This window comes from Lolium rigidum, chromosome 6 (assembly GCF_022539505.1).
Source record: "Lolium rigidum isolate FL_2022 chromosome 6, APGP_CSIRO_Lrig_0.1, whole genome shotgun sequence".
In the NCBI taxonomy this organism is placed as follows: domain Eukaryota; kingdom Viridiplantae; phylum Streptophyta; class Magnoliopsida; order Poales; family Poaceae; genus Lolium; species Lolium rigidum.
In genome coordinates, this window is record NC_061513.1 from 103,172,916 (window position 1) to 103,245,004 (window position 72,089).

General features: G+C 42.9%; 3 protein-coding genes and 1 pseudogene across 3 annotated transcripts in view; 1 reads left to right on the forward strand and 3 right to left on the reverse strand.

The window, feature by feature from the left end:
* The window catches only part of LOC124663055 (F-box/FBD/LRR-repeat protein At1g78750-like), a 1,818-nt gene extending 1,479 nt beyond the window's left edge, over nucleotides 1–339 (reverse strand). Inside the window, exon 1 of the mRNA XM_047200810.1 lies at nucleotides 1–339. This exon is cut by the window's left edge and continues 480 nt beyond it. Coding sequence (XP_047056766.1) covers nucleotides 1–339 — 339 coding nt within the window.
* Nucleotides 340–13,519: 13,180 nt separating this feature from the next.
* On the reverse strand, nucleotides 13,520–16,953 carry LOC124666983 (F-box/FBD/LRR-repeat protein At5g56420-like). Its single transcript, XM_047204315.1, has 3 exons — nucleotides 14,474–16,953; nucleotides 14,247–14,387; nucleotides 13,520–14,028 (listed from the first exon to the last, which is right to left on the reverse strand). The coding sequence occupies exons 1-3, from the start codon at nucleotides 15,281–15,283 to the stop codon at nucleotides 13,633–13,635; spliced, it is 1,347 nt and encodes a 448-aa protein (XP_047060271.1). The 5' UTR covers nucleotides 15,284–16,953; the 3' UTR covers nucleotides 13,520–13,632.
* A 128-nt stretch (nucleotides 16,954–17,081) lies between these two features.
* LOC124666981 lies at nucleotides 17,082–19,145 on the reverse strand (annotated as a pseudogene).
* Nucleotides 19,146–25,590: 6,445 nt separating this feature from the next.
* Nucleotides 25,591–28,024, forward strand: LOC124660317 (chaperone protein dnaJ C76, chloroplastic). The gene is made up of 9 exons (XM_047198125.1): nucleotides 25,591–25,920; nucleotides 26,030–26,158; nucleotides 26,269–26,395; nucleotides 26,480–26,600; nucleotides 26,794–26,875; nucleotides 27,008–27,058; nucleotides 27,320–27,358; nucleotides 27,460–27,553; nucleotides 27,653–28,024. The coding sequence occupies exons 1-9, from the start codon at nucleotides 25,681–25,683 to the stop codon at nucleotides 27,778–27,780; spliced, it is 1,011 nt and encodes a 336-aa protein (XP_047054081.1). The 5' UTR covers nucleotides 25,591–25,680; the 3' UTR covers nucleotides 27,781–28,024.
* Nucleotides 28,025–72,089: the final 44,065 nt, after the last annotated feature.

Below are 72,089 nucleotides of genomic sequence, written 5' to 3' on the forward strand. Positions count from 1 at the left end.
TTCGACCCCACGGTTCGACAGATCCTGGAGCCAGCCGTCGAGGGCCGCCTTGTCCCCGGGGCCGAAGCAGAGGGAGCCCGTCCTGAAGGAGCGTATGGGCGCGTCGGGGTTGGCGGCGAGGATGGAGGTGACGGCCTTGACGAGGTTGATCCGGCGGCTGCTTGGGGATGCTTCGAAGTCGAGCAGGGTGGACGGGAAGAGGTGGCGCCAGCGAGAGCAGAGGATTGAACACCGCGCAGCTTCGTCGATCCGGAGGCTGGAGAGGATGGTGACGAGGATGCTTTCCGGGAGGTTGCTGATGCGGTCGCGTGGAAGATCGGGGCCGCCGGTGGTCGCCATGTCCGGCGATTTCGTGCGATCCGAGGTGTTGGTGCGACGGCGGCGGTGGTAAAATAGACTAGGAGTTTGGGGATTTGAGGACAGTGGTCATATGTTGGTGCTCATTTAGATGAAGGAACCCTTGATGATGGCCCATTTAGATGATTATTCGGCCCTCTTGAAGCCCATGTACCAAAGTTAGGTCCCTTAGGACATCTCCAGCGAGTTTGCGAAGGGTTTTGAGAACAGTAGTACTACTGTAATTGTTTCGCCTCCCGGCCCATCCTCTTTTCTCGAAGAAACCCTCATTACTAGCCCATTTAGATGATTATCCGCCCCCATAGAAGCCCATGTACACAAATTTTCTTTGTCTCTTAAGCACGGGTAAAAAAAACGTGTAATCTAACTCTTGGCTGACCACTGTGTGACTTACAGCGTGCTCACGCGCCGCGGCCGCGCGATTCCGATCGGACGGCTCGCGTCTGTTTCCATCTTCCTCCTGCTCACGTGGTGGGGACCCACGGCCACGGAGACAGACGCGCGTCGTTTGCGGCACACGCGTCGATTCGAATTTGCTCGCCCGAAGAGAGAGAAACCAAATCCCCATTCGCTCCCCTGAGCTGCTCGCAGTAACCTCGTCGCCGGCGGGCGATTCGTTGTGGTTTCCGGCTGAGAGGTGGTTCTCTGCATCTCCGAATCTACGTATCGAAGCGGGGTTGGGTGGATTTGGTAGTTCCGGTGGCTTGAAGGGTGAGGAATTTCGTGGCCGTCTTCCTCGCACCAACCTCGTCGCCGGTGACGATTTCGCTGCGGGTTCCGGTGAAGCGTGAAGAGGCGGAGGTTCCTCTGCAACTTCGACCCTCCGTATCGAAGCGGTGAGTTTCGATTTGCCATTTCCTGCCATATTCTCCACTTGATTTCATTTCTCGAACCGCAGTAGTCGTCGCCGGCCATGATTCGCTCGTATTTTCGGGCGTAGATTGGTGAGGCGCAACCTATGTTCATCCGGGACGACCCCTCTCGCTTTTGTGTTCACGAATTTGGGACCCTGGCCATCTTCATCGTTTTTGTAGGGATTTCATCTTCGATCAACCTCGCACTACAGTCCTCGTGGGCGTCAAGTTCACCTCCAACCTATGATTTGACTTCCTTCCAAGTTCGTCCAGGAAGTGTGTTCAGGTTCACAAGGTAATCCATGGTTGAGTTCAAGTTTTGGTGTGTTTTCAGCATCCATGTTTTGACTCGCCGCATTGTACTCAAGCAATGTTTAGTAATCCATCCGACTTGAACTATGAAAATGTAGAAGTAATTATGCAATGAAGAAGTATTTGGTGTCGCTGCAGTAGGTTAACTTATGTTGTATACATGCTTTTGTAAACTTAGTTAGAAGTAACTAACTGTTTTTTAATTGTTACAAGTAACATAAAGATGTTTTGATTGTAGAAGTAACTCATTGTTATTTGTGCTTCTCGCAAGTAACTCAATGTTTTTCATTGTTATTTGTGCTTCTGGCATGTGTGTTTCAGTACATGTACATAACATTATAAGTTACTTTTGTAGATTCAGCATTAGGTGGTGTTGTTAGGATTTTTGTCCGTAAGTAACTATGTTGCCTACTCCTTTTTTTGAAGTAACTCGTGTGTTTTATGAAGTTGCATGAAAAGTAAACTGAATTTGATTTGAGAATTTGATAATTCAGTTGAACTTACTTTTCTTTGTTACGTATTCACTACATGAATGTTATTTTGCTGAATGTTACTTTGCCTTTTGTCAGGTAGTTGCTTATTTTCGCTCCATTACTGTGCTAACAATCGGGATCATTATGACGCCTTCTGTAAGTTTAGTTATTCTTGTGCTTTTTTTATTAGGTACTGTTTTGTGTTTAAGGTTTTCATCCAGTAATCCAAAATCTGTTCATGTCATGCAGAAGAATGTTAAAACACCAAGGTCTGGTCACCCAAAATTTAAGAATCTAAGGAAAAGGTTGCAGTACAAGCACAAAAAAGAGGACTCCGGAGATGTTCCAGTATGTTGAAAAACAATTACCTTCAGAGATTCATAGTGTACCCAAAGATGTTGAAAAACAACTTCCAGGAAAAAGGAAAAAAAAGGTAAACATGCTCGGTTTGATGTAACTTTCTTCCCGTCCGCAGGCTTGTTTTGTATGTACCGGTATTTGACATGCTCGGTGCTTTATGCAGCAATCTGTTTTTTAACAGAGCATCCCCAATGAAAGTTGTTAAACTATACAAGAGTCAAAATGCAAGTCATCGTCAATTTATTTCAGACAATGGGTTTGGCAGTTTCCTGGGCATAAAATGTTCAAAGTTGCACCCAGATCTCTCCAACTACTTGATGAGCAGCTTCAACCATGAGTCATGCTCTCTTGATTTTCCTGGCAGAGGAAGCATTCCAATAACAGATGAAGTTGTCAAAAAGGTTCTTGGTTTACCATTGGGAAAATATCCTGCTCTATACACAAGTGGATTCCGAAGCTACTTCATTTGTTATGAATACCCTTGGTTTCGGCAATGGCAAGCAACCAAAGTTGACAGATGTCGAGACTAAGCTGAAGGCGATGGTAAAAGGCGATGATTTGTACTTTATGACATGGGTGATGTATGTTGTCTGCTCTGTGTGTCGATTTGTGATCACTATCCTCATTGAGACAGCGAAGGCAAAGGGAGTTAAAAATCCATGCAAAGCTTGCATGGCATTTTTGGACGTGAGCATATTTAACTTCTGTACTATCAACTTGTATTATATGTTACATCTCTTTCTATTTTTTCATCTGCTTCTTTTTGACATGCATATTCTTTACATTGACTCACTGGATACTGAAGATGTCAATGTCGAGTCAGATGGTCCAAGAATATGTGCCTCGGGATAACAAATCGGCAACTCAAGCTATCGAACAAGACTTGAATGATGACGGGTCTTTTGGAAGATTACCCGTAAGTTACTTCGAAGATTTCATGCATTTTTACTTCTTTTTTATCTTGTTCATTTTTAACTAATTTTCCATGTTTCCTTCCTCAACCGAAGAAATGTTTCAGGACCACTCGGTGTGTTGATGCTAAGCACACCCATTATGATTGAGAACTTCGTTAAGGCAAATGCGCCTCGGATTGCGGAGAAGAAGTAAGCTCAACCACATCACAAGCATTTTTCCAACTTTTTAAACTCGTTTCTTACCATGTTTCCCTACATCCTTGTATTCTAACTATGTATATTGTCTTCTCGAAAATAGGAAATCTCAAGGTATAGGGAAGCTGCACAAGAGATGTATAGCGAAATTGATGTAGCAATTGCAAAGTTCTCGATGAAAGTTTCAACCATTAATACTCGCTAAAAACGGAAGAAATCTTCAATCAGATCTACACCATCTTCAAGAGGTCCAACCGAGAACAAGACTCGACAAAGCAATTTTCGGGAGAGGAAACCGATGGTTCGGATTCCGATTACCAAGTCAACTTGTCTCGGGTTTGAAAGCGAAAGTGAAGGCGAAGGAAGCAAGGAGAATGCATATGGCAAGTGATTATGATGATTTTGTCTCGTGTTCCCAGGAAGAGGAAGAATTGCAATCAAGTTGTGCAGCAGAAGCGTCAATCAGATGACTTAGGAAGAAATGATGAGTTACCTTGCAAGGTGGTTCAGTCACATGTACTCAAAGAACTGACAAAAGCATCAGAAGTGGTTTTGCCTGCACCACAACTACTGGATGACAACGTAGCTCGAACAACGAATGACACAACTTGTAAGCTGCCAAGGCCAAGCAAACTCAAACAAAAGAAGAAGATCAAGGCTGCCAATGTGAACTCCGATGCAAGCATCCGAACGGATGATAGCACCGTAAGTAGTTTGTGTTCCACAACAAAGATCAAGACACCGTTGGTGCAACTAATGTCACAACTACGAAGATGCCAAGGCCAAGCGAACCCAATGGAAACAAGAAGAGGAAGTCTGCCGATGTGAACTCCGATGCAGAACCGTCTAACAAGGCGGCAAGATATGTGAATCTTCCTCAGGAAACCAGAGGGACACCATTTGGGGATTGCGCACAAGAATCTCACGGCAATGAGTTGCAAGTGGAAGAAAAGGTTGCCATATCTGCTCTGGAAAACTTGAGAATGTATGCTTCTGATTCACAGTCAAGTAATGATCTTATTGGATGTGAAGTGAGTGCACATCCAACTACAACCGAGTCACGAACACTTGCATTACCAGGAAGAGGATGCTTGAAGCAAACCGAGGATCGGTCATCTCGTGCATGCCATCAGGAAAGTAACAACTTACTGTCCAGCTATAGACATGTCTGATGCGAGAACCATTCACGCCAAGTTGACTGATGCCCCTCTCGAAGGATCTGTTGCATCTGCTGTTCATCCTGAAGATGCATCTCTTACAAAGAAATCAGTGTCTTGGGCAGCCGACGCAAGTGGTCAATCTTAATCAACAGTGCATACCACCTGTTCATCCTATCAAGGACTTGCATACTGCCCAAGAAAATGAAACTACAACATTACCTTTGATTACACCTATTCTGTAGAAGGGAAGCCCAACCACCATTGCTAGGAGGCCTGTAACCAGATCAATGTCTCCATTGAAGGCAGCAAGTTCTACCAATACTGATGTCATTCCAGCTACTGCATCAAAGTCGTGTCCGAATCCAATGTTTATTTCCGGAGAAAACGCCAATGTAGAAGAAGGAAGATATAGTCCTCACACTCGGAAATAACAACAACGACACTACTACTCCTGGTAGCCATGGAAAGTTTGAAGTGGCGACTAGCATACAAGGGAAGAAAACATTCGGCCTACTCGATGACACGACAACAAAGAAGCTTGATTTACACATCACTGCATACAAGGACAGACAAAGTTTATGGCTGCCCGGGGAAGCAGGATCATTTGATCTGGGGTTTGATAGTCCAAACAAAGAAAATGATAAAGGTAAAGAAGAGGTTGTCACTGGGCTTCCCGTGATTACTTCAAGCAATGAGGATGAGTTCTATGGACCAGTCGAAGATTATGAAATGCTTGCAGCCATGGTGGGTGAGAAGTATTTCCCAACAAGCAGCTCGCACTTTGAATGTTACTTCAGCTTGAGGACACCGCAAAGCGAAAGTAACTTCTCGAACATGTAACTTCGGAGGGAACATCCGAAGAAACTCCTATTCCTCAGGCTCACAAGAAAAGAGTAATAAAGCCAGCAAAGACGCAGCTATCTCCATATGTTCAGCACGGCAAAAAAACTGAAGAAACTATTACAAAGGAATCAATTGACATGTACAACCGAATATGTATGCGTGGATCGAAACAGAAGACACATCTGAAGGGTCACCTGATAGTTGATTATGGAACATATTTTGTTCATGTCCCAGATTTTGCTGATTCAGTCCAACCTGAAGGTTGGATAAGTAATTCGACTATGGAGGTTGGATTACATGTTCTCTCTAAAGAATTGGAACCAGAGAAAAAATGTGTGATGCCTCTCATCATAGCTGTAAGTGTTACATATAAGAACCCCCTCACCTTTTTAATATCCATGTTTAGTAACTCAAAGCCATTTGTAACTAGGTTTTGTCTGTAGCTAACCTGTATACCTCTCATCAAATGTAACTCTGTTAAATTTTGAGAAGTAACTCTGTTAAATGTAACTAACCTGTATACATACGGAAATTCAATTCGGCTCCCGGGTGCATATGCTCCCTATACCAAAAAATTATGTTTCGAACTGTCAAAAAAATTTGACAAAAAATTCTACATGTACATCTCCCTAATATACGTGTGTTTGTTAAGTTTCGCGCGAAATCAATATTTTTTGTGGTCTATGTAAAAAAGAGAAAATTTGTCTTCTGAAAAGCCTTATTTTAAGCATTGATTTTTTTCTTTTTTACACAAGCCACACGACAAGTCGATTTTTCATGAAAAGACTTTATGAGCGTGTAACATGTGAAGATGTATGTACTAATTTTTCGTTTCAACTTTTTTGAACTTTTAAAACATGTGTAACATACATTTCAAAATAAAGGGAGCATTTGCTCCCATGTGCCAAAACACCACTCCCGTATACATATGTTTTTCAAAGTTACACATCTGTTTTAAATTTTGAGAAGTAACTCTGTTGAATTTTATTATGTACATGATAACATGTTATCATTTTTTAAAAGATCATAATAGTATCATTTTAGGCTACTTCAAATCCTGATCTATTTTCTTGCTATTCTTGCTGACTAGAACAAATTGCGAGACCATGCCTTCACCGGCAAGGACATTAAGAGGGTGTTTTCATTCACAGAGAATAACCGTCTTGACCACAAAGAGCAGGTTACATAAACTACTTTTTTCCCTCCACATAGCTGTTTGCTTTGTAACTTCCAACTGTGTTGACAGAGTTACATATGCAGGTCATGTTTCCTATACTACAGAACTTATCTACTATCGACGATCCAAAGTACTTTTGTGGACACTACTACCTAATCAACCTCAATCTCAAGGCTGAGAGGTTCGAAATTTTTGATTCCTTGAGGAATCTTGGGGACAAGAAGCTCAAGAAAGATAGTGCAATCATAATTGATTCTGTTAAGACTCTCTTGGCCAGAAACTACAAGCTGTCAAATGTATCAATTCAAAACTACGAAACGATTTACATTCCATCTCCTAAACAACTTACAACGTAAGTTACCCCATATTTTCTCTCTTTTTGTCTACATTTTTTCGGACATTTGCATTCTAGCAAAACTTCAAAAACTAACACTGTTTTTGCATTTCCTTGTTGTTGTAACACACGTTAGTTGTGATTGTGGATACTCAATGTTGAAATGCATTGAGTTATGGGATGGAAGAAAGTTGGGTCATTTCGACCAAAAGGAAATGCCACTATACAGGATGCTATACAGCTTCAAGTGGCTTGACTGGTGGGAGAACAAAATTTCATGGCGAAACAAGTTCAAAGCCAAAAAATGATAAGTTTTACAAAATGGTAATTCATGTAATGTTTTTTCCCAAATCATTTTTGTGTCTTCTATTTATGCAAGACAACACGGTTCACCGAGTGTTATGCTTCTGGTCATACATTGCAAATCAACATATATATCTTTCACTTGGGAAACACAAAGTAGTTTTCAGTAAACTCAATACTAGAAAATGAAACACAAGTAAACACCACTAATCTAAACACCCTGCATCTTCGATCCATATGGCTCAAGCAGTACAAGAAATTTTTCTGTCCAACTTTTGTTTCTACTTCTCATGTGCTGACACAATTTTTTACTTCCTCATCATTGGAAAAGCTGAATAATTGGTGTCTTCTCTTTCATTGCAATCTTAGATGGAAAATCTCTTGGATTATGCAAGCTTGAGCCACAAATTGTACATTTTGTTGGTTTTGCAGGTTTAAGATGTAGTCCACTCTTCTTCCTCTTCTCCTCTGGCCTCCCTTTTGTTACTGTCAAAGGTGGATCCCTAGCTTTCTTGTTTACATGCATATTATGTTCAGCACCAACAGCTTGAGCTGCTAGGATTTTCTCGTAGTTTCAGCATGTTCTCGCACATGGAGGAACTGTTTCCTTCCGCTTCTTTTTTCTCTTCAATGCATCCGCCGCTTGTTTCTTCATTGCCGCAAATTCAGCTTCCATTGCACGCATATGTTTCCTAGCCACTTCATCTGTTTTTTCTCGAAGCACATGCATTAACCGCTAGTTTTGCGAAATCTTTAGTGAGGTTACCATAGCGAAGTAACCTCATTTCCTTCCTAGACAATTTGCCCGCCGGCATCTGCTCGGGTTCGACTCGAGGAATACGTATGTCGGGAGGGGAATTGACCACCTAGGTAGAATGTAACGTTCTGGCATTACTTCTACTTTACCAACAACAGACATAACCTTTATTATATGGCAACAAATCAACCCATCTCTAGTAAATTTGCAGCATTCACAACTGTATTCGTCTTGCTCCAGATTTGCAGTTATCCTGTAATTTCTTGCTCCATAACCAAACACTGCATTTCTGATTGGAGAAACCTCAAACAATGAAGAATTAATTTGATGTATGTTGGAGGATGTAAATTTCTTCAACTCAAGTTGAAATCGCCTGAATATGGGTAGTGTGTATATGGATAGTACTTGCTCCTCCATTGGAAAGTCACACCAAGTTTTTAGAGTTTTGTCCTCACCCATAAATTCATGTGAATCTTCGCAATATCTATCCTCTCTTGTAACTTCATGTATGTTTGAAGAAACGTAGCAGGCTTGCATTTGGATCAACATATCTCTTCAGAACTGCATTGAATCCTTCACTGCGAGCAGTAGTTTGTAGGAAAGGGAAGAACCTATCCATAAAGTAAGCTGGGGAAAATTTAGCTCTAATTTCATATAGGTAAGCAAGGTCTGTGTTGTCCGATACACCAAGCCTCTCAATCATCTCTCCCCATCGGTTCTCAAACTCGACAGTGTCGGCTGTAGTCAACAATTTCATTGAACTCCCTTCGTAGTTCCTCATGCTTCGCCATGAAAGGGCCGAGAGGGGATCCTTGTGCATTTTGCATTATATGCCACCGACAGCTCCTATGGCACGAGTTAGGAAACATTTCCTCGGATGGCAGTAGTAATAGCAAGCATCCCGGTCGTTGATGATATTCAGAGGGTGTAAACCACCCATAGCATCCAGGAACTGCTCAAACAACCAGACAAAGTTACTTATCTTCTCATTCCTCAAGAAGCCACATCCCAACTGGATTGTCTGCCCATATCTGTTAATTCCAATAATGGGTGCACACGGCATCTTATAAGCGTTTGTCATGTATGTAGTGTCAAAGGATATGCAGCCATTGTAATTCTTGTAAACTTCTCTAGTGGGTCCATCGACCCAAAATATATTTTCAATCCTGTCCTCACTATCAAGTTTGTATTTGTAGAAGAAATTTGGATCTTCTTTCTTCAGTTCAAAGTAACTAAGAAGCTCTTGTATGTCTTTCACATTTTGCTTCTCATCTATACTTGCCATGTAGTTGCTTATTGTCTTCGTGTCATAAGGAACTGCTTTTCCTGTTCCATAAAGCTCAGACATGATGTCCATTATTCTTCCTGCTGAGAGGTTCACACTGTCTAACAGATCAATGAACTTCTTTTCTTCTTTTGGTATTTTCTTGTGTGATCGTAAATACTTCTTCAAACCAAGCTTCTTGATAGTTTCATGAGTGTGCTTCAATGAACTGTGTTACTTCCCATATTGAACCCTTCCTTTTTACACGCATTTTTGCTTGACGAGCTTAGTCCGTATCGTGATTTCTCTCGTTCCTCAACTTCACCGCCTCGCCTCTTCCTTCTCTCGAATTAGTTCCGGACTTGTTGCACACAAACAAGTACTTGTCCTTCGCTTGTCCAATACCGAATTTCTGGAAGAACTCATCTTCATAGAGAAACCAACATGTTCGGCATACCTGTTGTAGTGCACTTTAGCAGCCTCCCACGTATCAAATTTCATCCCTAGGTATGGTTTACGTGGTGCAAATCCTTCTGGCGTTGACTGCACCTCACCATCACTGCCACTTTCTTCACTAGACAACGTTTGACCAGTCGGAGCACCATCAGTAGTATCATCTACTGACATGAATCCGTAATTAGCACCAGTACCATCTACTGATGCGCCTTGGACTGGTGCTTCAGTTCCATCTGGTTCAATGAAGTCATCATAGCCAGGCGGATGGTTCAGGTCAATACCATGCAGGTTAAACCAATCCATTGCCTGCAAAGAAGAAACAAGTTAAAACATTTTTTTGTTACTTCACCCATGTTTGGCATCAAAACAAAACAGCAAAGGGCAAATTACTTCTTCACATTGTTTGATTAACAAGCATCGCTCATCTGTTAGCTTTATACAAGTACTGTTTTATGGTTCTTACACCCTAATTTTCTTTCTTTTTTCATGCGGATATCATTCATGCCTACATCGGTGTTCCAAGATATCATTCATGTTTGTTTTACTCGGTTGAATACTTCCCGCTCGTCTACAAGATCAACACAACCAGGTTCTCAGCTTGCACCTCCTCGATGGCTTCTACAGAATTCAAAGGCCATCAACTAGATTACTTCCTGAAGGCTAGAATGTCAAGTAGATTACTTTCCTGAAGACTTCTACTGACTTTGGTACAGACAACAACTCAGCAGGAACTGTGAGTAACATGTGAGTTCCATCCAGTATGTAACTTTTTGGCTGTGGTGGATCTGGATGGAACTGCTACAACTGGATGGAACTGCTAGATGAATACTAGTAGTACTGGATGGAACTGGATGAATTTGAATCATGTTTTTGTCTTTGTTTACCTTTCTTACTTCTCTGGGCGTCGTCCAGATGAAGTAGCTCCTGTTGTGTTACTTCCTGAAGGATCTGGGGATCAATTCATGGAGGTTCTAGGGTTTGCCTCCCCTTCCTGCTGCCTCCTCTTGCTGCTGGCGTCGGTGGAGCAACAAGGGAGGAAGAAGAACCCAGATCTGGTTAGGTAGGATCCTTTTCTATAGCTGCTTCCGTCGAGACAAAGTAACGTGGGTTGTTTTCTTCGTTGTTTTAACGTGGGCTGTGTGGTCCCATCATTTCCTTTTTGGGAAAGAAGAAAAAACGCGTTTTGCCCCTAATGGGTTGTCCGAACTGACCACCGGGGTAGGCCCAATAGTGGTTGACCACTGTGTAGTCAATCCCAACAAAAAAAGCACCGCACATCTTCATCGGGTATAGAGCCCGACCTATTTTTTTCTATTTGTTTTCGTTTTGTGTTTATTCTTTTCCTTTCTTTTTTTATTTATTCTTCGGTTTCTTTTTTTTTCTTTTCTGTTTTTCCAAATTTGAGATTTTTTTTAAAAGTAATTTTTTTAAAGGTTCAAATTTTATTGTTTTTAAATTTTGAAAAATAATGATATTTGAAAATGTTCATTTCAGAAAATTGTTCAAAATTTGAAAATATCAAAATTCGAAAAATGTTCATTATTCGAAAATGCTCAATCTAAAAAATCTTCAAATTCAGATTTTTCAATAAAATGTCTAGATTCTTGAAAATTTTGCTTTAAAGAAAAGTTCAGATTTAAAAATCGAGAAAAAACAAAATAGAAGAACTAGAAATAAAAAAATACGAAAAAAATAGAAAAAGCGAAAATAGGCTAGCCCACGTGCCGACCTAGCTAGGGTGCGCGGTGGGTCGTACACTCGTACACACCGACCAGGTCGACATATAGGACCCCCCTTAAGCATTGTCTGGAGAAGAGAGAGGATGGTCCTTACTATGAAGGATGGCAATGGAGCGGGTTTGGACGGATATAGCAAAACCAGATCCATGCCCAAATCCATCAGCCTCACTCGGCCCCTCCCACGAAAGTATCTGGGCATGGATGTCGCTCCAAATCCAAATCCGCTGGATACCCGGATATCCATGGATATCCATGCCCATAAAATTTCAGTAGCATTTCAACAATATTTCACTTGCATTTTTCAGCAATAATAAGCTAACATGTATATTTTGGTAGCATTTCAACATTATTCCAGTAGCATTTCAACAATAATTATGTTGACAATTCATAGGAATATCAAATCAATAATATATCGATCACATAGTACTTATAATATGTCAAATCTCACACAATCACACCATACAATAGTTGTCGCATTTCAATCTCACGGAACATATATAGATAGTGCTTTTTATTAGAAGTTTCCAACGCAACATCTAATGCGTTAAAAATGTTGAGTTCAATCTTGGATTATTGTAGCCTCATTCTTAGGTGACAATGGTTCATTGACATCCTACAATTTAAAAGGCGCCAAAGCTTAGCAAAGTGACATATCAAAAGAATAAATAATTAAATCAAGTAAATAAGAGTTTTTTGGACAGTACCATTTCTTCTTGTTCATCTTCAACAACATTCTGGACAACAAGGAGATCACCATGAATATCACCTAATACATTTTCAAAAAATATGAAGAACTTAGATTTCATATTGCACAGTAGTTGGAGAACATAGTGGGAATGTAGAAATGAATTACCTAACATGTCCGCTTGAGACCATGATTGCATACACATAAGAGCTTATGCTATTTTTGGTGCAAGTCTACTACAATGTGCACTAATTAATCTCCCGCTAGCACTAAAGACACATTCCGATGCGATTGAAGTGACGGGAATAGCTAATATATCATGAGCAATCATTTGCAAAGTAGGGTACTTAATACCTCCAAACTTTCACCAACCAATGATGTCTAGTTCTTGTGTTCGAGGGAGACGGTCATCTTCCAAGTAAAAGTACAACTCTATGCGCACTTGGGAAGCGGAGGCAGCATGCTTTGAATTCATATAGTCATCAAATACTCATAAACTTCATCCACACCACCACCACCAATAGAAGTACTTTCAATATTTGACATCGCAACATCGGCAGGTTGTTGATAAAGATAACATTAGTTTCCTTATCTTTGCAACTTCTTTGACCGCATGCTCATATCCATACAAGTTTTGAAATAAAGCCTGCAACATTATAACATACTAACATAAGAAACTATAAGAAGTAAGAACATGTATGAAAAAATATCAACAAATGAAAACTCCGTACCAGCAGTATGTGGATCCTAAACCGTGGATCAAGGACGGTTGCAATAGCCATGAGACCACGAATAGCCAAATCCATGGTCTCGGGCAGAGGACGGCCACGAGCCTATTAGGTGTGGTCTCCCTCGAGCTTCTCGAGAGAGTAGTGGAGCTCGATAAAGTGGGTGAGCTCGAGAGAGTGAGGAGGCGGTCGACTTTACATCGTTCATGTTCCTTTTCTGCGAAGGGTTTCCAGAAAAAAAAAAAGTGATAGGATTTCCTTTTCTGCAAAGAGTGAGGAGCCCCTTTTGTATGTTTGACACAGAAAGCCACGATTCAGGGTTGTCTCAGGATATTTATGAATATCAAAGTGTTGTTTGGACTAATCAAAAATGTAGTATTCCTTCAGTTATACCTGTGTTTGCAGCATCCACGTTTTGTGAGACAATATACATGTAGAAGGAGAGGTTGTTGAGTTGACAGAATGACGGCACATGCGTGGACTTACCGCAGAAGAGTAACAAGAAGACCTAGAATTTGGAATCACCCATATGTGAAACAATGATGTCTTGTTATTGCGTTCGGTATTATCATGTTGTAGTACATTATGATATCCCTGATTTGTTTTGAATTTCATGAATTATATATGTGTATTGAGAAATTAAATTTGAGGAGGCACGGGCATTTGTACTAGTTAACTTAAACGCCCCAACTCTTGCCACATAGTAGTAACAAAAGACTCATTAAACATCATACATGTCACGATAGTAGTCCCTTTGGTAACGTTCATCGTCGCAATGTTCATGATGGTTTTCCGCCAGCGGTCTCTTGAAGAACTGGAAAAGAGCGTCTTCCGCGGCCCGGCCGTCGAGGCACAGGAGCTTCTTCTGCTTCCTGACCCATAGTTCACTCGGAGGCCCTCCGTAATCTTCTTTGCTCTTATCATCCATGCAGTGGAACTCCATGGTCTTGAGGAAATCGCTCCTCCGGTGAAAGAACTTTGCCATCTCCATCTCCCACTTATGCCCCCGGAAAACTTCGAACACCACCTTCTCTAGGTGGTTCAGGATGCAAGGGATGGGTCGACGCATCTCCCACGATCCAGGCGCAGTGAATTCGACCATGTACGAACTGTCCCTCTGTTACAAGAATTTTAATCATGATACATTTGATGCGAATTTGGGCAGACGGATTCATGTGGCCCAGATAGAGATAGATATAAACAGTTCAATTGACCCGACAGAATAACTTACTTCCTCCGATCCATATTAATTGACTTCAATATGGATGTATCTAAAACTAAAATGTGTCTAGATACATTCATATAGAGTCAATTAATATGAACCGGAGGGAGTACCTTGATGTAGAGCGTCTCCAAGTGAGGAAACAGCCTGAGCAGCTGCATAAACCAGGTGGTGTACCCCTCCTTCATGTAGCTCATCTCGACGGCAAGTGTCTTTATCCTTGGCATAAGAGTCTCAACACGCATTATTTCCCCCTGGATATGCATTGATTCGAATGATTAGTAATACGTATTTGCAGAGCAAGCAATTGCAATGGCCAATTTCTGACTGCTCGAATTACCTTGAAGATGGTGTCTCCGATGCCAATCTCGTTGGACATGCCGAGGTAGCCTAAGAACTCCAGCTTTGGCGCGTACACGACCTCGATATGCACCTTTCTTTGGTTCATGAGCTTGTCGACCACCCGCTCCAGGTTGGGAGCGTCATCGATGACGAGCTTCTCGAAGTCGCCGGTGCTGTTCAGGACCTTGAGGCTCCGAGACCGGAGACGGAGGCTGTCCAACCTGCCGGTGAATTTGATGGTCAGGTGCTCCAGCACCGTGCACTGCGAGAGCAGGGAGTTGATCGAGTTCTGGGAGATTCTGACGTCGGACAGCTCGATCTTTGTGAGGCGGGCGAGGGACGCGGCGGCGGCCTCGGTTGTGTCAGGGAAGGTTCCGTTGATCACGTGGAGGCGTCTCAGGGAGGAGCAGGCGAAGAGGGATTCCGGGATCGGCCGCCGCTTCTCGTCGAATCCGAACCAGAGGGAGAGTTCTTCGATGCCGCGGTTCGACAGATCCCGGAGCCAGACGTCGACGGCGGCCTTGTCCTGGGGGCGGAAGAAGAGCATGCCCGTCCTCAAGGAGAGTACGGGCTCGTCGGGGTAGGCGGCGAGGATGGAGGTGACGGCCTTGACGACGTTCCGGCCGCTTCTAGTGAAGGCTCTGAAGTTGAGCAGAGTGGACGGGAAGAGGTGGCGCCAGCGAGAGGAGAGGATCGAACACCTCGCCGCTTCGTCCATACAGAGCCTGGAGAGGATGGTCACGAGGGTACTGTCCGCGAGGTTGCTGATGCGGTCGCGTGAGAGATCGGTGCCGACGGTGGTCGCCATGTCCGGCGATTTCGTAAGATACGAGGTGTTTCTGCGCCGGCGGCGGTAGGTCCTAAAGAGTTTGGGGGTTTTCTCTTTTGGACGATGATGAGTTGATGATCTGTCTAGTCTAGGACTCCAGGTGACTTACTAGGTATGACCATGAGTCCATGACCGATCCCTCCTAGGTTTCTAACTCGGCTGATAATTGTGGCTTTGTTAAAACAAAATTTGATGTCATACCGGTGTTTTGTTGATGCTAGAGAGTCTTTATTAATAGAGAGATACGTAAAGACAGCAGAAAAAATACAGGCATCGTGCGGGAATGGCAATGCATTTTTTCTGTAGGGATTAACATTGCACGAGAATAACATGCTACATACCAGCAGCAGAAAATTGAACACATGACTAGTAAATATATTCCAATTAGAATCCATTTGCGAGAAATAAATTTCTATGTACGGGCTCAAATAAATATAACTTGAAAGAATCATCGATTCGTTATCCTCCTCAAAGCAGGCTATTGCCCCGCTATATTAATATAGGACACCACCGATACAACATTGGAACCATTACTGGAGCAAACAACACAAGCATACCCAAAAGAAAACATAAAAGAAAGAAAAGAGAAACTAATGTCGAAAAGGTCGGATGAAGAAAACGGGAATGTCTCGCAACCGCGCCCGCTGGATAATTCTCACCACGCTCCTAGCACTCTGAAGCCCCGCGTACCAAGCAACACCTTCAAGAAAGGATGCGACGATGACGACGCTGCTGCCCGGACTGGTCCTACGGTTCCCCGTACACGCAAGGACAGGGAAACATGGGTTCACCCAACGCCCTTAAAGAAGGAAGATTGGCGCCTGCGGATGTCACTGCGTCAATGTCGGCAAAACCGACAGGGATTTCTCCCGACCCTCGCAACCCTGCCGCAGAAGTTTCATCGTGCTCCACCACACTCGCCGCCCACCACCACGTGCCACCACGGCCTTGCAAGCACCCCCGCCGTCTCACCGTGACCAACAAAACAGGGCCAGCACGAACAAGAACGGCTAACCAGGAGCGAGAGGCAGCACATATCGATTTGTTATTAAAAGTCAATATAAAAATCTGTACTTAAAACTTGGGTTTGAAGAACATTATTATGGAGATTTTGGGAACATGCATCTTATCATGGAGATTGAAGCTTACAAAGTAGCAAAGCTAGGGACTGTAGGCATGTCCGAGAATTGTACGGGTTCCCATGGGATTCTTTTCGCTGAAATAAAGTACAGGTCCACAAAGTTGGTGGCCTGGTGGGGGTGTTTTTGGATTGTTCATGGTCAGCTCAACAACGGTTTTAAGCTATAGCTATTTAGTTCAGCTAGGAAACTTCATGCCAAGCACGTCCTCGTCGATGGTCCCTATCACAAGCAGCAAACAACGACCGGGGACTGGTCATTTTAAACCAGCCCGAATGGTGATAGGAGCACCACTGCACCAGGCTAGAAACAACGAACGGGAACTGGTCATTTTAAACCAGCACAAATGGCGATACGGTGATAGAGCACCAGGCCTTAAAAGTTCAATACAGCTTGCGAAAACAAATCGGTCTCAAATTTCAAGCATTGGATACGTATTTAAAAGATGGTGCAAGGTATCAAAATTACCTACAGAAGGCAAGGCTCAGTTTGCGTCTGTTGTTCTCATTTTATAATCCTCTGTTGAAAATTAGGCATGAAAGTAGGCTTAAACAGGTCAAACAAACACTAAAATAGACAAAAAAAAACAGGTGGGGCAAACAGGATTATGTTAATCCACCGCAATATCAAACGCAGCCTAAAGCAGTATGATTAGTACTAGTATTAAGTACACAAGCCAGTTGATACACATGCAACAAGAAGTACAGCTAACTAGTCTGCTACAGCCAATCCCCACCTTGCTGATTCTTGTTCTAAAAAACTATATATGAACAGTTCTTGGATTCAGACACAAGATGACAACATAACTAAACTTACACAGTCCAATGGCGGGAGAGATGTTCGAATTGCAATCACAATATCTTCTTCTGGTGCTTCAAACTATCCATCAGGCCATTCATAGGGCACGGCTTATAACAGCGAAACTCTGTTTTCATTCTGGCACCGCCCGGGACAGCACTGGCACAAGTAGAGGCCATTGACCGGCTCAGAAGCTGTGAAGAGCAGGAACTGGACTCCCGGATAGACTCTATTTATAGACCGAAACAATAGCTGTAGTTGTGTACTGTCACAATCTTCTCCTTTCAGACGGTAGAGTTCGATGGCCTTAAGAGCTCTAGCCATCCCAAGCAGAAAGTGCAGAAACCTCCACTGGCAATCATACCCCCCGAAATTCTCAAAGACAACTTTGGTGACTGAATGCTCGATGCACTGGATAGAAGTTGTGGTGTCCCATGCTTCAAAAGTAACCAAGTGCGAGACTGATCGGTTTTCTGGCTGCAAACATCGATCAGACGGGATTAACACAACTGATGACAGAGTGGGGTTTATAAGGAGAGCTCCGCTGTAATGGTTTACCTCGACACAGAGTGTCTCGAGACACGGGAAGCATTTGAGCAGCTGGGCAACGAAGATGGTATGCCCCTTGTCAGAGAAGGAGACCTGGATTGCCAAGGTCTTGACGCTGCACATCAGGGTCCTGAATTGCACGATGCCTCCCTGCAATATGCACAGCATACTATTATTCCAATTTCAGAGCAATAGCAGCAGGGCTGTAGCTCCAAGCAATAGAACAAGTAATTACATCGAATACGGTATCATGTAGCACGAGAGGCCGGACGTTCTTGGCCAAGTACCCGAGCACCTGCAGCTTTGGGGCGAAAACGATTTTCACTGTCGCTCCACTGTTGAGCAAGCGGATGCCAACCAATTCTTCGAGGTTTGGGGCGTCCTCGACGACGAGCTCAGTCAGGCTGCCGAAGCCGCCGTACAGGCGCAGCAGGCTCTTCGACCTGAGGCAGATCTTGTCTACCCCGGTGATGTTCACGAGCTTCGCGCACTCGAGGGACGGGCACTGGGACAGCATCGCCTGCAGGGTTTCCTGGGACGACTTGACCTTGGACAGGTGGAGCCTCTTGAGGAGCGGGAGCCGGAGCTGCGATGCTGCGTCGTTGGGCAGGTCGCAGAAGCAGACGGTCAGGGTTTCGAGGGAGGCGAGCTGGAGGAGCGAGGGTGGGAGGGTGAGCCTCCAGGCCATGTGGAACATGTTGACGTCGACCTCGCGGACGCCGCGGGTCGCGAGCACGCGGAACCAGCCGCTGACGGAGGGCACGTGGTCGGTGAAGCCGCGCCCGTACATGAGGAAGCGGAAGCTGCGGACCGGGATGGCGCGGCCCGAGGCGAGGATGGCGTCGATGGCGCGCACCAGCCACACGCAGCCGCGGCCCCCCTCCGGCGGGAACGGCTGGCACGCGTTGAAGTCGAGCAGGGACTGGTCGAACAGGCGCCGCCACCGCGAGGAGAGTGTTGTTGATCGCGCGGCGTCGCGGAGCGGGAGGCGGGAGAGGATCGAGAGCAGGATCGCGTCGGGAAGTTCGCCGAGGCGGTCCGCCGCGTCGCCTCCGGTGGCGGGCTCCGCCCGGGAGCGCTTGGCCTGCGCCCTGCCATCGAATTCGTCGACGATCGGGGCCGGGAATTCGGAGATGCCGTCGTGGTCCGCCGCGCCGCCGCCGGCGACGACCTCGCCGGAGTCCGCGGAGGAGCGGTCCGGCGGCCCGCCGTCGAAGCCCTCGTCGGAGAGCGCCGGGGCGCAGTCGGCGGAGTAGGAGGGCGGGCGATCCGGCGAGACGATCTGACCTAGCTGCGACGAGGTGGTGGAGGCGGTAGTGGGGGAGTTCACGCAACACATGCTGGCCCGGGCGGGCGGCGATCGGATGACGGATGGGGAGTCCTTCCTGGATGGAAGAGATGGATATTTTGCGTAAGCAAATTGGCGTCCTTTTCGGTGGAATCCGGATCCTGTGTGCCCTTGACAACTGTTTTCTAAACCAAATCTTTTGCGGTGGGTGCAATCCGAGCCGTCTATCTGAAAACCAACGGTTGGTGATACACAGCTGACCGCTTCTCGTCCCCGCGGTCCCACAGCTGACCACCACCTACCCACGGCGTCCCATGAACTTGATTTTTGTTGTGGCCAGTGTGGCCCGCCCTGTCGGCAGGTCTGGCGGAGCCGTCGCTACAGGCTAGCCCCTGGCCGACCTGAGATGATTTTGGCAAAACTTTCCTTAAAAGATTAACATAAAATGAACTTATTTTAAAATAATTCCATAAATAATTTATTTTTCGTGACGCCGCGGCCAAAGAAGTCATGCACAGTAGCATGAAGTCTTAGACGAGGGCGTCATGCTCTATAACATGAAGCCTTGGGCCAGCGCGTAGTGACTACAACTTACTAGACCTCTAGCGGCTTGACGTATTTTAGTTACCAAAATTAACGTGTGCGTATGTTTGCGTTCGATCGCGGACACGAAAATAGCTGGAAAGACCGGAGGATTGTTTGCGCTGGATATCCTAGTGGCCCGACGCATTTGGTCCGCCGCAGCCTAATTTGTGTTTTTTCACCGAAAAGAGTTCAATATAGTAAACAAATAAGCGTTCATAACAAACACCACAAAACAGGTTAAATATATTTATTTATTACTACCTCTGTTCTTCATTAATTGACGTCAAGCATGTAGGTGTGTAGCCTACTTTCTCTGTACAACTCGCGTCAATTTAATCCAAACGAAGGGAGTACATCCAAATATTTCAAAGTCTGCATGCGTTGCTATGCATGAAAATACAAATAGCATAGCTCAATTAAGAAACAAAACGAGGTGATACTGACACAATGTTTTCATGGCCAACCAATATCCACTGATGCTCAATTAAATCTTTCTGTAAAGCGTTTGAAAATGTTGTCGTGAGCGAATTCAACATTTATATGCAACCGCTGCCAACTTGATGCCCAGAGTTTGGCGCAACCAACTCACCCTCAAAATCCCATAAGTGCTCATTGCGGCCATCAGGGCGCCCATCGTCGACAATCATGTTGTGCATGATCAAGCAACAAGTCATCACCTCATGCATGATCTTCAGCGACCATGTTCTAGCTGGACGACGGACAATTGACCGCCGAGTTTGGAGCACACAAAATCCCCGCTCCACATCTTTCCTGTCAACTTCTTGCATCTTGGCAAACATCTTTGTTTTTTTCGTATTTGGATTGCAGACAGTTTTCACCAGTGTGGCCTAGTCAGGATAGATGCCATCAGCAAGATAATATGACTTTTCATATGCATTTCCATTGATCTTGTAGCTCACCTAAGGAGCTTTGCCTTCCATAGGCCAGTTGAAAACCGGATAGCGGTGCATCACATTGATGTCATTATTGGAACCTGCCACGCTAAAGAATGAGTGGCAAATCCAGATATCTTGCGATATCATTGCCTCAAGAATGGTAGTGCATCCCTCAGAACGGCTGCTAAACTGACCTTGTCATCCCAATAGATAGTTCTTCCACTTCCAGTGCATGCAATCTATGTTATCGATCATGCCCGAGAACCCTCTGGACTCGTTGATAGACAACAATCGTCTTATGTTCTCAACAGTTGGCTCCCTCAAGTAATATTCGTCGAACACGACAATCATGGCTCAGTGAAACCGGTACATCGACTCAAGGCAGGTGCTCTCACCTATTCGCAGATACTCATCGAAGATATCAGCATGCATTCCATACGAAAGCATGTGAATAGCTGCAGAACATTTTTTGTAGGAGGTAAAGCCTAGCGCACATGTGACATTGTTTGCATTGGAAGTACGGGTCGTGGTATCTGACGCTCCGTAGAATGACCATGAACATGTCCCTTGACATCCGGTAGCGGCGCCAGAACAATTTTTCTGGGAACACCGGTTTGGTGTAGTCGAAGTAATCTTCGTAGAGCCGGAGGTGCCCATCGACTCTGTTGCGTGGCTGGTTTCTTTTGCGGCCCTTCACAGAGCCCAGGTACACCAACATTTGGCTGGCATTGTGCAGATGGAGGATGGAGGCCCCAACAACCATGATCTGCGTCGTCTCGTCGGATGAGGAGTCAATGACTTCACTGCGGATCTTCTCGAGCGACTGCCACATGTTCATCTGGGTGGGCACCAATAGCGGATCAATGACAACTCTATTTGGTAAATGGACCAAAATGACGCCCAAAAAATGATGTAGGGACCCTACCACGCAAATTGACGCAAATTGACCGAACAGGTCATGGGCCCAGAGGCCGGTCAGCGCTCTCACCTGATGTGTGACCAACAAGGACGTGAGAGATGCAGTCAAGGGCTGGAGATTCTACCCCAGCACTAAGCCTATACTTCGGCGAGGCAAGGCCCGAATAGACATACGGTACTACGGTGGTGACGCGGGGTGGGGGTGGGGTGGCGGTGTCGCCCTACGGCTGCAAATAAGGGAATGGGAAGCAAATCCGCACAAGCAATTTCGCTGTCCCTGACATTCGAGGCCAGGTTGGAATACAAGGTCACATGGCGTGACCGTGCAACACTCACGCAGACGCATTCACAACGCATATTTGGGCCGCGTTTGCGTCTGGATGGACACACCAGTCACTATGCATCGCGCCACTGGTATTGGATGAATACACATTTTTCGACTGCGCGGTCCCAATCGAGCCGTTGAAGATGCCCTTAGGCCATGGAGCCATGGCGCAAGCCCTAAATTTTGGGCATGTAAAAACTGATTTAAAGGGTTCGAGCATTTCTTAATGATCCCCTGAAACTTAACTCATTATCCAGCCGACCATCTTTGACTTATTATATTTTGAGTAGTTTAAGGATGGCTGTATTTAGTCGAATTCCTACATTTATTTTCTTAAAAAAATTAACAATTATTTTAGCCTTTGTCTCATACATTTCAAATAATTGCATGATATTTCATCAATCATAGAAAGATTCAAATTCAACATAGGCAAGAAATAAAATATAGACACACATATAGTTCACCCGATCAAACAATTTTACTTAAAACATGTATATAGTTCATCCAAAAGGCAACACATCGATCTAGTTCATCCAAAAAAAACTACATCGATCAAGTTTGATAAAAAAAAACACCACAACTTAGCATGTGTTATGTCGTGGAGCACCCTCAAAATCTATCATATCTACCATTACATCATCACCATAGCATCTTAAGCACTTCCATGCTCACCACCACCATGGAGCATCTTATGCATCTTAATAATAAAATAAATGGTTGTGTGCATCGTTTCGATGCAGAGGCTGGAGTTTTGCCCCCTATTTTAAAAAAAAAACCACCAAGGAAATCATCATTACCTTCAAGAAAATCATCACCACTTTCATATCCACCACCATCACTGGGGATGTAAACTGATCAGATCAGATATTGCTACTCCATATTCTTTACCATATTTTCTGACGGATAATGGCGAGATTTGGATTTGAATGTGAATAATATCGGATTAAAAAATGGAGCAGATTTGGAGCAGACTCAGAGCAGAAGCGGATAATTGAAAAAATACGCATACAAAATTAATTTTTTATATCTTTTTTACATAAAGAAACGTGAGCGAAAGCGTGTTACACACAAATATAGCCAAACTTGCACACTTGTTCGTACAAGACAATAGGGCGCATGCGGACACAACATCTTGATAATCAAAAGCCAACCCCACCACACATTATCGATGAGCAACAATAATAGTGCAAATGTACAATACTATTAATAACATAACATAACGAGTGGAGGCATAGTTGGACCGATGGAGTAACTAGATTTTTGTGGTATTTGGGGTAGGGCTAATTTTACTGGATAATCCTGTTTCAAATATTGAATAACCCGTAAAAGGTCGGATAATCCATATCCGTCAGATATTATCAATACCACATACACTACCTATTTGCCGCATATCTGCTGCAGCAATATCCACATTCACATATTTATATATCCGGTGGATTTCTAAAAGTACATCCGATGTCCTAAAAAACAGATGTAGATTTAGTGTGGAAATTATTCATACTATTTACATACCGCCTCCATTTCCACCACCATTACCACCACCACCATCACAAGAGACCTCTGTTTGGGCTATAATATCTTGGCGAGTGAGCTCTCAATACCTACTTGTCATGCATACATCGTGTTTCTTCTCCTTTTCCAACCTTTCCTCCTCGAGTGCAAGCCGCTCCTTCGCCTTCACCTTCCTCTCTTCGTCCAACTACTTGGACATCCACTTCTCATCCTACATGTACTTGAGATCATTCTAACTTGTATCCTTCTCTTATTTGCTTTTGGCGACCTCCTCCTCCATTTTCCCTCTCCTTTCCAATCTATTTCCCTTTCGACCTATTGTGACGCTCCTCGTCCTCCACATCACCGGCTTCAACGGATATGCTAATCCATGACCACTTCGGTATGGTCTCCCAATTCCTATGAACCCACTTCTAATTTCCAATTTAGCTACTCCTTCTAGCAATGGTGCGAAGTTAAGGCTTTGTCGTTAGTCTTCTTGTTGTGTTGCTTGTAGATATCTTGGAAAGATAGCCCCATACTCCATGTTTGGCACCTCACTCGGTGGTGCATGGTTCACTTGATCGACACAACCAGACCATCAGTTGCAGTGCTCTTGGATGGTGCCCCAACGGTGGCAAGAGAGCTTTGAGTGTGGTTGGATGGAATGGTCACAATGGAGGCCGAGATAACATGCAAGGTGAAGGGGCTCAACGATGACATCTCTTGGGAGGTGAACGACGCCCTAAGACGTCGACGTCACGGGAACCGACTGAGGTCGAGCTAGGATTTCACCTAGAGCTCGCCGAGCCCAAAGCCATCGCAGCCTACCCAATAGACTCCTGCCAGCCGCCTTCGAGCGCCATCGCCCTAGCAGTAACGACCATGCACATCAAACTGTCCGCCGCCATCACCTTGGTAAATAGGGCCAACAACCACACGTCAACGCCTCACACCGCCATTGCCACCCCAACCCCACCTCCACTGCGAGCACCGCCACGCCACCCACCACCATGTTCAACCCCAACCACAACACCTCAAGTCGGAAGCCAACACTGAAATGGGATCACCAGATCGATACACATATAGGATATATGCGGGTTGCGGCCCCGTTCTCGCGTCACCCTTTGAAAGTAATGGAATTATGTGTCTTGAAAGAAGGTATATACATGAATATATGTATCTGAGAGGGCAATTCCAAAATTTCCATTTTATTCGATTACATTTGTCCCATAGATTTTCTTAGTTTAAAGTCATACTCATTACCCTAATATATCAATTTATGTGGATGAATCTTCACGATGCGGCCATGGGCCCTATCCTAGATGCCGATCTCAAATGTGGAGGCAGTGAGGATGCCAGGTAAGCATAACCAAGCATAAACATTGTATTGAGCTCCACCAGCAACAATCATGTTCCTGTCACGAAAGATACATGTGTACCTCTACTTCATCCTAGGTTCTCAACCAGGAGTCCAGGTATCTGGAACCCACAGGCCACCCACCCATTTGCTGAAGTCTGAAGCGTGAATACAGAAGCTACATTATCTAAACTTCTCAACATTAGCAAGGAAATTGGAATCCGCCAACAAGAAAAAAGTCGTACTCGGTAGTACTCTACCGATAGAGGAATACACAAAAGTGAAACATAATAAAATAAAATTGTTCATTTAGAATTTCTCCAAAAAGCTAATTATAGGTTCTTCATCGGAACAATAAAACCATTACGCTTATTACAGAGTACTAAACTTGTTGAAGAGATGAAATAGAATCAGGATCTATCATTTTGATAGGTTCAATAGATCATCAAAAGAAAATCGTTAAGTAGAGGATGCAAATATACAAGTCATCATATCTTGGCGATTGGACAGTCGGTGGATTGTTAGCGAACTAAATTGGCCGCTACGTGTCTGCTCTGTGAAATCTACACACGCTGGGTCATGCTGATTAGGTAAGAAACATTTGTGTTTTCAAAATAAAAAATGCTGGATGACTTTCGAGTTTTAACTCAAGAATATCGCTCGTACAGACCACAGGTATACGTGGCTTGGAGCAACGGGAAGCCATCAACCAGCAATGGTAAGTGTCACATCTGGCTACTCTCTACAAAGCTTATTCATGTTCAACATTATCCTCTTGAAAATATTTATTTGCATTATGTTGAGAAATGAAGAAGTTGGGGGTATCCACGCGAATAAAAATATCAGCAGGGCCAGCGCTGCGATGAAGAACAGGAGAGAAAAATCGCGGGAGAGTTGTGGCGGAGAAAAACCGCAATAAACAGAGGCCACCAGAAAAACAGAGCAAGCAAACCCCACCGCCACCGGATCCACAGTCGGCATTCTCCTCGCTCCTCTCGCACCGGAGACCGATCAAACATCCTACCCGATGGCTCCTCTCCTCTCGCCGCCGCTGCTGGCCGACTTAGTGGCCAAGTCCCATTCCTCTTCCACGGCCATCCGCTGCTCCGCCAGTGTCCGTCGATGGGCAGTCGCAGGGCTGGCCGGCGCCGGAAGGAGAGACCGGCACCGGAGACGGAGGAGGGGATTCAGGGTGTCTGCGGTGGCAACAGAGTCCCGCAGCTCGGAGGGGGGCGCCGCCGAAGATTACTACGCCGTTCTTGGAGTTGTAAGTGGTTCAGCTTATTGAGCACTTGTTTGCACTTGCAGAAGAAAAAAAAAACCAATTTGTATTTCCTCTTCTTCCTGACTAGTAACAATTCTTGCGTGTTTTTCAGATGCCGGATGCAACACCCCAGCAGATCAAGAAAGCGTACTACAATTGCATGAAATCATGCCATCCAGATCTTAGCGGGAACGACCCTGATGTCACGAACTTCTGCATGTTCATCAATGAGGTTTACACGGTAAAATCCTCTGCGAAAAAAAACTTTCTAGCGGGCCATTAGAATTTGGTTGCAATTCTGACTACAAAGATTTTTTGACTACAAAGTTAACATGGATATGGCCTGAGCAGGTACTCACCGATCCCGTCCAGCGAGCGGTGTATGACGAGATCAATGGCTATGCTGCAACAGCAACCAACCCCTTCTTGGATGATGCACCCAGGGATTGTGTGTTTGTCGACGAGTTTAGTTGCATAGGTACTAACTAATGGCTATTACCTGAACTGAAGTAGATTATCTAAGCTTGGTTCTTTATTTAAGTTCTGCTCACGTCTAATGCAGGATGTAAAAACTGTGCTAATGTGTGCTCCAAGGTTTTCGAAATCGAGGAGGATTTTGGGCGTGCAAGAGTTTACAACCAATCAGGCAACCAAGAGCTAATTCAAGACGCCATCGATAGTTGGTGAGACTGTCTATATCATCTGTATGCCTTATCTGCTTAGCATCTCTCATATATTAACTATCTGTAACATACCTACTGAATGTGTAGCTGCAATTTCGTCCGAACAATATGATGGGTGTTCCATTCTGGGGTTTGTATTCTACTAACTACTAATAGTATGCTGATAAACTTCAAAACTTCCTTGTTTATCCAGTCCGGTTGACTGCATCCATTGGACTTCAGCAGCACAACTTTCACTCCTTGAAGATGAAATGCGCAGAGTCGAGAGAGTAAATGTAGGGAAAAAATTCTGAGTTTTCTGATAGTTGTCATTGCAGTTTGTTGAAAATGAAACCGATTTCTTATTTTCAAAAGTGCTGCATTATCCTACCTTGTAATAGCATATGATTTTTTTCACATTCGAGCAGGTTGCCTTGATGCTTTCTGGGATGGGAAGTTCAGTTGACGTGTTCAGGATGGTAATATATTACTCTTGTAAATTTTATTTATCAATCCAAACTTTCTCGTACAATAGTGAAAGAGCACTTTTTGCAAATAATTTGTACGTAGAAGTGGTAGAACCACATTGTCAATTCAAAACATAATCTATGATTCATCTAAAATTAGTAATATATCTGGAAGTGCATGCACTTCCTGAAATTGTTATTACTGTCCTTTATGCAGTTTAAACCACAGTTTCCATACATCTTAACATATAGTGTTTTCTTTTCTGCTATCAGGCAAGTAGGCGCTGGGAGAAAAGACAAGCAAAAGTCTTGGTATGTCTTTTTATATATATGAAAACTCAGTTTGAGATGCTAGGTTCATATCGTTTTTATTTTCGCATGGTAACCCTGAACCTCTGCCTAATGTCTTGCAGGATAAGGTAAGGATGCGCATGAGCCAAGATGATTCTAACAAGGGAAGCTCATGGAGTGATATATGGGGATCACCAACAAGATATCAAAAGAACGGTAACATTAGCATATTTTGGCATTCTCAATTCGTCCGACCATTTCGGCTCCCATCCTTTGCCTACCTTGTTTTAATGATCCTTGTAACACGCTAAGCAGAAGAGGACACAAAGGAGAGAGTAATGCGAGCGGCTGCGGCCGCCAGGAGGTGGCGGGAATACTCGAGGAAAGGTACAGACAGGCCTCCTACATTCAAACTTCCAGAGGCAGCATCGAGCAAGGAGTGAGAATACAGTCGATACACAATCTTTGAGTGGTTTCACGAAGTGTCAGTTAACCCCCATTTACTCCATGTATAGTCTAATTTCCCGCGGAGAGCTGTATAGCATTGGGTCTCTCGCCCCCACTCCACATGTTAGAAATATTTGTAAATCATACTAGAGTTAGTTGGTGCAGATCAATGGTCGCCCATGGAATATAGATTCCAGATGTAAAATATATCTCAATCTCAATAGTAAGACTATTTCTCAAGTTCAAGTTAATCCTACTATTTGCCCTTTTGGAAGGGGTTAGTGAGTGTTAAAACGGAATTCTTCCAGCGAGGATCGTCATTGGTGATGAACATAATATTCGTTTTTGGAAAGATTCTTGGCTGGGCAGGCAATATCTTTCATTATTTAACATTGCAAGAAATAAGAATGCGACTGTAGCAGATGTGATGAATTTGGTGCCACTGAATATTAGTTTCAGGCGGGTATTGTCTCATGATGAATGGAAGGCGTGGGTTCACCTCATACGACGCTTCATGGAGGTGCAGCTTTCGGATGAACCCGATAAATTCACTTGGCATCTAACGATTTCTGGAATTTTCTTGGTGAAATCGTTATATGTCGACCTTATGGTATATATGGGGCTTAAAGGTTCCACTAAAGATTAGGATTCTTATGTGGTTCCTAAATAAAAAGTGCTCTCACCAAGGATAATTTAGCCAAAATAAATTGGACATGACCTAAGAAATGTGTTTTCACTAGTTCGGAAGAATCGATTTAACATCTTTTTATTAAATGCCCCTTTGCAAAGTTAATTTGGAGAGTTATTCGGAGGAGCCGTTTTGGCTCATAGGAGCATTTGCACCCATTATAAAAAATAATAAAAAAACAATTTAAAAATGTTAAACAAAATCTGACATAAAATTTATTGTGTACATTGTGACATTTTGTGTTGGTACACAACTTTTTGTGAAAAAACAACATTTTATGTGGCATGTAAAAAAATACAAAAAAATGTACGATACGTAGTCGTATTGTAGCATCAAAATTTGTCTTTTTATAGGAGACACAGAAAAGAATAAAAAAATTCAAAAACTTGTGTACGAACATAAAATATCTAGATGTACATGCAAAATTTTATTTCAAAATTTTTTGACACTTCAAAATATATTTTCACACAAGGAGTTCATATGCTCCTACGAGCCAAAGTGGATTTCCCGAGTTATTTATTTTACATTTAGTATTTCTCCGCCCGCTAATGTTAAGAAATTGTTTGGAAATTGGCTTAACGAAATAGATAAAAGACAAAATATCGTATTCACGCAGGTGTTTGTGCATTGCTTTGGGCAATTTGAAATTATCATAACGATGTAGTTTTTAACAAAGCGGAATGTGTGTTTTTTTGCCGGTTATACACAAGGCTACTTACTGGATTCATATGTGGTCATTTCTCTAGCCAGCAGAGCAGCATGTACATATGAAGTCTAGACGCACTTGATTGATGGCGATCGTATGGACTATCTTCAGGCAAGGTGGATGGCAGCGTACTGATAGGATACAAGATATATAGGTATATCATGTTTTCTTCTTCTGTTTTCCGGTGGTTTATTCATGTAGCCACCTATGTGATCCTTGAGTTTGTAAAACTTTAAACCTAAGACTTTTAATAAAAAAAATGTGCATCAATTGATGTAGAGGCTGGGATGATCCCCATTTAAAAAAAATGTAAAATATATGTACAAAGATTACTCCGACAGCTACGGTTTGTGAAAAAGCAAAGGAACTTCACGGTGGGAAGTGGAATTGTGCATACATGGATGTATAGATTCATAATTTGCAGATGCAAGCGCGTAACTCAAACGAGATATCCTCATTATTCAGACACACAAGTGGCGAAAGTCATCTCCTATTTTGGGGAGGGCAGATCATGCTACTCCGGAATCTCCATTGAAGGGGAAATCATCATCATCACCATCACCACTCCTCCTTAGCGTAAAGGAAGGCTTTTCCATCAACAGCTCCATCGTCCTTAAACTCAGCACGAAAGCAATTCTGCCTACGTATAGACGTCCCGGTCATATCAGACAGATACATTAATTCCGCTTAGTTGCTCCAAGATTGGTGCTGGTAACTTATAAAGAAGTCCAGGAACCTAAATCTAGTTTGCGTCAAGAAGTCCCTCAAATATTATAGAACACACCTCTTACTTTTATTCTTATCCATTTACCGTAACATTTTCCACCGCATTTCTTTTCTGCCATATCCACCATTACTGTAACCTAATCTTTTTTGACTACATGCATGTTTCAACATAACAAGAGGGTTTGTAGATTGTTGATATCGTGCTTCCCGCACGATTACCGTAAACTAATCTTGTTTCTTAATCGAACACATTATTCCCGAACAAATCATTTTTCACCATGTGTACATGAGATCTAGCATATCATACAAAATTATTATTTCTACACAGCTAGTTAGGTTAATTTTTGTTATACTTATGACATAATAGTAACTAAGAATTAGTTTCTGAATATTAATTTTAGAGGAAATTAAGAAATTCCACGACTAAAACAAAATTCAAGCGAGGTTCAAAAAAAGTTCAAGTTAATGGATCAGAATCCATCTCCAGGTTTAGAAAAATAATGGTTATTTTTTATCAGGACAAATGAAACAAAATAACATTCTTCTAGTTTCCAAATGTATAACAAAGTTTTAACACAGATTCAAACATGTCAATGGTTCTTTTTCAAAATCCATAGATGTAACATTTTTGTTTAAAAATGTCAACGAAACATGGATGATCTATACATGATCATTCGCAATTTTCATGATTCAACACAGTTTCATACAAGATGCAAGGAATCAGTGAACATCAAAAGTAACACAAGACAAACCCTGTGAAATTTTAGGTCTGTGAACAATCCCTAGAAAATCTACAATGAAACTAGAAAAAAACAAACACAAATGAAGAAATTTAAAAAAATTGGAGACTCCCATATCAGGGCCCGTGCAGCCCAGATCCGTGAGCAAGCTGATCCTCGCGTGTCTCCGCCGTGGTCGCAGCTCGCAGAGGCCGATGTAGTGGAGCTCGTCATCACTGATTGAATGGGTGTGGGATTCCGGTTCGTGAGTCCAGGGAATGTGATACGTTGCAAACGTATATATAATTTTTTATTTTCCATGCTTGTTTTACATCAATTGTTATATATTTTGTTTACACTTCGTGGCATTTTTATGCATTTTCGGGAACTAACCTATTAACAAGATGCCACAGTGCCAGTTCCTGTTTTCTGCTGTTTTTGTATTTGAGAAAAGTTGTATAGGAAATATTCTCGGAATTGGACGAAACAAAATCCGAAGTTCCTATTTTCTCTATCACGAAGACGGAGTCTAGAGGGGAGACGGAGAAGAGCCAGGAGACGGCCACACCCCCTAAGCGCGACCCATCCCCTGATCGTGCCTAGGTTTGGTGTGGGCCCCTCGGGCATCCACCGACCTCGCCACTTCGCCTATATATTGGCATCCACGGGAAAATCCTAGATACCCGAGCCTCCATCCATGAAAAGTTCCGTCACCGCCGCCATCATCAATGCTAGTTCGGGAGGGTTCTGAAGCTCTTCCCGGCACCGTGCTGGAGAGGGAGATGATCGCCGCAAGCCTCTTCATCACCATGCCCGCCTCCGAAGTGATGTGTGAGTAGTTCATCTCTGGACTACGGGTCGGTAGTAGTAGCTAGATGGTTGTCTTCTCCTCTTTATGCCTCATGTTTAGATCTTGTGAGCTACCTATCATGATCAAGATCATGTTATGTTTGCTGGGATTCGATGAATATTGAATACTATTATTGAGATTTATTATGATATATTGTATATGTTATTTGTGATCTTGCATGCTCTCCGTTGCTAGTAGATGCTTTGGCCAAGTATGTGCTTGTGACTCCAAGAGGGAGTATTTATGTTCGATAGTGGGTTCATGCCTCTAGTAATCAAGGAGAGTGAAAATAACTTCTAAGGTTGTAGATGTGTTGTTTCTACTAGGGAGAAAATAACAATGATTTATCCAAGGACAATTCTATTGTCTACTTTACACACTTTACTTAATGTGATAATCTGCTGCTTGCAACTTAATACCCAAAGTTGTTCGGATGATATCCTGAGGGTAGATTATTAGTCATAGATGTAGTTGGATTACGGTCTATGAATCATGTTGTAATGCCCAAATGAATCTCATAGTAATCATCTTGTCATGTATGATCTTTATTCTGTCAATTGCCCAGCTGTAATTTGTTTACCCAACATGTTATCTATCTTTATGGAGAGACACTTCTAGTGAACTGTGGACTCCGGTCCTTTCTTTTACACTTATAAAATCATCTACTGCAAACACTTGTTCTGATTCTTTACTGCAATTACTATTCTCTTTATTTCACTGCAAACAAACATCTCTTTCCACACTATACGTCTAATCCTTTGTTTTCAGCAAAATTGGTAAGATTGACAACCTCATTGTAAGTTGGTGCAAAGTATTTTGGTTGTGTTGTGTGCAGGTTCCATGTTGTTGCTGACACCGGTGCATCCTGCCAAAGTCAGCTAGCAACAACCTTCAGAAGTGATTTCTTTCTCCTACTGGTCGATTAAACCTTGGTTTCTTACTGAGGGAAAACTTGCTTCTGTGCTCATCATACCTTCCTCTTGGGGTTTTCCAACTGCACTACATCAGGATGCTGGGGTGTCCTCCTCGTGGTCCACGGTGGTGTCGCTCGTGAGGTAGTCGTCGACGGCCCAAGAGAACATATAAGGGATTATGGGGGGTGGGAGGAGCAAGGATTTCATGTCGGGGATTGGGGTTGGCACCGAGTGAGTCAATGAGAGAGAGGGATGGGATAGGGGAGAAGAGATCCACGGGAGGAGAGAGTAGATGTGCAATCTACACTTAAGGTTCCTATAAGGAGAGAAAAATGTGCAAAGTCAGGGTTGTTGTTGTAAGACGCGCACCACGAATCTCAAACATAGAACCAAGGGAGAGAGATAAGACCGAGACCCCCATACGTGGGTGAAAAAACCGCGTCCCTAAAATCAGCACCATCTCCAAGATCCACTTCGTTCCCCTCATAATTTATGGTCGATTGAACCCTAGATATTGTTAAGTGCTATTTGCATGATTTTGATTGGAACTTGTTTTTATTTGGTGGTGAAGTTATATTTTCAGATTGTATTGTAATCCACATGTCACTGGTCCATATAATGTGTCGTGGTGGTAAACACGGTAGATGCCTAGGCAGGCTTATGTTAGGGCCCGATGGACTCCAAAGGATCCGGAGAGGGAAGATGTGCTAAAAGCACACACAAATTAACACTCACGTACCCAGGTTCGGGGCCCTTTTGGTGAGGTAACACCCCTACTCCTGCATGTTTGACTGTATATGGAGATGTATATGAGAGATACAATGGTGCTCCTTGGGCTGTTTTATGTGCCTCTATGAGGCTTACTATGAGCTGTGAGCTGAAGGCTAGCTATAGGAAGAGGAGAGCTCATAAGTGAGCTGGGGGAATGAGCCCCCAAGGGGCTGATCATAGGTGCTCCCCCTGGTGCTCCTTATATAGAGAGCCAATGGGACAAGGGATGCCCCACACACACTTTACACCATGCACTATTCATGAGTTGACTAGTCTCGTCACATTGTTCCTGCATCACAATGGTATTGTACTCTCTTACCATAGGGATGGGCGCGACATGTCTTGTCTGTCCTTGGCGTACTTGGCTTCGTCATCGATCTTATCAGCTTGTACTTGGCATTGATGGAGAGATAGGCAGCGATGCTGGTCCGAGCCATGGGCGCCCTAGGACCCGTCTTTGATGGTGCGTGGCGCGGGAGAGCTGTGCTGGCCTGGGTAGCCAAGTGCCGACCCAGAAGATAAGGTGGCGAGGTGGGCTGGCCAGGTTGAGGGATTTGCCGGCCCAAGAGGGGGGCATTTGGAATGAGGCCATGCTGGCCCGGGTGGGGAGTAGCCCGGCGAGTCCATGCCGGCCTAGGAGGGGCGCGGCCGGGCAAAGCCATGCCGACCTAGGCAGGGCACGACCGGGATTGAGGGGAAAGCCGTTCTGGGCCATGCCGACCTAGGAGGAGGACGCCGGTCTAGCCAGCCTGAGCATGTAGGTTCAGGAGCAGTATCTCCTCCTAGGGGGCGCAACCATAATTGGGCCACCCGGGTTTGGGCGTGGCCTAGCCGGGATAAGTATGCAAGTTTGCCGACATTGGGACCCTATGCCGGTTGGAGGCCCAATGCTAGTTTTGCATGATGTTGGCCAGGCAAGCGAGAAACAGGTATGTGGGCCGGCCTGACATTTCTATGTCGGTTTGGGCTTGATCCAACCTAGGAGCGGTGCCAGGTTTGTTGGCTAGGCCGACATAGTTATGTCGGTTGGACCGACTTGGCCTAGGAGCGGAGGAGCATCAAAATGGGGTAAAAAAAGGAGCCGATTTGTGCCTTGCAGGCTGCCTCCTTTCTTTCTTTATTCTCCACTTCATAGCTTGTCTTTCTTCTCTTTTCACTGATTCATTACATCACCAACTCTGGGATACTCGGGGTCATATCCCCGACATCATGTTTCACTGCTGCGAGTATTTCTCCATGTTCATGAGGGCATATTAAATTGGCTATGATTTCTATATAGTATATATGCAATGAGTATTTGGTCAAGTTTTAATCTTTTATGTGGTTCTATGATGGTGATATGCAAACCTCGACTAAATATTACTTCACTTATATGGCCTCATAGGGCTACACCTTAGTGTAATGAAGAGGGTAGGAAGGGATGGAATGACAGAAACTGTGTTCCAATACTTTGAGTTGCAATAGGGGGTTTTAGATCGGGGACCCTAGAACTAAATTCTATATTGGACATCTATGTCTTAATGATTCCTTAGTTTTCTCATGAAAACAGCATTAGGACCAACCATAAAGGGTGTACTTGCTCATATGGCTGCACCTAATTTAGGCTCTATCCAGTGAGTTAAACTTGAAAAAAAATTCTTACCATGTTGTTCAGAAATCTCTGTGCAAAATAATCCATGCCTCCCTGATACGTCCATTTTGCATCACTATTTTATATCATAATTTACTGTTATTCATTGATATATTTCATATTTAGAGATGATACTTATGTTATTTCACCTTTTTTGCATGTTTCATGATTATTGGAGAATCACTCACCGGAGTCAGGATTCTGCTGGAAAAAGCACCGTCAGAATGCAATATTTTTTAAGATCAACAACTGACGGAAATTACACCGAAGGTCTTATTTCTCCAGAAGAAGGAGCCAGCCAAAAGGAGGGGCCGAGGAGGGCCGCCATGGGCCCCCCCATAGGCCGGTGCGGGCTCCACCCTGGCCGCGCCGCCTTGTGGGGAGGGGGCCCACAGCCCCCCTCGGTCGCCTCTCTTTCGCGTACTTCATCTACCCGAAAACCTAAGGTACGGGGGATAATTGCGAGGAGACACAGCCGCCTCTACGGGGCGGAAAAACACCAGAGAGAAAAGAGCTCTCCGGCAGGCTGAAATCCGCCGGGGAAATTCCCTCCCGGAGGGGGAAATCGACGCCATCGTCACCGCCATCGAGCTGGACTTCATTGGGATCATCATCACCATCATCTCCACCACCGTCACCGTCATCTCCACCGCTGCACCTCGTCACCGCTGTAACATCTAGGGTTGAATCTTGATTATTTCATAGGGGAAACTCTCCCAGTATTGATTACTCCTTGTTATTGATGCTATTGAGTGAAACCATTGAACAAGGGTTTATGTTCAGATTGTTATTCATCATCATATCACCTTTGATCATGTTTCATATGATGTCTCGTGAGTAGTTCGTTTAGTTCTTGAGGACATGGGTGAAGTCTAAATGTTAGTAGTGAACTATGTTGAGTAATATTTAATGGTTTGATATTTAAGTTGTGGTGTTATTCTTCTAGTGGTGTCATGTGAACGTCGACTACATGATACTTCACCTTTATGGGCCTAGGGGAATGCATCTTGTATTCGTTTGCTAATTGTGGGGTTGCCGGAGTGACAACAACCTCGAACCCCCGTTGGTATATCGATGCGGGAGGGATAGCAGGATCTCGTAGTTTAAGGCTGTGGTTAGATTTATCTTAATTACTTTCTTGTATTTGCGGATGCTTGCAAGGGGTATAATCACAAGTATGTATTAGTCCTAGGAAGGGCGATGCATTAGCATAGGTTCACCCACACAACACTTATCAAAACAATGAAGATTAATCAACTATATGAAGCGAAAGCACTAGACTAAATTCCCGTGTGTCCTCAAGAACGTTTGGTCATCATAAGTAAACAAACCGGCTTGTCCTTTGTGCTAAAAAGGATTGGGTCACTCGCTGCAACTATTACTCTCGCATTTTATTTACTTGTACTTTATTTATCTCGCTATATCAAAACCCCCGAATACTTGTCTGTGAGCATTTACAGTGAATCCTTCATCGAAACTGCTTGTCAACACCTTCTTCTCCTCGTTGGGTTCGACACTCTTATTTATCGAAAGTACTACGATACACCCCTATACTTGTGGGTCATCACTCCCTCGAGAACGCTTGTTACATATAATTACACATACTTGAGCTTGTCCTCTTGCTGCATTGAGGAGTGGGATTTCCCTTATTAAGAGTATTTATTTATTGCAATTTGCTTTTAGCAATTTACTTTTTTTTGAAAATTATAAACCCAAAACGCAAACCACTCCATATGCTAACCAATACTTTCAGCTCCTCGTGGCTTCGAAAACCTTTTCTTATTGAAAGTAACTACAATAGATCATTTGCACTTGGGATACATCATATGCACGACCTGTTCGACGGACCGTCATCCTCTAGGTTGATGAGAAAGCCGAGGCGTCGTGCACGCTCAACCACCTCGCGGCGGTGCTCCACCGCTGACCACTACTCCAAGAACTTATTTCTCTCCTTGAAAAAAGGCACGCTTGGTGATGCGCTAGCCCGAAAACTCTTCAGGGTCCTCCTCCACCTTCATCCACAGGGCTTCCGCCTTGTACAGCGGCGGCATCCACTCCTTCGCCTTGCACTTCAGCTTAAAGAGCTGGATGCGCCTGCCAGGAGGAGAAGGGGAGAGCTAGATGCGGCGGTAATGAATGACGATGATGCCTCCGATACATGATGAGCGCAGATTGCACACCTTTGGGCCCCAAGAGGAAGGTATGATGAGCACAATAGCAAGTTTTCCCTCAGTAAGAAACCAAGGTTTTATCGACCAGTAGGAGAAAGGTGTGACTTCTGAAGGTGTTGCTAGCTGACTATTGGCAGGGCGCACTACCGGCATCAGCAACAACGTGGGATCTACACACAACACAACCAAAATACTTTGCCCCCAACTTACAGTGAGGTTGCCAATCTCACCGGTTTTGCTGAACACAAAGGATTAAATGTATCGAGTGGAAGGAGATATTTGTAGTAATTAAAGAGAATAGAGCTTGCAGTAATTAAATACAGCATGATTGCAGTGGATGAATTTATCAGTGTAAAGGAAAGGACCGGGGTCCACAGTTCACTAGAGGTGTCTCTCCATAAAGATAAATAACATGTTGGGTGAACAACTTACAACTGGGCAATTGACAGAATATCGATCATACATGACAAGATGATTACTATGAGATTCGTTTGAGCATTACAACATAATACATAGATCGTAATCCAACTACGTCTATGACTAATAATCCACCTTTCGGTTATCGTCCGAACCCCTTCCAGTATTAAGCAATGTGTGTAAAGTAAACAATAGAATTACCCTTGGATAAAACATTGTTGTTTTCTCCCTAGTAGCAACAACACATCTACAATCTTAGAAGGTATTGTCACTCTCCATGAAAACTAGAGGCATGAACCTACTATCGAGCATAAATACCCCCTCTTAGAGTCACAAGCATCTACTTGGCCAGAGTATCTACTAGCAACGGAGAGCATGCAAGATCACAAATAACATATGACATGAATATATAATCGACCTCAACATAGTATTCAATATTCATCGGATCCCAGCAAACACAACATGTAGCATTACATAAGGATGATCTTGATCCTGTGATAAGGACATCCCTACCACACTACCACCTCCGTCATTACCAACTGAAGATGAACCTGCTGTGAAGCTCAAGTCCAATGAAGTTCGGATTGGACCTATTACAAGAGCTCGTGCGAAGCTACTTAAACAACAGGTGAACTTGTTCCTAAAAGATACTTTGATTGATCAGAACTTTATACTACCTAAATCCTATTACTTATGTATCATCAGGTATGAAGAGGAGACAAGCATCGCACGAGGAGGAGAGGAGCATCTGGACGTGAAGATGGACGTGGAGCTGAACAAGGAGCTGGACATGAAGATATCTCATGGACGCGCGAGGGAGGAGCGGGAGGCATGCGCGAGAGGAGAAGACGAAGTCCAGGCCGGCCCAGCACGCGGTCAGACCGGCCGCCACGCCGGCGCGCCGGTCCCTGGCCCGGTCCAACCGGGCGGCAGGCCGGATCCACCCCGGCGCCAACCGGGCGCCACGCTGATGCCAACTAGGAGCGTTACTGCGCGACAATTCTCGCGCCTGGTTGCAACCCGGTCCCTGGCCCGGTTTGAACCGGCCAGCCCGGTCCCAGGCCCGGTCGACCGGCCCCCAGACCGGCCGTGTCCGAGTCTGTCTCGACCAGATCTATTCTGGGTCGGTTATTTTTGTATCTTTTCGACCGAAGTCGTCCCGGACGCCTATATAAGTGCCCAGGACGCCCCCCTAGCTGCTTTAGACCACGTTTAAGATAAACCCTAGTTCTTAGTTGTTTGCTTTGCAAAACTATTGAATCCCCTACACCATATTGCTTGATATTGTGTAGATCTGAAAGTCTTGTGTGATCTCGTTGTTCCATTGGGAATTAGACGGTTGCAACTTACCGCTTCGTGGTCGGCGGCTACGTGCGCAAGTGTGTGGAGTTGCGAATATCTTGCAGTGGTTGAGAGCTGTTGCATTGGCGACAGGGACCAATCGAGAGATCTCGTTGCGTCATACAAGTTATCATCCACTTCATCCAAGTTATCTCCGCTGCAATCACCCCGTGATCATCATCACCACCGTTGCTTACTGAGAAGATCGGGCCACCCCATATCATCTTGGTATCAGATTCTCGGGTTTCCTCGGTAAGCCATTCACAATCCGCCCCATAGTTGAGTTGTGAGTGTTTCCTATCCAGAAAAAGCCAAAAAAAATTAGGGTTAGGGTTTGCCATAGCCTTAGATTGCACTAATTTCAAGTTTTAGTTGCTTTTCGTAGTTGTTTTTGTGTATCTTTTTCTTGCATCTAGTATTGTTAGAGTTTGAGTCTCTATTATTATCTAGTTTCAGTTTTTGTTTCTCCGAGTCCACATAGCATACAGTGTGTTTGTCCAAACCATAGCCATAGTCTTTCGATATAAGTGACTAGGAACTTCCCCAGAAGAGACTAGTTTTACCGCTCGATAGGCTGCTCATTAGGGTTTTGGTGCTTTGCATTATCTGTTGGCCGTGTTATCAAGGAGTTGTGTCATAAAATAAAAAAAACAGAAAATTGAAAAGAAGCAAAAAGAGCTAAATAGCTGCGTGTTATACAAAAAGAAAATTCCAAAAAGAAACGTGAAGTGCTAGAAGAATCAAGTGAAGGCCTCAGTTTACTTTACTGCACCTGTAGTTGAGCAATCTTGTGCCTGTCTCGTTGAGCTTTGCTAGCGTCTCTCTAGTGCATTGCAACCTTTCCTACATATAGTTGCAGTGCCACATTTATCGCCTTGTGTGAGTATCATTGGTTGTCTACGATCATCACTAGAGCTTTTTATTGGTGCAAATAGGTAGCCCACCTACAGCCCCACATATACCCTGCTTTGCCGTGTGATTTGTTCTTATACCCTTGATATTCGCTTCGCTACATCCGTGCACTAGTTGTTACTACAAGTGGTAAGCAATACTAATTCACTTTGGAGCGGTAAGATTTCCTTTTCTTATCAGTTTTGAGTGAGTTGTGAGAGTACCACCATATATTTTTGATTTAGTGCACTAACCTACTAACCATGTCTGCTAGTGATGAAGAAATTGTTAACCAGGAGAACAAGAACTCCGCGGATTTGATGACATGGAGGGAGTATGAGGCTCTTCATAATGAACGTGAATTCCGCGCTCAGGGTGATGAGCTTAGGGGAACGGTCCAAGGGATCTCCCGGAAACTGGATGCTACTAGTGAGACCGTCACTACAATGAAAGATCAAATGACGGATATCCAACGCATTCTTCAAACTTTGCAAATGTCCAACCGGGCGGCAGGCCGGATCCACCCCGGCGCCACGCTGATGCCAACCGGGAGCGTTATTGCGCGAAAATTCTCGCGCCCGGTTGCAACCCGGTCCCTAGCCCGGTTTGAACCGGCCAGCCCCGGTCCCAGGCCCGGTCGACCGGCGCCCAGACCGGCCGTGTCCGAGTCTGTCTCGACCAGATCTATTCTGGGTCGGTTATTCTTGTATCTTTTCGACCAGAAGTCGTCCCGGACGCATATATAAGTGCCTAGGACGCCCCTAGCTACTTTAGACCACGTTTAAGATAAACCCTAGTTCTTAGTTGTTTGCTTTGCAAAACTATTGAATCCCCTACACCATATTGCTTGATATTGTGTAGATCTGAAAGTCTTGTGTGATCTGCTGTTCCATTGGGAATTAGACGGTTGCAACTTATCGCTTCTTGGTCGGTGGCTACGTGCGCAAGTGTGTGGAGTTGCGAATATCTTGCAGGGTTGAGAGCTGTTGCATTGGCGACAGGGACCAATCGAGAGATCTCGTTGCGTCATACAAGTTATCATCCACTTCATCCAAGTTATCTCCGCTGCAACCACCCCGTGATCATCATCACCACCGTTGCTTACTGAGAAGATCGGGCCACCCTATATCATCCTGTAGGGAAGCTCACAAGATCTAAACATGAGGCACAAATTGGAGAAGACAACCATCTAGCTACTGCTGTGGACCCATAGTCCAGGGATGAACTACTCACACATCACTTCGGAGGCGGGCATGGTGATGTAGATGCCTCCGGCGATGATTTCCCCCTCTAGCAGGGTGCCGAGAAGAGCTTCAGAACCCTCCCGAGATGGGTTCTGTGATGGCGGCCGCGACATAACTTTTCATGGATGGTGACTCAGGTATATAGGGTTTTCCCGAGATCGTGAATAAATAGGCGGAGGGGCGATGTCGGTGGAGGCCAGGGTGGCCCACACCACCCCTAGGCGTGAGCCAGGGTCAGGCCGCGCCTAGGGATGGCGTGGCCGCCCTACTGCCCCTTCGACTCCCCTCTGGACTCAATCTTCGTTACGGAGAAATATTGACTTCGGCTTTTGTTTCGTCCAATTTCGAGAATATATCCTGTATAACTTTTCTGAAACCAAAAACAACAGAAAACAAGGAACTAGCACTGTGGCATCTTGTTAATAGGTTAGTGCCGGAAAATGTATAAAAGTGCAACGAAGCATGAGCAAAATATATATAAATTGGTGTAAAATAAGCATGGAGCATCAAAAATTATAGATACGTTTGAGACGTATCAAGCATCCCCAAGCTTAACTCCTGCTCATCCTCGAGTAGGTAAGTGATAACAAAATAGTTTTTGAGGTGACATGAAGCCAACACAATCTTGATCAAGCATGAAAGCATTGTGAGCTAGGATCAAAGTACTCTAAACATAGGCATGATAGGTATAATTCTAACAATAGAACTTAGCAACTATGTTTAATATGAGAAGTAACTCAAACAAAGGATCATGAATAACAATGCATGAAACAACTGTTTATTTATGAGCATAGAGAAAACATAGCGAAGTTGTATTCAGCTTGTCCTTTATGGAATAGCAAAACATAAATGCTAGGACACCTTTAAAGTTCAGAGGGTGAAGCGACTAACTAAGAGAGCAATAATGGCCATAATCATGCATAGCGACAAAACATTATTAATCAAAGCATAAAGTGATTATAAGTCAAAAACTAAATGATCATAGAGTCTTTAGTTGACTGGTCATAGTCATAACATGATGTAAACATGCCCCAAGTCAACCCAATAAAGCATCAAACGAGAATACCACAATATTATGTTTTTTTATGATGAAAACAACACATGATTCTTTCAATAGCACATTATGCACTCTCAGCTATTTGAGACAAGTCATGCTACAACAATAAATACTGAGCATATGACAAGAATAGCATCCAACATGACATGCCAAAGTCTATGTCACAGTCCAGACAAGCTTCTTTTTTTGCATCACTATACACATGAAATTTTACTTGTATCCAACACCAATCAACTTATTTGAAATAACTCTCAGAGATAAAAAAAAACAATATGGACCAGAGAGCTAATCATACATAAATAAAGAATACTAACGAGCTTTGAACAAAATTTAAGTGAAAGAACAAGAGCTAAATGTAGTACTAGAAAACTAGAACACTCGCAGAACAATAATAGTGAAAACTAGAGCGTTCTATGCAACTAAAACAGAGCGGGTCTTTCTCCAAAACAAATGTGCCGGGATCCAACATATTCTACAAAAAACAAAACAAACAAAACAAAAAAAAAATAAAGACGCTCCAAGAACAACACATAGTGTATGAAGCAATAAAAATATAGCGCATAGAGAGATAACATGTTGCTTTGTTAATGAAGAGGGGATGCCTTGGGCATCCCCAAGCTTTGACGCTTGTACCTCTTGAATATTTCTTGGGGTCTAGAGGAATTTCCAAGCTTGAGATTGTGTCCATTCTTCATCTCATCACATCTTTCTTCTCTCTCTACACTTGAAAACTTCCTTCATACAAAACTTCACACAATTCTTTATCAGCAGCATGAGTACAATTAAAATAAATAAATCCACTTAGGTTCAGTTATAACATATATCAAACATCTATTAAAATATTAGCTACTGTAGCAACTCTTCAAAAAGCTCTTTGATCAAAAAAAATCAAAAAGAAGAGATTTAAGAGGCAAATGCAAATAGTGCAGAAATCTGTCAAAACAGAACAACATGTAAAGATCGATTTTTCGAAAATCTTCTGTTGCTCATCTCGAAAAATGGTAAACTAACGAAAGTTAGATAATAACCCGGGACATATGCATACAAATTGGCAGATCAAAATTAAGTACTGGCTATTTATACGAATTTTTATGGTAACATCACATAATCTATTTCTGGACAGCAAATTCCCCAAATATTACTTTCTTCCTATTAGAGGCTATTCTTGGCACAAAAACGAAATAAAAATGACAAGGAGAGGTTATTACAGAGGGAATAACTGCCAGGACTCAATAAAAAGAAAAAATACATAAAATAAATATGAGTTATCTCTCAAGAGTGCTTTTTTAACGCCTTTCAGCTAGGCGCAGAAAAAGAGCGAGCATCAAATATTATCAAGTAAAGAAGCATCAAGTTCAATCACTTCCTCTAAAACACAACTTGTCAAAATAGGAACTTTAGATTCCCCTGGAGATGATTCAACATGTAAACCAGTCTTAGTTGTACTAAAAGGTTTATCAATTTTAAACATATTATGGGGTTTTGGTTTAGTTGCCTTGGGAACATACATGAATTTTTGCTCTTTTCCCACAAAAGTTTTCTACTTCTTACATCCAAGAGAGGAAAAGGTTGAACCTAAAGTTTCCATAGCTTCATTTAGTTTACCAATCCTAAGGTTTATACTATCATGGATATTGCTAGCCTCTAAAACAGTGATTCTTTTATTGATATTTTATACTAATTCATTAATTTGGCTAGCATTATCAAGGCAGTTTGACAAACTTTTCTCTAGAGAGCTCAGTCTTTCTACAACCTCTTCCAAAGTGATCTCAGTTTTAACAACTTTAGTAGGTGGGATTCCTACCAAGCTTTCAATTAAATTGCAGGCTTCCAAAGTGGGAGTACCCAGAAAATTACCCTCCGTCAGAGTATCCAAAACATACCTATTCCAGCTAGATATACAAACATAAAAATTTCTAAGGAGGATCATGGTAGAATATTGTTTAGTACATATATGATGAGCAATACTTATTCTATACCAAGCATCTTTCAAACTTTTCCCCCCTTGTTGCTTAAAAGAACGAACCTCAACTTCAGGAATACTCATTTTAGCAAAATGAAAACAGAACAATAGAAATAACAGCTATAATAGAAACTAATTTTTGTGTGTTTTCGACATAATAAAACAAACAAGACAAATAAAATAAACTAAGCAAAACTATAGCAAAGTAAAGAGATTGGAGATGAGAGACTCCCCTTCCATAAATCCTATTTCTCCCAGGCAACGACGTCATAAAAAGAGCTTGATGAGCGCAGATTGCACATTGTTGGGGAACCCCAAGAGGAAGGTATGATGATCACAGTAGCAAGTTTTCCCTCAGTAAGAAACCAAGTTTTAATCGACCAGTAGGAGAAATACGGGACTTCTGAAGGTGTTGCTAGCTGACTATTGGTAGGGTGCACTACCGGTGTCAGTAACAACGTGGAACCTACACAGAACACAACGAAAATACTTTGCCCTAACTTACAGTGAGGTTATCAATCTCACCGGTTTTGCTGAACACAAAGGATTAAATATATCGAGTGGAAGGAGATGTTTGCACTAATTAAAGAGAACAGAGCTTGCAGTAAGTAAATAGAGCAGGATGCAGTGGATGAATTTATCAGTGTAAAGGAAAGGACCGGGGTCCACAGTTCACTAGAGGTGTCTCTCCATAAAGACATGTTGGGTGAACAAATTACAGCTGGGCAATTGACATAATATCAACCATACATGACAAGATGATTACTATGAGATTCGTTTGGGCATTACAATATAATTCATAGACCGTAATCCAACTGCGTCTATGACGAAGAATTCACCTTCCGGTTATCGTCCGAACCCCTTCCAGTATTAACTTGCAGGCAACAGATCGGATTGAGAAATGTGTGTAAAGTAAACAATAGAATTATCCTTGGATAAAACATTGTTGTTTTCTCCCTAGTATCAACAACACATCTACAATCTTAGAAGTTATTGTCACTCTCCCAGAAAACTAGAGGCATGAACCTACTATCGAGCATAAATACCCCCTCTTTGAGTCACAAGCATTTACTTGGCCAGAGTATCTACTAGCAACAGAGAGCATGCAAGATCACAAATAACATATGACATGAATATATAATCGACCTCAACATAGTATGCAATATTCATCGGATCCCAGCAAACACAACATGTAGCATTACATAAGGATGATCTTGATCATGTAGGGCAGCTCACAAGATCTAAACATGAGGCACAAATTGGAGAAGACAACCATCTAGCTACTACTATGGACCCATAGTACATGGATGAACTACTCACGCATCACTTCGGAGGCGGGCATGGTGATGTAGATACCTCCGACAATGATTTCCCCCTCCGGCAGGGTGCCGGGATGAGCTTCAGAACCCTCCCGAGATGGGTTCTGCGATGGCGACCGCGACGAAACTTTTCGTGGATGGAAACTCGGGTATCTAGGGTTTTCCCGAGATCGTGAATAAATAGGCGGAGGGGCGATGTTGGTGGAGGCCAGGGTGGCCCACACCACCCCTAGGCACGGGCCAGGGTCAGGTCGGCGCCTAGGGCTAGCTTGGCCGCCCTGATGCCCCCCTACGACTCCCCTCTGGACTCAGTCTTCGTTACGGAGAAATATTGACTTCGGCTTTTATTTCGTCCAATTCCGAGAATATTTCCTGTACAACTTTTCTGAAACCAAAAAACAGCAGAAAACATGGAACTAACACTGTGGCATCTTGTTAATAGGTTAGTGACGGAAAATGTATAAAAGTGCAACGAAGCATGAGAAAAACATATATAAATTGGTGTAAAATTAGCATGGAACATAAAAAATTATAGATATGTTTGAGACATATCAATACGCAAGAGAGGGAGGTCCTTGTACTTGTCCATCACTGGTGCGAGGTAGCAGGGCGATGGTGTCGAGTACGGCGAGTATTGGGGCGAGGACGAGGATGAGCGCAAGGAGGACGACGCCTGCTAGCACCACGCTCCTAGGCATGGCTGTGGTCATGGCATCGTAAACGGCAGATTATTCCCATCGGCGATGCGGTCGAGGACACATGCAAGGGTCCTCCCAGGGGCGCTCCACCATTGTTGCCGCCCCTCTAGTTACTATTCTCCGGTGATCTGGTCCTCGCATTGTAGCGTGTAGAACATCAACAAGCTAGGCAACGTTGTTGTCGGGGTCCCAACATGGGTTGTTGCGCTCCTCCGGCTTGAGGGACCATACGTGGTTGTAGATGGCCACTGTGTGCGCCCTTGGACCAGCGATGGTAAGTACCCACCCCGATGGATAACGCATGTCCAACAAAACAAGGTATCGCACCTGCTATAGCGCTTGTGCCTCCTCGATGAGCAGCCAATGCTGCCGGAAGCCGTTCGCAGCGGCGTCGTCGCCTTCGTATCACTCCATGTCTGTCCGGATGTGTGTGTTTGTGTGTGTGTGTGGGGGGGGTGTGCTTGGCGTTTATCCACCTGCTCGACGTTTCTCAGTGTTCTGCTCGGTGGAGGGGAAATGCTTGCGTGAGAAAGAAATGTGAGAGAGGGAAGGTTTTTATAGCGGGGGAAAGGGATGCATTGGTCCTGGCTGCAAAGGCTGGCACTAAAGGCGAGAAGGAAGAAGACGACTGGTTCACAACCGCTGATGACGATGGCCCACGACGACCAGGCGTTTCTCGCGTTCTTTTCCCGGACTCCTTCCCGTCCGGTCTTAAGCGACTTGGTGACGACTCATGTCCCCGGGCAAATTTTTCTTGGGTGACTTATAATTTCCACCCCGGAACTGTGTCTAGCTGAATAGGAGTCGGCACCACTTCGGTGTCTCTGTGGAGCATCTGTTGCTCTTTATCTTCTAATTCATCATTTTCCGCTCCCTTGAGGGAGCAATCCGCGGAAGGTTGGCTTGGCCGACATGGCTATGCCACATATTGTACTGGACGTTTCCCCACTGATTTTGACCAGATTGTCCAAACCCTAGCCACTGTTGCTGCCGGGGTGCCTCCATGTCGTGGAAAACCTCTGGGTTCCACCGGCTTCCATGGCGCCCTACTCTGGCTATCGGGCACCTTCGCGGCCGAGATGCTGATGCATGTAAAATGCATACATGAACTTTGTCCTTTATTAGAATGAGTTCCCACATATTTGCAACGTATATGATGATAATACCATGTTTTACATTGATTTATGGGGATTTACGAATGAACCCCTTTGTTTGGTTTATAACTCGGCAGAACCAAAATTTCCCGTTTTGTGTTTTTTTCATTTTCAGAGACCTATACGGAGTCAAATTGAACTAGAATTTTTGGAGGGTCATTTTTTCATCATGAGAAGCACCCTGGGCCCTGGAAGCACACCTGGAGGGTCCTGAGGCCCAAAACAGCACATGTGACACGCTCAGACCCGTAGGGCGCGCCACCCCCTCTCTTTTGACCGTCGATCGTACAAATTGCTTGATTCTTTCGCCCACCAAAGTATTTTGACCTAAAAACCAATATATATTGCCCTGAAGAGTACGGGAGGAGAGCATCGTTGAAAGATAGAAACACGAAAACGAGATTGGAGGGAGAAACTTCGTCGATATCACCGCCAAAGGGATCTCCACCTTCTCCAACATCTTCCTCATTACCACCATGATCAAGGGGGAGTAGTCCACCTCTGGACTACGGGTTTGTGGCAGTAGCTTGATCTATTTCTCTCATGTTCTTCATTGTTCTTAGTACCATATGAGCGTCCCAAGATGATTATGGTCATACAAGTTGAAAGCAACCGCTGAAACTTAATCTTTCTTTGTGTTGCTTCAATACCTTTACTTTGATTTATTGCTTTATGAGTTAACTCTTATGCAAGACTTATTGATGCTTGTCTTTAAGTACTATTCATGAAAAGTCTTTGCTTTATGATTCAGTTGTTTACTCATGTCATTACCATTGTTTTGATCGCTGCATTCATTACATATGTTTACAATAGTATGATCAAGGTTATGATGGCATGTCACTCCGAAATTATCTTTGTTATCGTTTACACCGCTCGGGACGAGCGGAACTAAGCTTGTGGATGCTGATACGTCCCCGACGTATCGATAATTTCTTATGTTCCATGCCACATTATTGATGATATCTACATGTTTTATACACATTATATGTCGTATTTATGCATTTTCCGGCACTAACCTATTAACGAGATGCCGAAGAGCCGCTTGTCTGTTTTCTGCTGTTTTTGGTTTCAGAAATCCTAGTAAAGAAATATTCTCGGAATTGGACGAAATCAACGCCCAGGGTCCTATTTTTGCACGAAGCTTCCAGAAGACCGAGGGGGAAAGGAAGTGGGGCCACGAGGAGCCGACACAACAGGGCGGTGCGGCCCAGGCCTTGGCCGCGCCGGCCTGCTGTGTGGGGCCCTCGTGTGGCCCCCCGCGTTGCCCTTCCACCTACTTAAAGCCTTCGTCGCAAAACCCCCAGTACCGAGAGCCACGATACGGAAAACCTTACTGAGACGCCGCCGCCGCCAATCCCATCTCGGGGGATTCTGGAGATCACCTCCGGCACCCTACCGGAGAGGGGATTCATCTCCCGGAGGACTCTTCACCGCCATGGTCGCCTCCGGAGTGATGAGTGAGTAGTTCACCCCTGGACTATGGGTCCATAGCAGTAGCTAGATGGTTGCCTTCTCCTCATGTGCTTCATTGTCGGATCTTGTGAGCTGCCTAACATGATCAAGATCATCTATCTGTAATTCTATATGTTGTGTTTGTCGGGATCCGATGGATAGAGAATACTATGTTATGTTGATTATCAATCCATTACCTATGTGTTGTTTATGATCTTGCATGCTCTCCGTTATTAGTAGAGGCTCGGCCAAGTTTTTGCTCTTAACTCCAAGAGGGAGTATTTATGCTCGATAGTGGGTTCATGCCTCCATTAAATCTGGGACGAGTGACGAAAAGTTCTAAGGTTGTGGATGTGCTGTTGCCACTAGGGATAAAACATTGATGCTATGTCCGAGGATGTAGTTATTGATTACATTACGCACCATACTTAATGCAATTGTCCTGTTGTTTTGCAACTTAATACCGGAAGGGGTTCGGATGATAACTCTGAAGGTGGACTTTTTAGGCATAGATGCATGCCTGGATAGCGGTCTATGTACTTTGTCGTAATGCTCAATTAAATCTCACAATATTCATCATATCATGTATGTGCATTGTTATGCCCTCTCTATTTGTCAATTGCCTGACTGTAATTTGTTCACCCAACATGGTATCTTATGGGAGAGACACCTCTAGTGAACTGTGGATCCCGGTCCATTTCTTTACATCTGAAATACAATCTACTGCAATACTTGTTCTTTACTGTTCTTGCAAACAATCATCATCCACACTATACATCTAATCCTTTGTTACAGCAAGCCGGTGAGATTGACAACCTCACTGTTTCGTTGGGGCAAAGTACTTTGGTTGTGTTGTGCAGGTTCCACGTTGGCGCCGGAATCTCCGGTGTTGCGCCGCACTACATCCCGCTGCCATCAACCTTCAACGTGCTTCTTGACTCCTACTCGGTTCGATTAAACCTTGGTTTCTTATCGAGGAAACTTGCCGCTGTGCGCATCACACCTTCCTCTTGGGGTTCCCAACGGACGTGTCAACTACACGCATCAAGCAAATTTCCGGCGCCGTTGTCGGGAGATCAAGACACGCTGCAAGGGGAGTCTCCACAATCCAATCTCTTAACTTTGTTTTTGTCTTGCTTTATTTTATTTACTACTTTGTTTGCTGCATTATATCAAAACAGACAAAAATTAGTTGCTAGCTTTACTCTATTTATTGTCTTGCACTCTATATCAAAAACACAAAAAAATTAGTTACTTGCATCTGCTTTACTTATTTCAACATGTTTCCTCTTAATTTTACTGTAAAAGATATACCTGTGGGACAAGGGTCTATAATTGGAAGAGATAATATAGAAGAATTTTTCACCCATGTTAGTATGCATGAAGATCTTAAAGACATACCACTTGCAAAAGCTGTCCCAACTTATGAAGATGCCTCTGTTTGTTTGGTACGCATGATGAAAGCTAGATTTATTAGTCTCAACCCCATGATACAACACATGTTTCTTACACTTTCTGATATGGAGCGGGGAGAGAAGAGAGATTTCGTTCTAAAAGTCTTAGTGCGAGAATTTGAAGATATAGCTCTAGAAGCTAGAAAAGTTTTTATTAAGCATAAGAGGCTTGGCTTTTATACCGACTTTAAAAGAACACTTGAAAAAATGGATATGTATAGAATAAAATACAATAATAATGCTAATGATGGTGGGGAGATTAAAGCACCAATACCATGTAAGCTCCTAGCGATGAATGAAGCGCTAGAAAATAACTATGCTTGGCTTGTTCCTGAAAATTTGTTTGATGAGAGTAGCAAGCCCAAGACTAATGAAAAGGGAGCCGTTGAAACTTATGTATCCAATATAATATGCATGGTTGAGAAAACTCCAAACCCCGCTGAAGATGCATCACCTCTCGATAACACTTGATATACACTTTCTGCGCCTAGCTGAAAGGCGTTAAAGAAAAGCGCTTATGGGAGACAACCCATGTTTTTACTACAGTATTTTTGTTTTATATTTGAGTCTTGGAAGTTGTTTACTACTGTAGCAACCTCTCCTTATCTTCGTTTTGTGCTTTGTTGTGCCAAGTAAAGTCTTTGATAGTAAGGTTCATACTAGATTTGGATTATCGCGCAGTAATGCATTTCTTTGTTGTCACGAATTTCGACCTGCCCCTCTGTAGGTAGCTCAGAAAAATATGCCAATTTACGTGCGTGATCCTCAGATATGTACGCAACTTTCATTCAATTTGGGCATTTTCATTTGAGCAAGTCTGGTGCCTCAATAAAATCTATCTTTACGGACTGTTCTGTTTTGACAGATTCTGCCTTTTTATTTCGCATTGCCTCTTTTGCTATGTTGGATGAATTTATTTGATCCATTAATGTCCAGTAGCTTTATGCAATGTCCAGAAGTGTTAAGAATGATTGTGTCACCTCTGAACATGTTAATTTTTATTGTACACTAACCCTCTAATTAGTTGTTTCGAGTTTGGTGTGGAGGAAGTTTTCAAGGATCAAGAGAGGAGAATGATGCAATATGATCAAGGAGAGTGAAAGCTCTAAGCTTGGGGATGCCCCGGTGGTTCACCCCTGCATATTCTAAGAAGACTCAAGCGTCTAAGCTTGGGGATGCCCAAGGCATCCCCTTCTTCATCGACAACATTATCAGGTTCCTCCCCTGAAACTATATTTTTATTCCGTCACATCTTATGTACTTTGCTTGGAGCGTCGGTTTGTTTTTGTTTTTGTTTTGATTGAATAAAATGGATCCTAGCATTCATTGTGTGGGAGAGAGACACGCTCCGCTGTTGCATATGGACAAATATGTCCTTATGCTTTACTCATAGTATTCATGGCGAAGGTTGAATCTTCTTCGTTAAATTGTTATATGGTTGGAATCGGGAAATGCTACATGTAGTAATTCTAAAATGTCTTGAATAATTTGATACTTGGCAATTGTTGTGCTCATGTTTAAGCTCTTGCATCATATACTTTGCACCCATTAATGAAGAAACACCTAGAGCTTGCTAAATTTGGTTTGCATATTTGGTCTCTCTAAAAGTCTAGATAATTTCTAGTATTGAGTTTTGAACAACAAGGAAGACGGTGTAGAGTCTTATAATGTTTACAATATGTCTTTTATGTGAGTTTTGCTGCACCGGTTCATCCTTGTGTTTGTTTCAAATAACCTTGCTAGCCTAAACCTTGTATCGAGAGGGAATACTTCTCATGCATCCAAAATCCTTGAGCCAACCACTATGTCATTTGTGTCCATCATACCTACCTACTACATGGTATTTCTCCGCCATTCCAAAGTAAATTGCTTGAGTGCTACCTTTAAAATTTCCATTCTTCACCTTTGCAATATATAGCTCATGGGACAAATAGCTTAAAAAAAACTATTGTGGTATTGAATATGTACTTATGCACTTTATCTCTTATTAAGTTGCTTGTTGTGCGATAACCATGTTTCTGGGGACGCCATCAACTATTCTTTGTTGAATATCATGTGAGTTGCTATGCATGTCCGTCTTGTCTGAAGTAAGAGAGATCTACCACCTTAATGGTTAGAGCATGCATATTGTTAGAGAAGAACATTGGGCCGCTAACTAAAGCCATGAATCATGGTGGAAGTTTCAGTTTTGGACATATATCCTCAATCTCATATGAGAATACTAATTGTTGCTACATGCTTATGCATTAAAGAGGAGTCCATTATCTGTTGTCCATGTTGTCCCGGTATGGATGTCTAAGTTGAGAATAATCAAAAGCGAGAAATCCAAAATGCGAGCTTTCTCCTTAGACCTTTGTACGGGAGGCATGGAGGTACCCCATTGTGACACTTGGTTAAAACATGTGTATTGCGATGATCCGGTAGTCCAAGCTAATTAGGACAAGGTGCGGGCACTATTAGTATACTATGCATGAGGCTTGCAACTTGTAAGATATAATTTACATAATACATATGCTTTATTACTACCGTTGACAAAATTGTTTCTTGTCTTCAAAATAAAAGCTCTAGCACAAATATAGCAATCGATGCTTTCCTCTTTGAAGGACCATTCTTTTACTTTTATGTTGAGTCAGTTCACCTATCTCTCTCCACCTCAAGAAGCAAACACTTGTGTGAACTGTGCATTGATTCCTACATACTTGCATATTGCACTTGTTATATTACTCTATGTTGAGAATTATCCATGAGATGTACATGTTACAAGTTGAAAGCAACCGCTGAAACTTAATCTTCCTTTGTGTTGCTTCAATACCTTTACTTTGATTTATTGCTTTATGAGTTAACTCTTATGCAAGACTTATTGATGCTTGTCTTTAAGTACTATTCATGAAAAGTCTTTGCTTTATGATTCAGTTGTTTACTCATGTCATTACCATTGTTTTGATCGCTGCATTCATTACATATGTTTACAATAGTATGATCAAGGTTATGATGGCATGTCACTCCGAAATTATCTTTGTTATCGTTTACATGCTCGGGACGAGCAGGAACTAAGCTTGGGGATGCCGATACGTCTCCGACGTATCGATAATTTCTTATGTTCCATGCCACATTATTGATGATATCTACATGTTTTATACACATTATATGTCGTATTTATGCATTTTCCAGGCACTAACCTATTAACGAGATGCCGAAGAGCCGCTTGTCGTTTTCTGCTGTTTTTGGTTTCAGAAATCCTAGTAAAGAAATATTCTCGGAATTGGACAAAATCAACGCCCAGGGTCCTATTTTTGCACGAAGCTTCCAGAAGACCGAGGGGGAAAGGAAGTGGGGCCACGAGGAGCCGACACAACAGGGCGGCGCGGCCCAGGCCTTGGCCGCGCCGGCCTGCTGTGTGGGGCCCTCGTGTGGCCCCCCGCGTTGCCCTTCCGCCTACTTAAAGCCTTCGTCGCGAAACCCCCAGTACCGAGAGCCACGATACGGAAAACCTTACTGAGACGCCGCCGCCGCCAATCCCATCTCGGGGGATTCCGGAGATCACCTCCGGCACCCGCCGGGAGAGGGGATTCATCTCCCGGAGGACTCTTCACCGCCATGGTCGCCTCCGGAGTGATGAGTGAGTAGTTCACCCTCGGACTATGGGTCCATAGCGAGTAGCTAGATGGTTGTCTTCTCCTCATGTGCTTCATTGTCGGATCTTGTGAGCTGCCTAACATGATCAAGATCATCTATCTGCAATTCTATATGTTGTGTTTGTCGGGATCCGATGGATAGAGAATACTATGTTATGTTGATTATCAATCCATTACCTATGTGTTGTTTATGATCTTGCATGCTCTCCGTTATTAGTAGAGACTCTGGCTAAATTTTTGCTCTTAACTCCAAGAGGGAGTATTTATGCTCGATAGTGGGTTCATGCCTCCATTAAATGCGGGACGAGTGACGAAAAGTTCTAAGGTTGTGGATGTGTTGTTGCCACTAGGGATAAAACATTGATGCTATGTCCGAGGATGTAGTTATTGATTACATTACGCACCATACTTAATGCAATTGTCTCGTTGTTTTGCAACTTAATACTCGGAAGGGGTTCGGATGATAACCCGAAGGTGGACTTTTTAGGCATAGATGCATGTCTGGATAGCGGTCTATGTACTTTGTCGTAATGCCCAATTAAATCTCACAATATTCATCATATCATGTATGTGCATTGTTATGCCCTCTCTATTTGTCAATTGCTCGACTATAATTTGTTCACCCAACATGCTATCTTATGGGAGAGACACCTCTAGTGAACTCGTGGACCCCGGTCCATTTCTTTACATCCGAAATACAATCTACTCGCAATACTTGTTCTTTATTGTTCTTGCAAACAATCATCATCCACACTATACATCTAATCCTTTGTTACGAGCAAGCCGGTGAGATTGACAACCTCACTGTTTCGTTGGGGCAAAGTACTTTGGTTGTGTTGTGTAGGTTCCACGTTGGCGCCGGAATCTCTGGTGTTGCGCCGCACTACATCCCGCTGCCATCAACCTTCAACGTGCTTCTTGACTCCTACTGGTTCGATTAAACCTTGGTTTCTTACTGAGAGAAACTTGCCGCTGTGCGCATCACACCTTCCTCTTGGGGTTCCCAACGGACGTGTCAACTACACGCATCAGTTCTCTATATCGAAAACACAAAAAATTTAGTTACTTGCATTTACTTTATCTAGTTTGCTTTATTTACTACTGCTAAAATGGGTACTGTTGAGAATACTAAGTTATGTGACTTCACTAGCACAAATAATAATGATTTCTTATGCACACCTATTGCTCCACCTACTACTACAGCGAGAATTCTTTGAAATTAAACCCGCTTTACTAAATCTTGTTATGAGAGAGCAATTTTCCGGTGTTAGTTCCGATGATGTTGCTGCCCATCTTAATAATTTTGTTGAACTATGTGAAATGCAAAAGTATAAGGATGTAGATGGTAACATTATAAAATTAAAATTGTTTCCTTTCTCTTTAAGAGGAAGAGCTAAAGATTGGTTGCTATCTTTGCCTAGAAATAGTATTGATTCATGGACTAAATGTAAGGATGCTTTTATTGGTAGATATTATCCTCCCGCTAAAATTATATCTTTGAGAAGTAGCATAATGAATTTTAAGCAATTGGATAGTGAACATGTTGCTCAAGCATGGGAGAGAATGAAATCTTTGGTGAAGAATTTCCCAACCCATGGACTAACTACTTGGATGATCATCCAAACCTTTTATGCAGGACTGAATTTTTCTTCGCGGAACCTATTGGATTCAGTCTGCTGGAGGTACCTTTATGTCCATCACTTTGGGGGCGGAAACAAAGCTTCTTGATGATATGATGATCAATTACTCTGAATGGCACACGGAAAGAGCTCCACAAGGTAAGAAGGTAAATTCTGTTGAAGAAACCTCTTCCTTGAGTGATAAGATTGATGCTATTATGTCTATGCTTGTGAATGGTAGATCTAATGTTGATCCTAATAATGTTCCTTTAGCTTCATTGGTTGCCCAAGAAGAACATGTTGATGTGAACTTCATTAAAAATAATAACTTCAATAACAATGCTTATAGGAATAATTCTGGTAACAACTATAGGCCATATCCTTCTGCTAATGGTAATGGTTATGGTAATTCTTATGGGAATTCTTACAACAATAATAGGAGTGTACCCCCTGGTCTTGAAGCCATGCTTAAAGAATTTATTAGTACACAAACTCGCTTTTAATAAATCATTGAAGAAAAGCTTGATAAAATTGATATTCTTGCTTCTAAGGTTGATAGACTTGCCTCTGATGTTGATCTTTTAAAATTAAAAGTTATGCCTAATAAGGATAATGAAAATAAAATTGTTACTACAGCAAATGCCATCCAAGTTCGAATTAATGAGAATATTAGATTGATGGCTGAATTGCATGCTAGGGTGGGAAAGAGAAGAAAATGAAAAACTAGCTAAAGAGAATAATGTAGCTAAAGTTTGGACTATTACCAGCACTAGTAATGATAATGCTTCACATGTTGCTACACCCCCTACTATCAATGGTAAAATAATTGGTGTTGGCAATGTTACTACTCCTAGTGCAAAGCGTGCAAAATTTCCTGAAACTGCTAAAACTGTTTGTGATAAAACTGCTGAAATTTTTCAAAATGTTGGGGATAATGATCCCATTGTTGTAGGTCATAATGATTTAGATTTTGATGATTGTCACATCTCTGAAGTTATAAAGTTCTTACAAAAACTTGCTAAAAGTCCCAATGCTAGTGCTATAAATTTGGCCTTTACAAATCATATTACAAATGCTCTCATAAAAGCTAGAGAAGAGAAACTAAAACTTGAAACCTCTATTCCTAGGAAGTTAGAAGATGGTTGGGAGCCCATCATTAAGATGAGGGTCAATGATTTTTATTGTAATGCTTTATGTGATCTTGGTGCAAGTATTTCCGTTATGCCTAAGAAAATCTATGATATGCTTGACTTGCCACCATTGAAAAATTGTTATTTGGATGTTAATCTTGCTGATAATGCTATAAAGAAACCTTTGGGGAGGATTGATAATGTTCGTATTATGGTTAACAATAACCTTGTCCCAGTTGATTTTGTTGTCTTGGATATTGAATGCAATTCATCTTGTCCCATTATATTGGGAAGACCTTTTCTTCGAACTGTTGGTGCTACCATTGATATGAAGGAAGGTAATATTAAATATCAATTTCCTCTCAAGAAAGGTATGGAACACTTCCCTAGAAAGAGAATGAAGTTACCTTATGATTCTATTATTAGAACAAATTATGATGTTGATGCTTCATCTCTTGATAATACTTGATTCACACCTTTCGCGCCTAGTCGAAAGGCGTTAAAGAAAAGCGCTTATGGGAGACAACCCATTATTTTACTTCTGCACTTTTGTTTTATATTTGAGTCTTGGAAGTTGTTACTACTGTAGCAACCTCTCCTTATCTTTATTTTATTGCATTGTTGTGCCAAGTAAAGTCTTTGATAGTAAAGTCAATACTAGATTTGGATTACTGCGCATGAACAGATTTCTTGCTGTCACGAATTTGGTCAGGGTTCCCTGTAGGTAACTCAGAAAAATCTGCCAATTTACGTGCGTGATCCTACGCAACTTTCATTCAATTTGGGCATTTTCATCTGAGCAAGTCTGGTGCCTCTAAAAAATTCGTCTTTACGGACGGTTCTGTTTTGACAGATTCTGCCTTTTATTTCGCATTGCCTATTTTGCTATGTTTGATGGATTTCTTTGTTCCATTAACTTTCAGTAGCTTTGTGCAATGTCCAGAAGTGTTAAGAATGATTATGTCACCTCTGAATATATGAATTTTCAGTTATGCACTAACCCTCTAATGAGTTTGTTTTGAGTTTGGTGTGGAGGAAGTTTTCAAAGGTCAAGAGAGGAGGATGATACAATATGATCAAGAAGAGTGAAAAGTCTAAGCTTGGGGATGCCCCCGTAGTTCATCCCTGCATATTTTAAGAAGACCCAAGCGTCTAAGCTTGGGGATGCCCAAGGCATCCCTTCTTCATCGACAACTTATCAGGTCACCTCTAGTGAAACTATATTTTTATTCCGTCACATCTTATGTGCTTTACTTGGAGCGTCTGTTTGCTTTTGTTTTTGTTTTTGTTTGAATAAAATCGGATCCTAGCATTCTTTGTTTGGGAGAGAGACACGCTCCGCTGTTTTGTATGAACACATGTGTTCTTAGATTTATATTTAATGTTCATTGCGAAGGTTGGACTACTTCATTCATTGTTATATGGTTGGAAACAGAAAATGCTGCATGTGGTAAATGGTATAATGTCTTGAATAATGTGATACTTGGCAATTGTTGTGCTCATATAGATCATGTTTAAGCTCTTGCATCATGTACTTTGCACCTATTAATGAATAACTACATAGAGCTTGTTAAAATTTGGTTTGCATGATTGGTTTCTCTAGAGTCTAGATATTTTCTCGGTTAAGGTGTTTGAACAACAAGGAGACAATGTAAAGTCTTATAATACTTACAATATGTTCATATGTGAGCTTTGCTGCACCTTTTATACTTGAGTTTGCTTCAAACAACCTTGCTAGCCTAGCCTTGTATTGAGAGGAATTCTTCTCGTGCATCCAAATCCTTGAGCCAAAAACCATGCCATTTGTGTCCACCATACCTACCTACTACATGGTATTTCTCTGCCATTCCAAAGTACATTACTTGAGTGCTACCTTTAAAATTCTATTCCTTGTCTTTGCAATATATAGCTCATGGGAAAAATAGCATTAAAACTATTGTGGTGAAGAATATGTACTTATGTGTCTTATTTCTTAATAAGTTGCTTGTTGAGCGGTAACCATGTTTCTGGCGACGCCATCAACTTTTACCTTTGTTGAATATCATGTGAGTTGCTATGCATGTTCGTCTTGTCTGAAGTAAGGGCGATTTTCATGATCAAATGGTTTGAGTATGCATATTGTTAGAGAAGAACATTGGGCCGCTAACTAAAGCCATGATTCATGGTGGAAGTTTCAGTTTGGACAATTAATCCTCAATCTCTTATGAGAATTTTAATCTGTTGTTGAATGCTTATGCATTAAATAGGAGTCCATTATCCGTTGTCTATGTTGTCCCGGTATGGATGTCTAAGTTGAGAATCATCAAAAGCGAGAAATCCAATGCGAGCTTTCTCCTTAGACCTTTGTACGAGCGGCATAGAGGTACCCCTTTGTGACACTTGGTTGAAACATATGCTATGCAATGATAATCCATGTTAATCCAAGCTAATTAGGACAAGGTGCGAGCACTATTGGTATACTATGCATGAGGCTTGCAACTTATAGGATATCTTATACATAACACATATGATTTATTACTACCGTTGACAAAATTGTTTCTATGTTTTCAAAATGAAAAGCTCTAGCACAAAAATAGTAATCCATGCTTCCCTCTGCGAAGGGCCTATCTTCTACTTTATTGTTGAGTCAGTTTACCTATTCTTTCTATCTCAGAAGCAAACACTTGTATCAACTGTGTGCATTGATTCTTACATGTTTACCTATTGCACTTGTTATATTACTTTGTGTTGACAATTATCCATGAGATATACATGTTGAAGTTGAAAGCAACCGCTGAAACTTATATCTTCCTTTGTGTTGCTTCAATGCCTTTACTTTGGATTTATTGCTTTATGAGTAACTCTTATGCAAGTCTTGTTGATGCTTGTCTTGAAAGTACTATTCATGAAAAGTCTTTGCTATATGATTCATTTGTTTACTCATTATCTTCATCATTGCTTCGAATCGCTGCATTCATCTCATATGCTTTACAATAGTATTGATCAAGATTATGATAGCATGTCACTTCAGAAATTATCCTTGTTATCGTTTACCAACTCGAGGGCGAGTAGGAACTAAGCTTGGGGATGCTTGATACGTCTCAAACGTATCTATAATTTCTTATGTTCCATGCTACTTTTATGATGATACTCACATGTCTTATACACATTATATGTCATTATTATGCATTTTCCGGCACTAACCTATTGACGAGATGCCAAAGAGCCAGTTGTTGTTTTCTGCTGTTTTTGGTTTCAGAAATCCTAGTAAGGAAATATTCTCGGAATTGGATGAAATCAACGCCCAGGGGCATATTTTTCCACGAAGCTTCCAGAAGACCGAGGGAGATACGAAGTGGGGCCACGGGGCGCTGCCACACTAGGGTGGCGCGGCCTAGAGGGGGCCCGCGCGGCCCTAGCGTGTGGGGCCCCCGTGACTCCCCCGACTCCGCCCTTCCGCCTACTTAAAGCCTTCGTCGCGAAACCCTCTGTACCGAGAGCCACGATACGGAAAACCTTCCAGAGACGCCGCCGCCAATCCCATCTTGGGGGATTCAGGAGATCGCCTCCGGCACCCTGCCGGAGAGGGTAATCATCTCCCGGAGGTCTCTTCATCGCCATGATCGCCTCCGGATCGATGTGTGAGTAGTTCACCCCTGGACTATGGGTCCATAGCAGTAGCTAGATGGTTTTCTTCTCCTCATTGTGCTATCATGTTAGATCTTGTGAGCTGCCTATCATGATCATGATCATCTATTTGTAATCCTACATGTTGTGTTTGTTGGGATCCGATGAATATTGAATACTATGTCAAGTTGATTATCAATCTATCATATATGTTGTTTATGTTCTTGCATGCTCTCCGTTGCTAGTAGAGGCTCTGGCCAAGTTGATACTTGTAACTCCAAGAGGGAGTATTTATGCTCGATAGTGGGTTCATGCCTCCATTGAATCCGGGACGGTGACAAAAAGTTCTAAGGTTGTGGATGTCTTGTTGCCACTAGGGATAAAACATCGATGCTTTGTCTAAGGATATTTGTGTTGATTACATTACGCACCATACTTAATGCAATTGTCTCGTTGTTGCAACTTAATACCGGAAGGGGTTCGGATGATAACCTGAAAGTGGACTTTTTAGGCATAGATGCATGCTGCATAGCGGTCTATGTACTTTGTCGTAATGCCCTGATTAAATCTCATAGTACTCATCATGATATATGTATGTGCATTGTTATGCCTTCTTTATTTGTCAATTGCCCAACCGTAATTTATTCACCCAACATGCTATTTATCTTATGGGAGAGACACCACTAGTGAACTGTGGACCCCGGTCCAATTCTTTACATCTGAAATACAATCTATCGCAATTGTTCTTTACTCGTTCTTCGTAAACAAACATCATCTTCCACACTATACATCTAATCCTTTGTTTACGAGCAAGCCGATTGAGATTGACAACCTCACTGTTATGTTGGGGCAAAGTACTTTGATTGTGTTGTGCAGGTTCCACGTTGGCGCCGGAATCCCTGGTGTTGCGCCGCACTACACTCCGCCACCAACAACCTTCACATGTTCCTTGACTCCTACTGGTTCGATAATCTTGGTTTCTTACTGAGGGAAAACTTGCTGCTGTGCGCATCACACCTTCCTCTTGGAGTTCCCAACGGACGTGTGTCTTACACGCCATCATTATCCATCATCATATCACCTTTCATCATGTTCCATATGATGTCTTGTGAGTAGTTCGTTTAGTTCTTGAGGACATGGGTGAAGTCTAAATGTTAGTAGTGAACTATGTTGAGTAATTTTTAATGGTTTGATATTTAAGTTGTGGTGTTATTCTTCTAGTGGTGTCATGTGAACGTCGACTACATGATACTTCACCTTTATGGGCCTAGGGGAATGCATCTTGTATTCGTTTGCTAATTGTGGGGTTGCCGGAGTGATAGCAACCTGAACCCCCGTTGATATATCGATGCATGAGTGATAGCAGGATCTCAGAGTTTAAGGCTGTGGTTAGATTTATCTTAATTACTTTCTTGTATTTGCGGATGCTTGCAAGGGGTTTAATCACAAGTATGGATTAGTCCTAGGAAGGGCGGTGTATTAGCATAGGTTCACCCACACAACACTTATCAAAACAATGAAGATTAATCAACTATATGAAGCGAAAGCACTAGACTAAATTCCCGTGTGTCCTCAAGAACGTTTGGTCATCATAAGTAAACAAACCGGCTTGTCCTTTGTGCTAAAAAGGATTGGGCCACTTGCTGCAATTATTATTACCGCATTTTACTTACTTGTATTTTATTTATCTGCTATATCAAAACCCCCGAAAACTTGTCTCGTGAGCATTTACGAGTGAATCCTTCATCGAAACTGCTTGTCAACACCTTCTGCTCCTTGTTGGGTTCGACACTCTTATTTATCGAAAGTACTACGATACACCCCCTATACTTGTGGGTCATCACCCCCCAAAAACCTTTACCTCTTTTACTTAGTTTATTTCAGTTGCTTAATTTACTTTACTTTACTTTACTTATTATTTATTTACTTTTACTTACACGAAATCTTGTGCTTGACAACCACACAGTGGAGTTAGAGACACAAGGTTTTATTTTATCTTGCAGGATTGCTAGAAGAAGAGAGGGAGAGATAACTCATTACGCCGTTCCACGAGAGTTCATATAAACCCTCGAGTCACCCTTGTGGGGAAAATACTTTGCTGACACAACACTCTGCACTTGGATTTCCAACGTCATCAGATGCGCATGTGGCTCGTCACATTCCGCACCGTGCACGAGGCCGCAAGCTCGTACAGAGCTACAACATGGATGTTCAATCGCAGACTTCTCGACCTCAACTTCCTCGAGTGCGAGTCTCAGGCCGAAACCGAGATGCTAGCACCTCCGTCGCTCCTCGTGACACGCGAGAACCAGAGGCGACACTGTTGGACGCAACAACGACTTGCCATCACCGAGGCGGATGAGAGGGCCATGGGTTAGTGGAGGGTGAATTTCCATGAAGATTTGCATGCGATGTTAGAATTCTGGCGCGCGAGGAAGGAGAAGAGGAGGGAGAAGATAATGAGGAAGGATGCGACACAGGCTCAACTCGAAGGTCCCTCTGCCAATGAGGATAGCGATCAATATATCACTTAGGTTACTAGTTAGCGATAATTTATAGTTTATGTAGTTTATCAAGTTGTTTGTTTGTGTAATATTGTTTTTCTAGATGATGTGCTTACTATATATGCCAATGTAGTATACATGGTATCGATCACAGATTTAGAACGTTTATTAGGGTGAGGGCGCTTGCTATTATATGGTCGCTATGGCTGTGTACAAATGACAAAGTTTTTTATGATAAGAATGTTTCTCTCTTACAGTTATCTACAGATGTACCGCTACTCTTCGTTCGTGGTCTGCGCTGCAGAAGGTGGAGAATCGCGACCTCTTTATGGAGGTCTGTACGCGGTTGGAGGACATGGCGAGGGATAAATTTTCCCTACATGGGTGGCAGCATAATCTACGGATTGGGCCTCCGTCTTTATCTTAGGCGTCTTCCAGTTACTCATGTTTGATATGTAATTCGCCTTTTATCGAGCACTACAGACTTTTGAAACTTGTTGAACGGCTGTGTACATCTTAGCTATGCAGAGACCGGGTGTAATTGCTTTTCATAAGTAATAAAGCACCCATTATCTATTTTTTATTATTGACTATACAGTCCTGGAGCGATAATTCGCTGCTGCGGCCACCCCGTATTTTTCCCTGGAAATTATAGCAGCGTTGTATTTCACACACCGCTCCACTGGTAGTATGTGTTCACACCACCGATAAATGTTACCAGTGGTGAGATAACCACCGTGTGCCGCGTACATGCCGCAAAGGCATATTTTTAAACACAGCCGATAAGCTTATTCCTACTAGTGTTGCTCTTCTTCAACTCCCATCCTGAAACAAAGGGTCTTCTTGTTCTTCCTAAGGCTCACATAATGGTTCATCTTGGAAGTAAAATTTAAAGGTAAATCAACGATGCTATAAGTGAATACATACACATCTTATCTCTAATATTGTTATTTTTCGGAACATCTAGTTCTTCATGAGAGGATGGCTTCATAATTAAGGAACATATGTGCAAAATTCTTTTGCGTGAGTTATGCATTGTTCGTTTCTATGTGTTCCAGTCTTCGTTATTCATATTCTATTAGCAACATAACTTTTTGCTATTGCGAAGAAGCCTTTCTTTTCCCTCAATGTGCCACCAACACACAAATCTGATTAACATACGAGTAAATAATATGATTTGGGCGCCATGACCACAACACACACAGAGGGAATATACACAAGGGGGCGATGGGATCAGAGGAGAGTATCCATGGGAGACTTTCCCTTACATCGGTGATATCGGTGAAGTAGGGCTCCAGCAAACTAAAGGAGGGACTTGATTTGAGTAGGTGGGGCGTTACCCCGCTCGTGGGTGGGGGGGGGGGGTGTCGTCAGTATGTTGATGATAGACACGCACTTTAGGCAGTCGTTGGCCGACATCAACAACAAAATCAGTGGGTGGCTGCAAGAAGACACATATTTGTTATATCGAGCCCAATGAAGAGCTTCAACAAGTGTATTGCGTGAGCCTTTCTACCACATCTGAGATACCAGTAGTCTTGAGTGGATTGACTGCAAGTATTGAGGTACAAAATGGTGAATATGAATTATTTATGGGAAGGAGGTTTGAACACTGCTTGAAAGTAAATAACATAAAAAGAAAGTACTGTAAGTAGATGGTGTTTCATGCATATATAAAAAGTTAGGCGCGGAGAGTTTCAGTTCATTGTAATAGTGAACACTGCTTGAAACTAAATAACATAAAAGAAATTACCATAAGTAGATAGTGTTTCATGCGGATAAAAAGTTAGACGCGAAGAGTTTCAGTTCATGGTAATAGTGAATGTGCCAAGGAAAAAATAAATATGTGTAATTATTCATATTAGAGTATAAGTAGGCGAGCACCCTCTTAACTAATCAAACTCCTCCCGCATGTATTGTTTGACACTATTGTCATGTCTCCTCTTACCATGGGTAATGGTCAGCGCAACAACTAAGATTGTAAGACCGAACCAATGCATCATGAGGGGCGGTGGCCAGATCGGCAAGGTGGACGGGAGGAAGACAACTACGGCAAGAGAAAAGAGGGGGGGACGGGGGGGTGGGGGATGCCCTAACAGAACGCCCCACCACCGTGGGCGGACGACCTTTTTCGATGGCGGTGAGGTGAACAGAGCAGCGGGGAGGAAGTATTTTCGTGGCGGCAGCTGGACCTCCGAAGTCACTGCAAGGCGACCTGGGAGGCTAGGTTAAGAGCTCAAGGATCACACTAGTACTTTATTATGCAGTTACACTTTGCACAAATACAATGCAATGACCCATTATGGTCACATGTGGACACCAGTTTAGGATGGCAAGTTGTTCAGTGAAAGAACGGCAGAACAAGTGGAGGCGCATCTAGAAAGCAGCAAACCTACCTGGCCACGTTCAGTGAATATACATAAAAGAAACGACATGGCCTATATATGAGTAGCGACAACGCTATGGATCTCCCAGTTTTAGAGGTCGATTCTAGTCTCCCATTTTCTTCTCTTTCCGGTCCACACATTCTCCGTTTTCTTCAAGGTAAACACATAGTTTTCTTACCATATTAGTGCTGATGATGCTATCTAATAGCTATTAGTAGTTTCCCTGTAATCAGATCCTAGATATTTTCTTCACTCTTCATTTCCAATTTTCTTGACCACTATTTCGTTGCAAATAATTTCAGTCGGCCGATTGCGACCTGGAACCTCAAGTATGGGAACCTTGCAACTATCAGTTGGCCGATTGGTCCATGGAACACGCTGTATGGATTCCTGGCGTCCCTATGTCGTGTGAGTCCGAGTCCACTAAGATGGCATGCTTAGAAGAAACATTTGCAGCTAGCTCCAGCAGAGAGCAGCAGCTGGTTCAGTATGCAGCTGCTGCCACACCCAAAGATGATGATGCATTTGGTGTGTTCCATAGAAAAGCACTAGAGCTCGAGGTTGATAACGACCAGTGGAGAGATAAGATGCATAGGTACCCTCCAAGCATTCGAGAACTCAGCGAAAGGTACACCGTCCCGACTATCGTGTCCATGGGGCCATACCACCATGGCCGAGAACACCTCAAGAAGGCGGAGGAGGCCAAGCATGTGGCGGCCTACAGCTGTATGACTCTTTCAGGCCTCTCGGTCCAAGAGATGTATGATGCGGTCGTCTCAGTCGCAGGCGTGGCCCGCAGCCTCTACGACAAGGACACGATGGCAGGTATCGACGATAAGAACGACTTCTGGCCTATGATGTTCTATGATGCTTGCTTCTTGGTGCAACTAATGCTTAGTAAGACCAGCAACAAAAGCACGATTCATCCCTGGTTGCAGCATTTTTTCAAGTCTAACAAGGATGACATCTATCATGACATCCTGCTTCTTGAGAACCAGCTCCCCCGTGTGGTGATTGAAACCTTCGAGAGGTTCATGCCCGTGAACTTGAAGAATTACGCCAAAGGTTTCAATGCAAAATAGCCGGGTCGTCGTCTCCAGTCCGCCTAAGGATCTCGAAGCCAAAACTTCTGTCATCCATAATTCTACATCGGCTCCGTACAAACCGCCGCACCTCCTTGGTTACGTACGATTCTACATTGTAGGAACAAACAGGTCCGAGATGTACGAACCACACAAAAATGCCAAAGTGGTATCGTTTTCTGTTAGTGCCATCGAGCTTGCAGAAATGGGCATCACGCTCACACCCAGCAAAACCACAGAGCTGGCGCACATGGGCTTCAAGGAAGGGCGCCTCTCCGCCGAGCTCGTGCTGCCGCACATATTGTTGACATATCTACGCGCAAGCTTCCTTGTCAACATGGCAGCTTTCGAGATCACCTCCAAGCCTCGGCCCAACCATGGAGAAGATACTGCATTCTGCTCCTATGTCCAGCTCCTCGGCATGTTGATGGATAAGGAAGTGGATGTGCAGGAGCTACGGTCCAAGCGTCTCTTACAGGGAGGAGGAGGACTCACCGACAAGGAGACGCTCGACTTCTTCACCAGCCTTCAGGGCGTCACCGCGGGATCCTTGTATCACCGCACAATTCGTGATGTTGAGATGTACAAGCAAAATAGGCGGATGTGGGTCAAGGTGTACGCGTTCTGCTACAAGTACAAGAAAACCGTGCTCGCGGTGCTTTCCGTCATTGCTACACTGTCCAGTGTCTCGGGCAAGTTCAGCAAAAAATAGCTAATAGCTTGGTGTATGATGAACTGGTTTTCCACCATGTACCTTTTACATTATGTTTAGATAATGGTTACCCCTTTTATTACAAATGTAAAGTTCATTGTATGTGTAAAGTTCATTATATCTGTAAAGTCTTGCAAACATGTAATATTATCGGAGAGCAAATGATGAAACCCTTTCCTATGTGGGCCAATCATCTTTTCACCGTTGTTTTGCATGGCACTAGTAGGTCCCTGTTATAAGTTATGCAACTTTGCAGGAGAAACAAAATTCCCGTTACGTACCCGGGCGTCCTGTCCATTCTTCCTAGTGGGACAAGTGAGATTTTTTTTTTCGAAATGGGGTTCACCCCGGCCTCTGCATCGGTTGATGCACACAATCTTTTATTAAGAAAACCTGAATATTTAGAGTTTATCATGGACCAACGTGGGTCGATACAAAAATCAACCACCGAAAAAAAACCAATCTAGGCATCTTGTAATCTCTTAATAGGCCGCCAAGTAGCCTGGTAGAAAATATCTGGGCAACCATTCGAAGGTGGTTGCATTCAGAAACCATGCACTGCCTGCCGCTGGTCCTCCGGGAGCAAGAAACGCCAAAGCTGGATACAATAAACCATAGTGTGAATAACCTGCAAGAAATTAGTGGAATCCTTTTTGTTAAAAACAATATCATTTGTGCAATTTCATATTGACCAACATTAAGCCGAAACACTGATGTGAATCCTAGCTTTATCAGTTTTGTCGTTCCATTAAGCCAATTCACAAACATATTTGTGACATTGGATGGAGATGGAATATTATATTCAGCCACCCGCCAAATAAGTCTAGCAAAAGAACAGAAAATAAATAAATGTTCAACTAATTCCTCAGCGTCACAGAAAGAGCATTCTGTATTTCCATTCCAATTCCTCCTAAGGAACCACATAAAGATTTTAATTTTTAGTGGGATTTTTATTTTCCAAACATACTTACGAAGATATCTTGTATGCCCATTTAACATATCACCATACATAGATTTAACAGTGAATTTCCCTGAAGGTGTTAGACCCCAAACGAACTTATCTTGATCATCATTTAAATTTATCTCCATTAATCTTTGGCATAGGTGTACCCATTGATCCAATTTATCACCAATCAGCCTTCTTTGAAAACCAATATTTAACGGAGTTGAACTCATAACATTTACCACAGTATCATGCTTATGATGGACTATGTTATATAGCTGGGGATATTGAGATGCAAGAGTCTGATCACCTCACCATCTATCTTCCCAAAATCGCACTCCTTCTCCGGAGCCTACCTCAAATTTTTCTCTGCTAAAAAATTCTCCTTTAACTTTCATTAGCCCTTTCCAGAAGGGTGAATCAGTAGGCTTACTTTCAACTTCAGCCAAAGTTTTCTGTGAAAGCTACTTGTTTTTTAAGAGTTGTTGCCATAATCCTTCCTCATAAAGGAGTTTAAATAACCATTTATTAAGTAGGCAAGAATTTTTAGTCTCCAGAACTTCAATTCCAAGACCACCTTGGTCCTTAGGCCTGCAAATCAGGTTCCACTTAGTTAACCTATATTTCTTTTTATTTTCCTCACATTGCCAAAAGAAACGTGATCAAAAAAATCTAATCTCTTCTTTACCCCTTTAGGTATATCAAAGAAGGATAGCATAATAATCGGTAAACTAGTAAGAACAGAGTTAATCAATATAAGACGATCCCCATATGATAACAATTTTCCAGCCCAACATTCAAGTTTTCTCTCAAACCTACTTTCCACTGGATTCCATTCAGAATTTTTTAACTTTCTATAATGGATTGGAATACCCAAATATCTGAAGGGCAAAGAACCAGATTCACAAGAAAATAGTTGTTTATACTACTCTTCTTCCTCTTTGGCCTTACCAAAACAGAAATCTCGCTTTTGTGAAAATTAATTTTTAGTCCTGACAATTCTTCAAAGAAACACAATATTAGTTTCATATTTACAACCTTTTCAAAATCCTGTTCCATGAAAAATATCGTGTCATCGGCATATTGCAGTATAGAAATTCCTCCGTCAACTAAATGAGGGATGAGGCTTCCTATCTACCCATCTTCTTTCGCTCTTGCTATTAGGATGGCCAACACATATGCAACAATGTTGAACAACATAGGTGACAGCGGGTCACCCTGTCAAAGACCCTTCCTGGTTTGAAAATAGTGACCAATATCATCATTGACCTTGATTCCTACACTTCATCTTCTGACAAATTGTTCGATGAGATGACACCATTTGGGATCAAAACCTTTCATGCGCATAACTTGTTGAAGAAAAGGCCATTTTACCTTATCATAAGCTTTCTCAAAATCAATTTTAAATATCACCCCATCCATTTTCTTCCGATGAAGTTCATGAATGGTTTCATGTAAGATAACTACTCCTTCAAGAATATGTCGTCCTAGCATGAATGCTGACTATGTAGGAATAATAACTGTTTCGGTAACATTATTAGCTCTAATAGTAGCGACTTTCGTGAATATTTTAAAAATAACATTAAGAAGAGAGATTGGTCTATATTGCTGGATTTGAACCACACATTCTCCTTCTTAGGCAACAGGGTAATAACACCAAGGTTCAATTTGAACAACTGTAATTCCCCTGAATGCAGTTGATAGAACATTGACATTAAATCACCCTTGATAACTTCCCAGAAGGTTTGGTAAAACTCAGCTGGAAAACCATCAGGTCCTGGAGATTTATTTAACTTCATTTGAAAAATAGCATGACTTCCTTCTCTGTGAATTCGGCAACAAGGATATTATTCTCCTCTTGGGTTAATTACGGAATATCCTGTCTAAACTCCTCACTGTGTGAGGGTAGAAGTAGCTGGCTCTTGATGCGTGCAGTTGACACACGTCCGTTGGGAACCCCAAGAGGAAGGTGTGATGCATACAGTAGCAAGTTTTCCCTCAGAAAGAAACCAAGGTTTATCGAACCAGGAGGAGCCAAGAAGCACGTTGAAGGTTGATGGTGGCGGAATGTAATGCGGCGCAACACCAGGGATTCCGGCGCCAACGTGGAACCTGCACAACACAACCAAAGTACTTTGCCCCAACGAAACAGTGAGGTTGTCAATCTCATCGGCTTGCTGTAACAATGGATTAACCGTATTGTGTGGAAGATGATTGTTTGCAGAAAACAGTAAAACAAGTATTGCGATGAGATTGTATGCGATGTAAAGAATAGGACCGGGGTCCACAGTTCACTAGAGGTGTCTCTCCCATAAGATAAAAGCATGTTGGGTAAACAAATTACAGTCGGGCAATTGACAAATAGAGAGGGCATAACAATGCACATACATGATATGATAAATATAGTGAGATTTAATTGGGCATTACGACAAAGTACATAGACCGCTATCCAGCATGCATCTATGCCTAAAAAGTCCACCTTCAGGTTATCATCCGAACCCCTTCCAGTATTAAGTTGCAAAACAACAGACAATTGCATTAAGTATGGTGCGTAATGTAATCAATAACTACATCCTTAGACATAGCATCAATGTTTTATCCCTAGTGGCAACAGTCCACAACCTTAGAACTTTCTCATCATCGTCCCAGATTTAATGGAGGCATGAACCCACTATCGAGCATAAATACTCCCTCTTGGGGTTAAGAGCAAAAACTTGGCCAGAGCCTCTACTAATAACGGAGAGCATGCAAGATCATAAACAACACATAGGTAATAGATTGATAATTAACATAACATAGTATTCTCTATCCACCGGATCCCGACAAACACAACATATAGTATTACAGATAGATGATCTTGATCATGTTAGGCAGCTCACAAGATCCAACAATGAAGCACAATGAGGAGAAGACAACCATCTAGCTACCGCTATGGACCCATAGTCCAGGGGTGAACTACTCACTCATCACTCCGGAGGCGATCATGGCGATGAAGAGTCCTCCGGGAGATGATTCCCCTCTGCGGCAGGGTGCCGGAGGCGATCTCCAGAATCCCCCGAGATGGGATTGGCGACGGCGGCGTCTCAGTAAGGTTTTCCGTATCGTGGCTCTCGGTACTGGGGGTTTCGCGACGAAGACTTTAAGTAGGCGGAAGGGCAACGCGGGGGCCACACGAGGGCCCCACACGCCAGGGCCGCGCGGCCTAGGGCTGGGACGCGCCGCCCTATTGTGGCGGCGCCTCGTGGCCCCACTTCCTTTCCCCCTCGGTCTTCTGGAAGCTTCGTGCAAAAATAGGACCCTGGGCGTTGATTTCGTCCAATTTCGAGAATATTTCCTTTGTAGGATTTCTGAAACCAAAAACAGTAGAAAACGAAGAATCGGCTCTTCGGCATCTTGTTAATAGGTTAGTGCCGGAAAATGCATAAATACGACATATAATGTGTATAAAACATGTAGATATTATCAATAATGTAGCATGGAACATAAGAAATTATCGATACGTCGGAGACGTATCAGCATCCCCAAGCTTAGTTCTGCTCGTCCCGAGCAGGTAAACGATAACAAAGATAATTTCTGGAGTGACATGCCATCATAACCTTGATCATACTATTGTAAGCATATGTAATGAATGCAGCGATGAAAACAATGGTAATGACATGAGTAAACAAATGAATCATAAAGAAAAAACTTTTCATGAATAGTACTTCAAGACAAGCATCAATAAGTCTTGCATAAGAGTTAACTCATAAAGCAATAAATCAAAATAAAGGTATTGAAGCAACACAAAGGAAGATTAAGTTTCAGCGGTTGCTTTCAACTTATAACATGTATATCTCATGGATAGTGTCAATGTAAAGTAATATAACAAGTGCAATATGCAAGTATGTAGGAATCAATGCACAATTCACACAAGTGTTTGCTTCTTGAGGTGGAGAGAAATAGGTGAACTGACTCAACATAAAAGTAAAAGAAAGGTCCTTCAAAGAGGAAAGCATCGATTGCTATATTTGTGCTAGAGCTTTTATTTTGAAAACATGAAACAATTTTGTCAACGGTAGTAATAAAGCATATGAGTTATGTAAATTGTATCTTACAAGTTGCAAGCCTCATGCATAGTATACTAATAGTGCCCGCACCTTGTCCTAATTAGCTTGGACTACCGGATCATCGCAATACACATGTTTTAACCAAGTGTCACAATGGGGTACCTCCATGCCGCCTGTACAAAGGTCTAAGGAGAAAGCTCGCATTTTGGATTTCTCGCTTTTGATTATTCTCAACTTAGACATCCATACCGGGACAACATGGACAACAGATAATGGACTCCTCTTTAATGCATAAGCATGTGGCAACAATTAGTGTTCTCATATGAGATTGACGATATATGTCCAAAACTGAAACTTCCACCATGATTCATGGCTTTAGTTAGCGGCCCAATGTTCTTCTCTAACAATATGCATGCTCCAACCATTAAGGTGGTAGATCTCTCTTACTTCAGACAAGACGGACATGCATAGCAACT

What these genes read in the sequence shown, in the direction of transcription:
- LOC124666983 (XM_047204315.1), bottom strand. Translation starts at nt 15,283, where the DNA reads ATGGCGACCACCGTCGGCACCGATCTCTCACGCGACCGCATCAGCAAC. An exon ending in TCGGAGACACCATCTTCAAG is followed by an intron (nt 14,388 to 14,473) that starts GTAATTCGAGCA and finishes ATGCATATCCAG; the next exon opens with GGGGAAATAATGCGTGTTGA. An exon ending in TGGAGACGCTCTACATCAAG is followed by an intron (nt 14,029 to 14,246) that starts GTACTCCCTCCG and finishes TTCTTGTAACAG; the next exon opens with AGGGACAGTTCGTACATGGT.
- LOC124660317 (XM_047198125.1), top strand. Translation starts at nt 25,681, where the DNA reads ATGGCTCCTCTCCTCTCGCCGCCGCTGCTGGCCGACTTAGTGGCCAAG. An exon ending in CAAGACGCCATCGATAGTTG is followed by an intron (nt 26,601 to 26,793) that starts GTGAGACTGTCT and finishes TTGTTTATCCAG; the next exon opens with TCCGGTTGACTGCATCCATT. An exon ending in AAAGACAAGCAAAAGTCTTG is followed by an intron (nt 27,359 to 27,459) that starts GTATGTCTTTTT and finishes AATGTCTTGCAG; the next exon opens with GATAAGGTAAGGATGCGCAT.